The following is a 72,089-nucleotide window of genomic DNA, read 5'->3' as shown; positions in this document are numbered from 1 at the left end:
CACAAGTTGAGGACTCAGTCCTATAGGACCAACCTTTCTCCCCCAACTTTAGTCACCAAGCATTAGCCCAGGTTATTGCCTGTGTTTCTGACCAACTGGTTATTGATCAATGCTTCCCAAGACCTCCTCTCAGGTTTATTAATTTGTTAGGGTGGGTCACAGAACTCAAAGAAATATTTTTTTTTGTACTGGACTACCAGTTTATTATAAAAGGATATAACTAAGGAAAAGCCAGTGGAAGAGATGCACAGGGTAGAATATGGGAAAAAGGTGTGGAGCTTCCATGCTATTCCATGATGTGTTATTCCCCTAGAATCTCTATGCGTTCATCAACTAGAAGTTGTCCAATCCCACTCTTTTGGTTATTTTGGAAGCTTCATTATATAAATATGGTTGATTAAAACACTGACCATTGACCATTGATTCAAACTCCCATCCCTCTCCTATCCTTTTAGGACAAGGTATGGGACTGACACTTCTAACTTTCTGATCACATGGTTGGCTCCACTGGCAACCAACCCTATCCTTAGTGCTTTCTAAAAGTCACCTCATTCTTCACTCACCGTGATGAATCCTGGATGATGTATGGAAGTGTTGAATATATTATGCATCTGAAACTAATATAACACTGTATGTTAACTATACTAGAATTAAAAAAAGAAAAAGAGGAAAAACAAGCAGTAAAATAACTTTTAAATCACTTTATGATTGTTGACAATATAGTTATTAATAAACCCTGAGTTCAAATCCTGTAAAAAATTAGTTTTCATTTCCCAATGATTGAAGATTCTTAGGCATTATTTATAAACTAACTGGACCCATCATAAATCCTTTTATGAAACTTTTGTTAAGTATTGTGATTTTTTGAAATTGAGTAGGTTTTCTTCTTACTAGTGAATCATAAAATTTCTCTGTATTGTATGGATACAACCATTTGTCAGATGCATGTGCTGAGCTGGTTTCTCTCAGCTTGTAACTTGTCTTTTATTTTTCCTAATGGCAACTGAAATAGGAAAAATTAAATTTGTTGAAAAAAAAAAACAGTGTTACCTCATTAACAACAGACTTAGGAAATTCCTAAGGTTTTAGAAATTCACTGCCAGAAATGGGGACAAAGAACAATTACATATATGGAGAGATAAATAGATAGATTGATATATCAATATATCTATGTGTTCTTATTATAAATCACAATATCACAATATAGCAAAATCTATGTGAACCATACATATATGGAAATATATATTTCTAAAGTAGATTTAATATTTTACATGTACTCTCATAAAATTATATGTCTTATGAGATATACATGAAGCATTTCTCTCTGTGGTCTCCATCTTTGTCATATTGTAAAAGTGGTCAAGAAACAACTTGAATGTGGACTAATAAACTTTCCAGGTATATTTTCCTTCCACCTCTGAATGCTTCTTATTCATACTGGGTATTTAGGTTTTCGTATGGAGTTTTTATATTTGTATAGGCCTCCTCCTCCTCCTCCTCTTACTTCAGGTGAAGTGCAAATATGTTTGGGTAGAGGAAGAAGGAAATGACAAAATAAGATCAATTACTTGGCTCTTTCATTTCAAAAGACTTTTCTGTTATCTGATTATTATGGTCAGACTTTAGTCAGCTGTGGAATGCCTTTCTTTAGAAAGCAGCTAAGATTGGGGTAGAGCTGCGAACACAGAAGAAAAGAAATGGGAACGGGGGGTTGTACTTCATCCTTTTTCTTTAGTGCATATGACGAATTATTAGGAAAAAGTAAATGGTACCAGGATGCTGGCTCCAGGATGCTAGAGTTGGAAGGAAGTTGGCAGTGAAATTAACACACATCTACAAATTTCAATCTCCTTAACTTGTCCAACTCTCTCTAATGAAAGTCCACAGTGAACATTTACTGACTGGAGATGATGTGGAAGATTCCAGAATGATGCCACCTTATCTTCAGGCAACCATTTGCATCTCTCTCTTAGCTAAACCTCTGGTAGAAATATCAAGTGTTCAGTGAAATTTTTAGGCCAAAATGGAGTGTAAGAGCCCTGTGCAATACACTAAAACTGGAATAATCCATTACTGGGAAGGGTCATGGGATGTCTTCTAGTTCCTTAAAGCTAAGATTTCCTTGCTGCACGAAGATGCCATCACTGCTGGTGGCATCATGCCTATTAATGCTTCTGATGAGATAAGGGACTTACAATCCACTCCCTCCTACTGCACACATATGATGACTTCCCAGGGCTGGCATTGTCCCTGTTTGAGAACCTGTCCCTTCTAGTGGCTATGTCCTTGCTTCCTGGGCTAACTGGTACCTCTATCATTGGAATTGGATACAGGGGAAGTGGGTTTTTTTGGATCATACGTTGCTTCATTTATTTATACTCTGTCTAATTCAAAATGGGTTAATAAAAGCATAGATGGAATAAGAATTTTGTTAACATAGATTTAAAAATAGTAAGGTGGGGAGGGATTTTTCCTTATGGTTAGGTAGACAGACCCACATCATAGTTAGAAGAGAAATAGCACTTGGGATACAGGATTTTCTTTTTCCTTTCTTTTTCCCTTTTTCTTTCCCTTTTGCTTCCCCTTTCCCCTCCCCTTTCCTTTTCCCTTTCACTTCCCCTTTCCCTTTCATTTCCTTTTCCCTTTCCCCTTTCTCTTTTTCTTTTCCTTCCCTTCCCTTCCCTTCCCTTCCCTGAGAGAATGATAACTTCTATCACTTTGACTGGACTTCTAATCCCAGGCCATTTGTCCCATCCCTTCTACTGTCTTTCTCTGAGTCTCTCAGCTTTGCCTCCTACTCCCAGTGCCAAGTAGGTGTGCACATGTTTCACATATTCAGGCCTGTCTTTACATCATGGAGAGGGCAGCATCACACAGTAGCTGAGTTTCAGCTCTGGGGTCACTCTGCTTGGTTTGGAAACTCACCGTTACTTCGTACCCATGTGACTAGGGAGTGGGGTGATTTCTTCATTCTCTCTGTGTCTATTTTCTTATCTGTAAAATGAGATGATAATAGTACTTACCACATGGGGTCATTTTGAGAACTAAATAGGATATTACACCTGAAACACTACAATAGTGTCTGGCCATGATAAACAGTCACTGAATATTGGTTATAATCTTTGAGTCCAAATGGTATGAAAGGTTGTGTGTGTGTTGTAGTGGAATTGTTGGTGAGTGGATTTATTATGGAAAGTTATTTAACCTCTCTTTGCCTCGGTTTTCTCATCTGAAAGCAGGAATAAAATTCTGCCTTCCATGTAGAATTATTACATGATTTTTCATAGTAAGCCCTTAGAACATTAAATATTTGCCATTATTGTTACAGTTATATTTCATTAATTATTAACTCCATTATTATTAGAATCCTGGTCTCTTGTGTGCATGAAGTTTTCTTGCTCTCATCATTGATGTAAATAGATTTACAGGGTAGAGTATAGCCTAATTTTATACTGCAGCATCTAAGACTCAAATACGAAAGAATAGTTTGTTGGAGGTGTGAAACTTAACTCCAAGACAGAATCCAAGCTCTCAGCTGGTGTCCAGATTTATTCAGAATAGTGTGCGTTTTTAAGCTTTTTATTCTAGTGGAATACTGTATTAGTTATAGTATTAGTTATAATTTTTATTCTGATGGAATACTGTATTAGTTTCCCCTAGCTGTGGTCACAATTTACTACAAATTCAATGGCTTAAAACAAAGTAAATTTATTCTCTTATAGTTTTGAGGCCAGAAGTCTGAAATCAGTTTAACTGGATTAAAGTCAAGATGTCAGTAAGGTTGGCTTCTTCTGAAGGTTTCAAAGGAGAAATGGTTCCCTGCCTCTTCTGGCTCCTGGAGACCACTGGCATTTCTTGGCTTGCAACCCCTTACTCATGTCACTCTGAACCCACTTCTGCTGTCACAGCTCCTTCCCTGTTCTGATCCTCCCACCTTTCTCTTAAAAGGACTTTGTGATTATATTAACTACACCTGGATAATCCAGGATATTCTTTCCACCACACTAGCCTTAACTTAATCACACCTGCAAGTGCCATGTAAGGTGGTACAGTCACAGGTTCCAGGATTAGGACAGAGATATTTTGGGGGAACCATTATACAGCCTACCACAAATGCTAAGAATACATCTTGAAGTGTTTCTTCTAAATTAGTTTCTCCATTTTTCTCTTAAGATGTAAGCACCAGGGATAAAGAAGATGTGGTCTATATATACAGTGGAATACTACTCAGCCATCAAAAAGAATGAAATCTTGCCATTTGCAACAATATGAATGGAACTAGAGGGTATTATGCTAAGCAAAATAAGTTCATCAGAGAAAGACAAATATCACAGGATTTCATTCATATGTGAAATTTAAGAAACAAAACAGATGAACAGGGAGGAAGGGAAGGAAAAATAAAATAAGATGAAAATAGGGAGGCAAACCATAGGAAACATTTATGAGGGTTGCTGGAGGGGAGGTAGGAGGGGATTGGGATAACTGGGTGATGGGCATTAAGGATGGCACGTGATATAATGAACGCTTGATATTATATACAACTGTTGAATCACTAAATTCTGCCTCTGAAACTAATACAAAAAAGATGTAAATATCCTGGAGATAGGTAAAACTTTTAGGTTCCTTGATCAGTATAACCAAGATATCTATTATCCCTGTTTGCTCAGGTCAACCACAAGTTATACTCATCAGCCTGGTATAATTGTTAAAAGCATTGCCCTTTACTCTTTCAAACATGTTCCAGTTTTGGACAACAATTATAAGATCACCCTAAGCAAAGTGGAGAAACTGAAAGGATGTCCTCCTGAAGGATTCAGTGGGAAAGTCCCAGTGGGGTAGGGTAGGACATAGTGTTCTCCCTCATAGAAACTTTCTGACAATTACAGATTTTAGATTTTAAGGAAGTCCTTATTTGAAAGACTGCTCTACCTCTGTCTCCTGTGCACTTAGAGTTTCATGTGAAAGGACATTTGAAAAAAGGGTGCTGCTGGTGCGGATGGTAATCAGAGGGCCTGCAATCATCTAAGTTTTCTATTATCTTAGAAAAGCAGGCATCAGAGAGGAGTCAAGATGGCGGAGAAGTAACAGGCTGAGACTATTTCAGCTAGCAGGAGATCAGCTAGATAGCTTATCTAAAGATTGCAAACACCTGAAAATCCATCAGCAGATCGAAGAGAAGAAGAACAGCAATTCTAGAAACAGAAAAACAACCACTTTCTGAAAGGTAGGACTGGCGGAGAAGTGAATCCAAAGCGACGGGAAGATAGACCCCGGGGGGAGGGGCCAGCTGCCGGCAAGTGGTGGAGCAACGGAACACAAAATCAGGACTTTTAAAAGTCTGTTCCGCTGAGGGACATCGCTCCAGAGGCTAAATCGGGAAGAAGCCCACGCAGGGTAGGCGTGGCCTCAGGTCCGGCAGGGTCACAGAAGGATCGGGGGTGTCTGAGTGTTGCAGAGCTTGTGGGTATTGGAACAGAAAAGCCGGCTACAGAGACAGAGCCGACAGTAAGCTCACAGCTCGGTGTTACCTGTGAACCAGCCACAGGCTCGGTGAGCTCAGAGCGCGGCCGGAGGTCAGGCAGACAGGCGCTGTTCTCTGAGGGTGCACTGAGGAGTGGGGCCCCGGACTCTCGGTTCCACCAGGCCGGAGACCAGGAGGCCACCATTTGTATCCCCGTCCTCCAGAACTCTACGGAAAGCGCACAGGGAACAAAAAGCTCCCCAAAGCAAACCTGAGCGGATTACTCAGCCCAGCCCCTGGTAAGGGCGGTGCAATTCCGCATGGGGCAAAGACACATGAGAATCACTACACTAGGCCGCTCCCCCAGAAGATCAACAAGAAATCCAGCCAAGAACAAGTTCACCTACCAAGGAGTGCGCTTTCAATACCAAGGAGAGCAGCAGAATTCCAGAGGAGGAGAAAGCAAAGCACGGAACTCATGGCTTTCTCCCTGTGATTTTTTTTAGTCTTGCAGTTAATTTACTTTTTTAATTTTTCATTTTTTTTTCTCGCCGTCTGGTAAAAATTTTTTTTTAAACTTTTACCCTTTTCTTTTTTAACGTTTTTTAACTAGTTTATCTAATACATACATACATATATATATATATATATATATATATGTATATATTTTATATTTTTATTTGTTTTTTTTTAAATTCTTTTCTTTTTTCTTTCTTTTTTTTTTTCTTTCTTAATTTTTGAACCTCTTTTTATCCCCTTTCTCCCCCCTCACGATTTGGGATATCTTCTGATTCAGTTAAAGCATATTTTCCTGGGGTTGTTGCCACCCTTTTAGGATTTTACTTGCTCCTTCATATACTCTTATCTGGACAAAATGACAAGATGGAAAAATTCACCACAAAAAAAAGAACAAGAGGCAGTACCAAAGGCTAGGGAACTAATCAATACAGACATTGGTAATATGTCAGATCTAGATTTCAGAATGACAATTCTCAAGGTTCTAGCTGGGCTCGAAAAAGGCATGGAAGATATTAGGGAAACCCTTTCGGGAGATATAAAAGCCATTTCTGGAGAAATAAAAGAACTAAAATCTAACCAAGTTGAAATCAAAAAAGCTATGAATGAGGTGCAATAAAAAATGGAGGCTCTCACTGTTAGGATAAATGAGGCAGAAGAAAGAATTAGTGATATAGAAGACCACATGACAGAGAATAAAGAAGCTGAGTAAAAGAGGGACAAACAGCTACTGGACCACGAGGGGAGAATTCGAGAGATAAGTGACACCATAAGACGAAACAACATTAGAATAATTGGGATTCCAGAAGAAGAAGAAAGAGAGAGGGGAGCAGAAGGTATACTGGAGAGAATTATTGGGGAGAATTTCCCCAATATGGCAAAGGGAACGAGCATAAAAATTCAGGAGGTTCAGAGAATGCTCCTCAAAATCAATAAGAATAGGCCCACACCCCGTCAACTAATAGTAAAATTTACAAGTCTCAGTGACAAGAGAAAATCCGGAAAGCAGCCCGAGAAAAGAAGTCTGCAACATACAATGGTAAAAATATTAGATTGACAGCTGACTTATCCACAGAGACCTGGCAGGCCAGAAAGAGCTGGCATGATATTTTCAGAGCACTAAACGAGAAAAACATGCAGCCAAGAATACTATATCCAGCTAGGTTATCACTGAAAATAAAAGGAGAGATTAAAAGCTCCCAGGACAAACAAAAACTGAAAGAATTTGCAAACACCAAACCAGCTCTACAGGAAATATTGAAAGGAGTCCTCTAAGCAAAGAGAGAGCCTACAAGTGGTAGATCAGAAAGGAAGAGAGACCATATACAGTAACAGTCACCTTAAAGGCAATACAATGGCACTAAATTCATATCTCTCAATAGTTACCCTGAATGTTAATGGACTAAATGCCCCTGTCAAAAGACACAGGGTATCAGAATGGATAAAAAAACAAAACCCATCTATATGTTGCCTCCAAGAAATTCATTTTAAGCCCGAACACCTCCAGATTTAAAGTGAGGGGGTGGAAAAGAATTTACCATGCTAATGAACATCAGAAGAAAGCAGGAGTGGCAATCCTTATATCAGATCAATTAGATTTTAAGCCAAAGACTATAATAAGAGATGAGGAAGGACACTATATCATACTCAAAGGGTCTGTCCAACAAGAAGATCTAACAATTTTAAATATATATGCCCCCAACATGGGAGCAGCCAACTATATAAACCAATTAATAACAAAATCAAAGAAACACATTGACAATAATACAATAATAGTAGGAGACTTGAACACTCCCCTCACTGAAATGGACAGATCATCCAAGCAAAAGATCAGCAAGGAAATAAAGGCTTTAAACGACACACTGGACCAGATGGACATCACAGATATATTCAGAACATTTCATCCCAAAGCAACAGAATACACATTATTCTCTAGTGCACATGGAACATTCTCCAGAATAGATCACATCCTCGGTCCTAAATCAGGACTCCACCGGCATTAAAAGATTGGGATGATTCCCTGCATATTTTCAGACCACAATGCTCTAAAGCTAGAACTCAACCACAAGAGGAAGTTTGGAAAGAACCCAAATACATGGAGACTAAACAGCATCCTTCTAAAGAATGAATGGGTCAACCGGGAAATTAAAGAAGAATTGAAAAAATTCATGGAAACAAATGATAATGAAAATACAACGGTTCAAAATCTGTGGGACACAACAAAGGCAGTCCTGAGAGGAAAATATATATAGCGGTACAAGCCTTTCTCAAGAAACAAGAAAGTTCTCAGGTACACAACCTAACCCTACACCTAAAGGAGCTGGAGAAAGAACAAGAAAGAAACCCTAAGCCCAGCAGGAGAAGAGAAATCATAAAGATCAGAGCAGAAATCAATGAAATAGAAACCAAAAAAAGCAATAGAACAAATCAATGAAACTAGGAGCTGGTTCTTTGAAAGAATTAATAAAATTGATAAACCCCTGGCCCGACTTATCAAAAAGAAAAGAGAAAGGACCCAAATAAATAAAATCACGAATGAAAGAGGAGAGATCACAACTAACACCAAAGTAATACAAACTATTATAAGAACATACTATGAGCAACTCTACGTCCACAAATTTGACAATCTGGAAGAAATGGATGCATTCCTATAAACATATAAACTACCACAACTGAACCAGGAAGAAATAGAAAGCCTGAATAGACCCATAACCAATAAGGAGATTGAAACAGTCATTAAAAATCTCCAAACAAACAAAAGCCCAGGGCCAGATGGCTTCCGAGGAGAATTCTACCAAACATTTAAAGAAGAACTAATTCCTATTCTCCTGAAACTGTTCCAAAAAATAGAAATGGAAGGAAAACTTCCAAACTCATTTTATGAGGCCAGCATCACCTTGATCCCAAAACCAGACAAGGACCCCATCAAAAAAGAGAGCTATAGACCAATATCCTTGATGAACACAGATGTGAAAATTCTCACCAAAATACTAGCCAATAGGATTCAACAGTACATTAAAAGGATTATTCACCACGACCAAGTGGGGTTTATACCAGGGCTGCAAGGTTGGTTCAACATCCGCAAATCAGTCAATGTGATACAACACATCAATAAAAGAAAGAACAAGAACCATATGATACTCTCAATCGATGCTGAAAAAGCATTTGACAAAGTACAGCATCCCTTCCTGATCAAAACTCTTCAAAGTGTAGGGATAGAGGGCACATACCTCAATATCATCAAAGCCATCTATGGAAATCACACCACAAATATCATTCTCAATGGAGAAAAACTGAAAGCTTTTCCGCTAAGGTCAGGAACACGGCAGGGATTTCCATTATCACCACTGCTATTCAACATAGTACTAGAGGTCCTAGCCTCAGCAATCAAACAACAAAAGGAAATTAAAGGCATCCAAATCGGCAAAGAAGAGGTCAAATTATCACTCTTCCCAGATGATATGATACTATATGTGGAAAACCCAAAAGACTCCACTCCAAAACTGCTAGAAGTTGTACAGGAATTCAGTAAACTGTCAGGTTATAAAATCAATGCACAGAAATCAGTTGCATTTCTCTACGCCAACAACAAGACAGAAGAAAGAGGTATTAAGGAGTCAATACCATTTGCAATTGAACCCAAAACCATAAGATACCTAGGAATAAACCTAACCAAAGAGACACAGAATCTATACTCAGAAAACTATAAAGTACTCATGAAAGAAATTGAGGAAGACACAAAGAAATGGAAAAATGTTCCATGCTCCTGGAATGGAAGAATAAATATTGTGAAAATGTCTATGCTACCTAAAGCAATCTACACATTTAATGCAATTCCTATCAAAGTACCATCATCTTTTTCAAAGAAATGGAACAAATAATTCTAAAATTTATATGGAACCAGAAAAGACCTCGAATAGCCAAAGGGATATTGAAAAAGAAAGCCAACGTTGGTGGCATCACAATTCCGGACTTCAAGCTCTATTACAAAGCTGTCATCATCAAGACAGCATGGTACTGGCACAAAAACAGACACATAGATCAATGGAACAGAATAGAGAGCCCAGAAATAGACCCTCAACTCTATGGTCAACTAATCTTCGACAAAGCAGGAAAGAATGTCCAATGGAAAAAAGACAGCCTCTTCAATAAGTGGTGCTGGGAAAATTGGACAGCCACATGCAGAAAAATGAAATTGGACCATTTCCTTACACCACACGCAAAAATAGACTCAAAATGGATGAAGGACCTCAATGTGCGAAAGGAATCAATCAAAATCCTTGAGGAGAACACAGGCAGCAACCTCTTCGACCTCTGCCGCAGCAACATCTTCCTAGGAACAATGCAAAAGGCAAGGGAAGCAAGGGCAGAAATGAACGATTGGGATTTCATCAAGATCAAAAGCTTTTGCACAGCAAAGGAAACAGTTAACAAAATCAAAAGACAACTGACAGAATGGGAGAATATATTTGCAAATGACATATCAGATAAAGGACTAGTGTCCAAAATCTATAAAGAACTTAGCAAACTCAACACCCAAAGAACAAAGAATCCAATCAAGAAATGGGCAGAGGACATGAACAGACATTTCTGCAAAAAAGACATCCAGATGGCCAACAGACACATGAAAAAGTGTTCCATATCACTCGGCATCAGGGAAATACAAATCAAAACCACAATGAGATATCACCTCACACCAGTCAGAATGGCTAAAATCAACAAGTCAGGAAATGACAGATGCTGGTGAGGATGCGGAGAAAGGGGAACCCTCCTACACTGTTGGTGGGAATGCAAGGTGGTGCAGCCACCTGGAAAACAGCATGGGGGTGCCTCAAAATGTTGAAAATAGAACTGCCCTATGACCCAGCAATTGCACTACTGGGTATTTACCCTAAAGATATAAACGTAGTGATCCAAAGGGGCACGTGCACCCCAATGTTTATAGCAGCAATGTCCACAATAGCCAAACTATGGAAAGAACCTAGATGTCCATCAACAGATGAATGGATCAAGAAGATGTGGTATATATACACAATGGAATACTATGCAGCCATCAAAAGAAATGAAATCTTGCCATTTGTGACAACATGGATGGAACTAGAGCGTATCATGCTTAGCGAAATAAGTCAAGCAGACAAAGACAACTATCATATGATCTCCCTGATATGAGGAAGTGGTGATTCAACATGGGGGCTTAAGTGGGTAGAAGAAGAATCAATGAAACACGATGGAATTGGGAGCGAGATAAACCATAAGTGACTCTTAATCTCACAAAACAAACTGAGGGTTGCTGGGGGGAAGGGGGTTGGGAGAAGGCGGTGGGATTATGGACATTGGGGAGGGTGTGTGCTTTGGTGAGTGCTGTGAAGTATGTAAACCTGGTGATTCACAGACCTGTACCCCTGGGGATAAAAATATATGTTTATAAAAAGAATAAAAAATTAAAAAAAAAACTTAAAAAAAAAGATCTCCTACTACTAATGTATTATTGTCAATCTGATTATTTCTTTTGGTTAACAGTTGACTCATATAGTTGGCTGCTTCCATGTTGAGGGCACAGATATTTACAATTCTTTTAAGTGACCTTTTAAGTATGATATAGTATCCCTCTACATCTCTTTTTACAGTCCTTGGTTTAAAATATAATTTGTCTGATATGTAAATTTCTACTTCTGCTTTCTTTTGAGGTCTGTTGGCATGGTGAATTATTCTCCATTCCCTCACTTTCAAATTGGAGTTGTCTCTAGGTTCAAAATGAGGCTCTTGTCAACAGCAAATGGATGGTTCCTGTTTTTTTTTTTTTTTTTTAATCCCATCTGAAGCCTTGTGTCTTTTGATGGGAGCAGTCATCTCATTCATATTGAGAGTAACTTTTAAAAGATAAACTTAGTGTCATTATGTTCCTTGTAAAGTCCTTGTTTCTATAGATTGTCTCTGTTAATTTCTGGTCTAAATTATTCTTGAAGATTCTTCTTTTATAGAATCCCCCTTAATATTTCTTGCAGGGCTGGCTTGGTGGTCACATGTTCTTTCAGTTTCTGTCTGTCCTGGAAGGTCTTTATCTCTGCTGTTCTGAATGAAAGCCTTGCTGGATAAAGTATTCTTGACTGTATGTTCTTCTCATTTAGTACACTGAATCTGTCTTGCCAGCCCTTTTTGGTTGGTCAGGTCTCTGTGGATAGGTCTGTTGTTATTTTGATGTTCCTTGCTTTATACTAAGATTCCTTTGTTTCTCTCAGGATATCTTCCTTGGCTCTAATGCTTGCAAGCTTTACTATTTTATGTCAGGGTCTTGATCTATTTTTATTGATTTTTGGGAGGGGTCCTCTCTGCCTCTGGGACACAAATGCTTATTTCCTTCCCCAGATTAAGGGTAGTTTCAGCTATGATTTGCTCAAATATCCCTTCTGGTTCTCTCTCTCTCTCTCCCCACCCCTCAGGGATCTCAATAATTCTGACATTGGAACATTTCAGGGTATCATTGATCTTTCTAAGCCTATTTTCATGGGCTACTAGCTGCCTATCCCTATTTTCCTCAGTTTCCTTCCTATTTTCTAGATCTTTTAGATCACTGACTCATTCTTCTGCCTCATTTACCCTGGCTGTTAGAGTATCCAGTTTAGACTGCATCTCATTCATAACATTTTAAAGTTCAGCCTGATTAGATCTCATTTCTGCCCTTAGAAATTCTATATTGTCACTAATGTTTTTTTCAAGCTTAGCTATTGGCTTCATGATTGCTATCCTGAATTCTGTCCCTGACATCCTACCTATATCCACATCCCTTTGTTTTGTGGCAGAAGACATTGTCTCTGGTTCTTTTCTTTGTTGTTTTCTTCTAGTCATTCTGTAGAGGGATAGTTGAGTGAATGAACAGAGTCCAAAATATCAACATGACACAAGTAAAATTCCCCCAGGAAAAAATCGAAAGTGGTAGAAAGCTACCACAGATATGCAAACAAAGCCAAGATGATCTGAAACAATGAAAAAGAAAAAAGAAAAGAGGGTCTAGGGAGAGAGATTATAATCTTTGGGGGTGGACACAGCAGGTTGATCTCTATGCTCCTGATTATTTTTGGACTCTGTGTTAGAAGACACTATATCCCAAAATTGCAAATACACACACACACACACACACACACACACACACAAGAAGATAAAATTGAATAGAGTGAAAAACGGGCTAGTATGGAGCATAAACCTATAAAACATAGGTGTGAAAAAAGTTAAAAGCTGACTTAAAAACACAAGTTGGGAAATAAGAACCTATTTGAAACAAAGAGGATAAAAAAAAAAAAAAAAAAGAAACAATAAGAGAAGAAACTAAGATAGAAATGTAAAATTTTATCCTGAAGTATAATCAAGTCATGAGGGAACACCTGGAGTTCTCTTTATTATTTTCCCCTGGTGCTGGAATGTTACAGTCCTGTGGGAATTGAGCTTATCATTCACCTGTTCCTCCATTCCATCTTCTAGTGGAGGAAACTGCTGCTTAGCTCTTAGCTTCTTAGGCATCTTGCCTGGGTGGAGTTGCCCCACTCATTTTCAGGGAGATGAGCTTAGTGTGAGCTGGTCAACTGTGTGGCTGTTGTTTCCTGGCATATTAGAGAATCAGAGCAAATATGAACCTGTGGGAATCTCCAGGTCAGAGCTGCAAGGTCGCAGTCCACCCCTCTCAACAAATCCTCCACGTCAAACTGTCTCCAACTCTGAGTGTACCAAACTCCATAGAGTCATGAAATTCATGACCACCACACCTCTCCTGGGGGTATCTTGGGGACCTGCGAGTGTCTCTGCACTTTGTGATTCTGCAACTGCTAGTGGCTGTGGGCTCATTTGCGTATCCTCTTCTGCAGCTCCCTGGTCACACTTAGTGCTGCCCCTGTGTTATTTCATGGGCCACACCACCTGTAGAGCTGTTGCCCAGCCTGTCAAAGGCACAAGCCATTTTTTTTTAAGAATTTATTTATTTATTTGACAGAGACAGATCACAAGTAGGCAGAGAGGCAGGCAGAGAGAGAGGAGGAAGCAGGCTCCCTGCTGAGCAGAGAGCCCGATGCGGGACTCGATCCCAGGACCCTGGGATCATGACCTGAGCCGAAGGCAGTGGCCTAACCCACTGAGCCACCCAGGCGCCCGGCACAAGCCATTTTATATCACCCCTAGGATGTTAAACAGCCCACACCTTCTAGTCCTTTTCAGGCAGACAGTACTCTCCCTACCAGATCTGCTCCTAGTTTACTGTGACCAGAGCTGAGAGTCCTTTCTGGCTTGCTCACCAAAACTAATCTCTCTACTCCACTGCTTGGACACTCTATTGGTTCAGGCTTCCCCATTCTTTCTGAGTCTTCTGGAATTGTGAGACCACAATGATCCACCTAGAATTCTGCCCTATTCATCCCCTGTGCCCTTTTCAGAAAGGGGTGCCTCCCACTAGAGCAGACTTCCAAGGTCCTGATTTTTTTTTGTTCTGGTGTCATTATCACTTTCTGGTGGCTGGCTTATGGAGGTTCCCTCCACCCTCCATTCATCCTCTGATATCTCCCCCAAAGATTCAAGGTTCTGCACCTCCTTCTTTGCAAAAAAAGTAGTCATTTTTCTGCTGTGGAGATCCCAATAAATCTTACATCTCGGGCTGAAAATATATGTGTTCATAATGGTTTGATAGATATCCAGGTAAATTTGAGGGACCAGATGAAATGAGGTCACCAGCAGGGTGATCTCTATGATCCTGATTATTTTTGGACTCTGTGTTAGAAGATACTATATCCCCAAATTGCAAATATATATATATATATATATATATATATATATATATATACACACATACACACACACACATACACATACACATACACACACAAGATAAAATTGAATAGAGTGAAAAACAGGCTAGTATGGAGCATAAGTCTATAAAACATAGGTGTGAAAAAACAAAAGTTAAAAGGTGACTTAAAAACACAAGTTGGGAAATAAGAATCTATTTGAAGCCGAGAGAGGATAAAAAAAAAAAAAAGAAAAAAAGAGGTCCGCTACTCTGTCACCATCTTGCTCCCCTTATTGTGTGTTAAAGTTTTATTCTGTTTAGTGTCTCAATATACAAAAGCAAACAAACTTCTGATTCCCTGCCTTGGCACATACAGACAAGAACCTGGTGTAGTGCTTCAGGAAACCCAACATGTAGTGAACTACTATCACCTGGGTCTGGGAGAAAGCTGAGGGAAGGAGTAGTTCAGTGTGGGGGAAAGAACCTTCTGTGCCTTGTCCACCCTTTTACACAGTGTCTTGGGCTCACTTAACTCTATCCCAAGCAGCTGTGTAGCTCTAGTGTACCTAGAGTCTCCCCTTACCTCTCTTTGCCCCTCCTTTTCACCTGAGCATGGTAGAGTTTTGTACAGAGCCCGTGTGTCAGTCTCAACAACATGCACCTTTCCTCTTGAATATGGTCCGTCCCTCCAACAGCCCACCAGGGACACTTTACCTTGAACTTTGCATTGGACAGTCCATTCTTCTTTGATCAGTGCTAGATTGTAGCTACAGAGTTATTGAGATTACTATTCTTCTTTGGATGAACTTTCCTAGTCAGAGTGGAAGTTTCTGAACTCCTGAAAGTTACCATTTCCCAAGATGAATTCATCCAAGACAAGGAGGAGGGGAGAGTTTGAGGACCATACAGATTGAGAATCAACACATTTTATGGCAAGTGTGAAATGAGATCATACTTCCTTATGCTTGAAGGTGTGACTGTATCACCTTGCCTTTTGAAGCTGTTAGATCTAAGATCTGGAATTGTAGCCAGGTTTTTCTGGTCTCAGAGATGTCAGCCAACAAGGGAGATGGACCCATGAGGCAGACAGTCTTTGCACTTGAATGCGCCAAAGCCTTCCTTTTTGTGCATGTCCCTGCTCCTCAAAGCAAGAGTCCAGCCTATAGTTAGGCCTATCTTTAGGAACTTGTTTAGCCAATGCAAAGTAGGGGTACATTCTAGAACTTGAAGTCTATACTATAGGTCTGCTCAGTCCATTGGAATCCTTTCTTGGAGGAGTGCACTCTTGGAACCTGGTTGCCCACTGGTATAGGCTATTTGGAACTTCAACTGAGCTCCTAGCTAACAGCCAGAATCATCAAATTCTAGTCCCATGAATGAGCCATCTTACATCTCTAGCTCAGCTGAGATGTTCCATGACTACCTTGCTGATATCCACATATGAGACCCCCACATGAGAAATACCCAGCTTAAGCCAGTCCACCCACAGAATCATGAAGAGTCATGAACAGCATACAACAGTATAGGTAGGGATGTGTCAGCCTGCGTTTTGTGTCTGGCTATTTTCCTGTGAGTTTACAGAATGGACCACAGCTCTACCATGTTGGTAGCTCTACTTCTAGACATGACAAAGTTGGGAGGAGTGGTGGGCTTGGCCCAGTGGTCCCAGACAATTTTAGAAACCACTAGATGTCTGAAACCACAAGCTCAAGTTCTGGAAAGGCTGACTTGGCCTCTTAACAACCTCGGTTTTGTCTGTTCTCCTGATTCATTATGTTTTGAGCTTTTGTAATGAAGAAGCTGAAGGCTTTGGGCATATACAGACAACTGGTTCAGAGGAAAGATCATTTGTGATCTGATGGCCAGAGAGATTAAAAGGAGATTTGGCTGAAGAAGCCTGGAGGTTTTGAAAATGATTGCTGACAATATAATCACATGTGATCTCAGCAAGAAAGAAAAGCTGATATTCTGATACCAGAAGCTATTGAGTAACTCAGATTTTGAAAGGGTACTTACAGAAGAGCCTATCATCAATGACACATACTGTCAGGAGGAATGGACTTGTACAATTAGTGCTGGGAAAGCAAAAGCAGAAACTAAGCTGTGGCTTAGAAAATGTTAGGGATCCAGCAAGAGGTTTTCAAAGTAATATTTGGAGTAAGTTCTACATGGTATGTGTAGACTCTGAGCTTGAGACAGGTGGTGTCATGCTTAGAGGTGAAAGTGTGAACACAGAACAATTTAACCTACACTTATACCTGCCCTTTCCTTGGAGGAGGGTGATATTAAAACTCAAAGGAATAAGACAGAAGATAATTAAGAGGGCTTTAACACCCCAGATAAGTAAGTGTCAGGTTGCTTAATTACATTAAATGAGTCTCAGTTTGGGGATGGAATTTGATGGTGTCTTCTGATATCCTTTGGTAGAAATATGAAGAAATGTAGGCTCCATTATAGTACATTGGGGTGGATTAATGGCTGATGGAATAACACAAGGTTTGTAAATCTGAAGTGACATATTAAGGTTCTGGACACACAAGTTCAGTGAAGACTAGAGGGGATCCCATCTGCCCCTGTCCTATATACAGTAGCCAGGACCCTGAACTGTACCTCACCTCTCTGCTCAGAATTCCTTGTTTATCACTTTGGTCACCCACTGTCACAAGTTTGGAAGGAAAGGTAACCAATAACTCTATCTTCTTCTCAGAGAATTGGTGTCCAATATTCCTTCTTTGAGCTTCCTCTTTATTCCCAATTCTTGCTGTTACAAAAATTCCCAAATCTTTGGTGATTTCACAATATAATTTGTTGATTTTTAGTCTTTTCCCTATTCTGACTAAGTATTTAGCTTTCCTGGTTATGTTCATTATTACTATCCCTTTTACATGAGCCTTCCAGATTCCAACATGTTATGACTATTTTCTCTTCTCCTATTCTCCCCACCCTGTGGGTTCACAACATTAAAAAAAAAAAATCCTTAACTAGTTTTGGTAAGATTTCCACAGGAATAAAAAGTTGTATTCAAGCAATTTCCTTAGCCTGGAAACCAGTGTTTTGTATTTCCAAGAGTCAAAGTGTAACACCGCTCATGAATATATCGGATTGAAAGATCCTATATAGTTTCTCAGGATGGAAGTTTGATAATCCCTGCTGCCCTGGGGCTTTTCTGAAGAAAGCTGAACTCTGCAAAGTCTATCACTAAGTTTTATTTCCATTTATCAGGTAGAAAAGACCCTGACAATAAAGAGCATTTCAAAATCACCCCAGAGCCATTGGGCCCACAATACAGAGAGGAGATGCTATTTTGAAGGTTCGGCCATATGTCTCCCAGCTTTCACCTTCCCCTCTCCCTAAGTTATGTTATGTTATCTCTAAGTATCTCTTCCATCTTTTTCTTCTTCTTCCCCCCAGCTTTACTTATTAGTAGACACTGTAAATTTCCCTAAGGGTTATTAAGTAATACAGATTGCAAACATTTAAGCAATGTAGTCTTTGCACACGTAATATTTGCACACAATATTTGTGAAGTTTCAGGACAGAGAACTAATCTGTTAGGTTTAGCATTTAAGTTACATAATATGTGGTTTGACTCCATTAATGCTTGACATGAAATCTTAGTTCCAACCTTTTTGAAGGTTGCTTAGAATGAAAGGCATGTACCAACTTAAAAGGGAAATTAAACTCTGAAAAACAATCTGAGGGTTTTGAAGGGGCGGGGGGTGGGAGGTCGGGGTACCAGGTGGTGGGTATTATAGAGGGCACAGATTGCAGGAGCACTGGGTGTGGTCCAAAAACAATGAATACTGTTATGCTGAAAATAAATTAAAAAAAATTAAAAATAAAAGGGAAATTGATCCAGTAGTCACTGAAGTGAATCCCCAAGTATAATTATTAAAGACGTGGCAACTGTTAGTCAAGGGAAAGGACAGAAAAAGAATAGGAGAGTTAAATCATATTACAGTCCATGAGAATGTTCTTGTTCATTGTGAGCTGGTCTCATGGAAGGATGTGCTGCCTTTGCTGGCTCACTGGGTATTAGTTGCACTTCAGTCCATGGGAGAAGGATGTCAGTACTAAATGTGCTCAGATAGCTCCCTTCTATTAGGGCTTAAAACCCTCTAAGTCCTGTGGCTGGGTGGGTGGGTGGGGTCTCATTAATTCACTGGCACCATTTCAGAATCCAAAGTATGGCTCCTAGTTTCTGGGTCTTCTTTCTTTAGAGCGAGAATGTGAAATCTCTGAGTGAGTCCTATATACTCCATTCAGTGCTGATGACTTTGAATGTTCTACCATTGTTTAGAGACTCTCATTCTAAGGTGCAATATTGGCAATCAATCTAAATTTGTAATTTGTGTCAGAAGAATGCTTTGAAAATTCAAAATGACAAGCCAGTGCTTTGAAAGATCATATATTTGTAAAACAAAACAGTACAAATTAAACAGTCACAGTAAGTGGCTTTGCCCCTCCATATCCAATCCCTTTGTGATTTTACTTGCTCCGACTCATTACTGTTTTTGGTGAGAGGAAGTTCAGTTTACCCCTCACTCCATGGCCTCTCCTAGCAGTCATTTCCCTTGTTCATCCCTTCAGTCTTCAAGGGACAGCACTTCCCAGAGATTGGGTGTTGCTCTTGGCTCCTCCATTATTTTAACTCAATGATCTTAGTATAAGCTCTTAACCGTTTTGATCTCAGTGTCACCACTTGTAAGTGAATGGTTTTTACTAGATAACTTATAAGACTTTCCAACTCTGATATTCTGTTATCATTTTCCCCCTTCTGCCATTCTCTCACTTGCCTTGCCTTTCCTTTTTAAAAAAATAACATAAATGTATTATTTGCTTCAGGTGTACAGGTCCGTGAATCATCAGTCTTACACAATTCACAGCATTCACCATAGCGCATAACCCCCCCCCCAATGTTCATAACCCAGCCGCCCTATCCTTCTGCCCCCAATCCTCCCAGCAACCCTCAGTTTGTTTCCTTTGCCTTTCCTTTTTGTTGAACTTGCTGATATTATGAGGATAATATCCCTCATTTTTCCTTGTGTTATTTCATTCATACCCGCTTCCTTCTTCCTTTATACTATCTTTATCTTCCTTCCCTGGTCCCATAGTTGGGTTATCTACTTCTGGGGCTTTCTGCTGTGTTCTCTTTGCTCTTCCTCTCCCTACTTCATGAACCAGTCCCCAAGGAGAAGAAATTAAGTCTTGAAATTCTTTCTTCTCTCTCTCTCTCTTTTTTTAGAGAGAGCGGTTCATTTACTTAGAGAGAGAGAGAGAGAGAGAGAGGATTCTAATATGGGGCTCAGTCCTACAATGCTGAGATCAATACCTGAGCCAAAACCAAGAGTCAGATACTTAACTGACTTTGTCACCCTGGTGCCCCAAGTCTTGAAATTATTTCTTAATCCCAAGGTGATATGCATATGTATAGTTTAAAAAGTTGCATTATTTGCTCTAACACTTTCCAAACATGTTCTTCATCCTTCGTTTTGGAAAATTAGCTTAAGCTTTATTATGAGCGTACATACTTAAAAGCATGCAACGTGTTTGTCTGCTCTTAATGAGGGCCCTGAGAAGGATAAGGAATATTTGTCTTTTTGTCCCAAACATGGTTGAAACATTTAGTACAAATAAATCCTAGCAAGTGTAATATTCTTCACCTGTTTTGCCAAAAGTGTAATTTTCCAGTTTGGCCCTATATAGCAAAATCTATAATGCTTACCTAAACACAGAGACCTCAGAATAAGAGGGTGGCCCAAAAATAAACAGGCTTAAATGTGATGTCATAACAGGTTTTCCTTTGTCTCATGGTAAGTTTTAGAGACTTGGTTTTCTTCAAGTTGTTCTTTCCAGCCAAACAAGCAACCTCAAGAGAAAGACTATAATAATCTTGGTGTCTAGAGAATAATAAGAATTTTTCATAGCTGATACTTGAAAAACAGCAAACTTATAATTATATATTATTCAAATTAATGTCACCATCAATTTTGGTGGCTGCACATAATGACTATAAGTGTGTTCATGATGAAAACGTGAAATCAAGTTATCTTGAAGTCAGTTATCTCCACTCTACTTATTCCCACTTTTTTGCTAAAGGAACTACAGTAATTGGGGGGGGAAGCATATGATTCTAGATTCTTACTTTTCTAGCTTCTCTGTAACACATTTGTCATAGTGAAAGTTATATTACAAGCCAATTAGACATAAGCATAGATCTGTTGTGGATCTCTGGGAATGTTTCTTCTTTCCTGAAAAAGGGAGTATCTGCTGATGTGTTCTTTTCTTCTGCTTCCTTCCTTGAATGTGAATGTAATGGTTGGGATTGTGCAACTATCTTGCAAACATGAGGGAAAGAAGTTCAGAGACATACACCCTGGCACTACTGAGTTGCTAAACCAACACTAACAACTGTTTACATTGAAACTTATTATGTTGAAAAGTGAACCCTTCTTTTAAAGCCATTATAGTTTGGTTTTCTATTGCAACTATGTACTTTTCTTTTTTTTTGACTTTTAATTTTTAATTTTTATTTTTTTATAAACATATATTTTTATCCCCAGGGGTACAGGTCTGTGAATCACCAGGTTTACAAAGAAATGATACCTATTCTTGTTCTTCTTCTTATTATAGACAAATACATACTTCTATTCATTTACTGTAAACACCATTTTCTGAAAATCTCTGTGTCTGCCAAGAGCCCACCCAAATACACATCAGCTAGAACAAGCTTATTTGGAGGACTTGATGGGGTCTCCCTACTCAGGGCCAGCAGCAGGGTGACTGGAGTAGAGGGAAAATTATCTGAGGAGGTCTTGTGTGTAGGAAAGATTCATCTCAGGGAAAATATCACATTAATACCATGAGGAAACAACCCAGTGCTTTTCTGCTCAGCCAAGCCTTTCTCCTTCCCGCTTACTGCCTGCCCTGCTATTTTGGAGATTATCATTAGGTTCGCCCATTTAACCGTCATAGTTTGACATGGTTAGACTTGAAAATCATGACTTTTTCCTTGTCCCAGACATGAACAAATCAACCTTGATCCTTTATCTGCCACTCCCTCTCTAATAAATTAGCAGAGTTTACATAACCCACAGTCTGGTAGTTTATACTGGGCATCATTAAACACTATTATGCAGCTCCATTTCTTGGCATCAGCACACATTTTTCTAGGTGGAATTTTCCTTCTGGTTATTAGTGTGTGAAGGCAAAAAAATATTGACACTCTTTTTTGTATGACTTTTTAAAAAATGTGAGAAGATGATAAACCTTACTTTAATAACTGCCAGACAATAGCTGACCAGCAGAGGGTACTCATTAAGTGCCAGGCGATGAGCATAGATAGCATTCTCTATGCACTGTCCCATTTAATTGTTATAATAAGTATAAAAGGTAGGTATTATTATTTTTTCCACTGACAGATGAGAAAAAAGAGGCTATAAAATGTTGGATAGCTCCAAGATCATTTGAGTTTAGGGTCTGCATTGTTAATAGCATCTGTGTCGCAAGTGTCTGGAGAGAGGTAGACCATAGTCCAGATTCTCCACTTTCTTGGTTTTTGAGAGGTTCTTGGTATCTAAAATGACCAAGGTGGGGCAGAATTATATGGTCTGCTGATCCGTATACTTGGGTTTTAAGACCAAATTATTGAATTTTCAACATGGTGGCTGGTAACTAAAAGTTCATGACTTATAAGACTAATTTGTTCCAGTTTTCTCAATTTTATGTAAGAGAAAAATTAATCACAAATGGATTAAGTGATCTATCCAAATTTAATTATCAACCATGATCATTCAGGCCTCTTGACTTCCAGTTTAGCACAGATTGTATTAGAGGGGCTGAGTGTTCAATCTGTGTCTGCTTTCTCATCAAAACTGCTGTTAATTCCTCTGTGGCAGTGGTTCTCAAAGAGTAGTCTGCAGACCTTTGGAGGCTGGGACACTCAGTCCATTTCAGTGCAGTGTTGATGATGAAATAGTAGTGGGCAAAATGCTGGCTTCCGGTCATTGTGTTTCTTCACATGCTTCCAGTGAAAAACAAAGCAGCAATGACAAAATTAGTTTCAATTAAGTCTGTCCTTGGAGTGTCTTGGTGGCTCAGTCAGTTTCTTAGCATCTGATTCTAGATTTCAGCTTAGCTTATGATCTCAGGGTCCTGGGATCAAGCCCCATGTCAGGACTCATGCTCAGTGAGGAGTCTGCTTGAGGATTTTCTCTCTCTCCCTCTCCCCCTGCTTATGTTCTCTCTCTCTCTCTAAAATAAATAAATAAGCAAACAAACAAATAAATAAATAAATCTTTAAAAACTAAAAGGTCCTTGGGGTGCCTGGGTGGCTCAGTGGGTTAAGCCTCTGCCTTCAGCTCAGGCAATGATCTCAGGGTCCTGGGATCAAGCCCCACATTGGGCTCTCTGCTCAGCAGGGAGCTGGCTTCCCCCTCTCTCTCTGCCTGCCTCTCTGCCTACTTGTGATCTCTCCCTCTCTGTCAAATAAATAGATGAATAAAATCTTTAAAAAATAAAAATAAAAAATAAAATGTCCTTGGTGCAGTAAAAATCAGTGATTGTGTTTCATGTTGGCCCTGGAGGACAGGTCCTGTTCACATTTTGGGTGATGAAATAGGAAGTCTGCATCAAACATATATGCTGTAAACCTGAACTGCAGCAGTCATCTTGAGGGAAGTAACATGTGAGATTGAGCTGTGAGCTGAACTAGCTGCTTTTTTCATGGGACAACATTTTTACATGCAAGAAAAATGACAGAAAAAATATGATTATTTAGATTTGAGTATATAACAGATGTTCTCTCACAAATGAAGGAAATTTAGCCCATTTCTTTAAGGAAAATAACTGATTATATTTGTTTCCAATGATACATTTTGAGTCTTGAAGTGAAACTAGAATTTTGGAAAACTTTTATTCATTGCTATATGCTTTACAGCTTTCCAATACTTAAAGATGTTTCTAATCAGAGATAATGTATTACTGGAGGTAATATATTTTTTAATATTTTTAATATTTTTTAAATATTATATAGTAAAATGTTCAACATTGGAAGATCTATATACCTCAGTGAACCTGTATTTTCAAATGACCAATGTATGATGTTTCAAAATAATGCAAGAGAGAAACAAATGGATTTTAAAATAACAGTGTGTAAAGTTCTTTTAATATGGTTTCAGATTCTACATTACAATGCATCTTTAGGAAATACTGTTTGCCAAGTTTTGGTGTCTTATCAAAGAAGAGTATCTACAGTTGTCTGAAAAGCCATTGAAAAATATCCCCTCTTGGGGGTGCCTGGATGGCTCAGTGGGTTAAATCCTCTGCCTTCAGCTCAGGTCATGATCCCAGGGTCCTGGAATCAAGCCCCATATCGGGCTCTTTGCTCAGCGGGGAGCCTGCTTCCTCCTCTCTCTCTGCCTGCCTCTGCCTACTTGTAATCTGTCTGTCAAATAAATAAATAAAATCTTAAAAAAAAAAGAAAAAGAAAAATATCGCCTCTTTCCCAATTACATATTCACATATGAGTGAGGTTGGATTTTCTTTATAATGGTTCATACTTGAACCAAAACAACATATTGCAAAAAATTGAATATAAAACTGATATGAGAGCCCAAACATCTTCTCTTAAGCCAAGCATAAATGAGATTGGCAGCAATATAAAACAATGCCACATTTTTTTGTTTTGTTTTGGAAAACATAGTTTTTATTCATAAAAATACACATGTTAACATATAATAAATTTATTATTTTAAGTGAATGAGTTAAATATTTAAAATGTGTGTGCATTTATAAAAGCTCTTTGTGGGGCCCTTAATATTTTTTAAGCATATAAAGGAGACCAAAGTCTAAGAAGCTTGAGGATAATTGTCCTAAGAAATTGGCAAAGAACCCTAAGGGGGTACTGAATTCTCTTTCATCCTCTGGTACCTGGGGAGTAGGGTGACTAGACTCTGAACAATTATTTTCACTATGTCATCCAAGTGGGGTTTTGATACTCCTTAGAGCCCTAGAGTTAATGCTTTTATTTTCTGATGGGGTCCAAATCCTCTGCACAGAATTGAAACTGGATTAACCAAGAACACAAACACTCACCCTGAGTGCTGGTTCTTTTGTCTCTAGGCTGATGTGGTGGGTTACACACTAATGTGGATCTTAGCAAAGTTATCAATCTTGAAAAATATCAGGCCTTTTAGTGGAGCTGATGGAGTCAAAATACTCTTGCCCAGATTTTACTACTTGAGAATTCTGGTTTAGAAAGTCTGGGACTTAGTGCCTCTCCTTTTTCATCAGTAAAATGGGGATAAAAGAACCAGTCATGGGCATCTCTTTCCTACTCTGTTAGTGATATCATGTTGGTAGCTGGAGATTTGTCATAATAGATATATTTACACTATATAAATTGGAAAATACTGTGAATCAGGGATTTCTTCTTTTCCTGGAATGCTATTAAATATCTACCAGCTATTAAATTCTCTACCTTGTAGAGAAACTAAAGTCAATCAATGAAAATAGTGTCTGTTGGTAAGTGTTCAATAAAAGCTAATTGTTAGAATTTACAGGTGCATAAGTACTTCAGGAATGATTATTTTGGTAGAACAAGATCATTAGTCTGTCAAAAACACATAATTATTCAATATATGAAACTCATATGGTAAGCATCCTCCTCAGCCTTCTTCATAACCCAGACTTCTGGGGTTGGGGTAATCACATACAAATAACATTGGTGCATATAGACCCAACTTCCTTTTCTTATAGAGAATGGGGCTACCAGCCCTACACAGACAAAAGCTTACATCTTTGGGACCACTCAGTGGCTCATACCTTGATCATGTTGCTGGTGCAAAACCCAAGATGACTTCTGCTTCTCTTTCTTATAACATTGAGTAAAAAAATGACTTTTCTTTTTTTCTTCTATCAGCTCTAGGGTGGGTTCCGCTAATGAAGGTCTCCTTTTTGTGCTTCTGGGTAGAGATATCAGAAAAAGGGAAAGATTTTGTAGAGCTAAGAGAGAATGTCGCAGGAAGGACATTAACAGACAGAGTGAACCAGCTTTATTTTGCCACTGGCTTCATATATTCATGATAGGACCTGGAAAAGGAGCTAGGAATTCACCAAATCCATTCTCGGTTATCAAGACAATTCCATCCCCTCTCCACCCAGGGCTTGATCCAGTTTCTTCAGAAATATCTCAACAGTAAAGTTCTTACTATTTCTTTTTAGAGGCAATTCAAATATTCTCACAGTTGTAGCACTGAAAAGCTTGGCTTGAAATTGACCTAGATATTTTCTTTCCATTTTGGCTCCTGATTTGAACAATTGGTCTTTTGAAAAATGTTTGAATCACTGAATTTTGTGATAATATAAGTAACAGTGCTTGTTTTTCAATGGCAAGGTAAACATTTTCTGGAATCCATACTTTAACATGGTTGGCTCAAAGTTCTGAGGACATTCTTTTTGCTTACAGACTCAGAACCATAGAGCTCCAGGCACTTCTATGTTTTATCTAGGTCAGAACTTTGCCTCCAAGAATGAAAATCTGAAACACGTGGTTATCTCATCTATCAGACTTTCCTAGGAACCAGTGCATAAATTTCTCTAAGTCGTTGATTGCCAGAACTCATAAACAAGTTTGATCTTAGGTATATTTGATTTAAAGCTTTTGATTCAGCTAAATCAATTTTCATTTAGGAAAAAAGAAGGGGGAAAAGAGCAGGAGGAGGAGAAGGGAGAGGAGAAGAAAGAAAAAGGGGAGGAGGAAGAGGAAGAATGGAGGCACGCTGTCCATTTTAAAATAGTGCTTGTTTAATTACTTTTTCAGATTAAATCTGCAGTTAAATGAGGAAGCACGATATTAATTTGGTTTATGTTTGCATGGTTACTAATTGAGGTAGATACTTGTTAAGTCATTACAAGGTGAAATGTCTCTCATTAAACATATTAATCATGGATTTGGAGGGAATATTTTTACACACTGTAGTTAGGAGGACAGCCACTGTCACAATTAAACAATATACATTTAAATTATTTTGCTTAACTAAACATAGAAGGCTTACATATTCTGTATATTTCTTCCAGGTTTATTTTTATAAAAACAGCATATGGATTTTTAATCTGTTCCATACTTCTAAATGTTATATATGATCCTTTAAAATACAACTTAACTGGGCTTTCTTCCATGTCAATATAGAAATATATAATTATAATGATGAATTATGGAGTTTACTCAGTCTTCTTCCCCTTCCACTTCTTTCTTATCTTTAAACCAGAAAACAGAGACACATTTACTTGTTTTGCAAACTGTTAAATAGTTTTCTTCAATTTTAACTACAGTAATTCAAAAGAAGAATATGTTTTTATAACTGTAGACATTTCTGATATTAAAATCATCATCACTTTAAAAGCTACTGATGAGTATAGGTACTTAAACATCTTTCAGTAGTTCCCTTGGGACATTTTTAAAATAACTCAGGCTCCCAACTCTATCTTAAATCATATTCCTTTGGTGCTAAAGCATTTTAAAGTTGGACCCCACATAAGCTGTTAACATCATCCTTCCAGTGTAACTGCTTTTTCTTTATAGCTGTTGAGGGCACTGAAATTAGAGCTAAATATTTGGAAGATACTCAAGAAAAAGATCTGGAAATAAGACATAACAGGCACATGCTATTTGTAAACTTGCTTTGACTATATCATGTTCTATTAAAAAAAATTCCTGTCATGATGGTAAATTTCAGCTTCAACACAAAGAAAAAAAACTACCTTTGAACACATTTGATCAAATGAACATTTCAGTTTTTATATAAAAATTAATTTTCATGTATCTTCTGACACACTTTAAAATTCATCTCCCACCTTTTTTGCTTTTTGTTTTTTGTTTTTCTATCTACAGATGTTCCCTAGCCTTACCTGAAGGCAAGCTTTCCTGGAAGGGCTCTCCATATCCATGTTCTACTTGTCTAGTGAGTTCTGCATACTTCCTCAACAGATTCTTCCACTCAGAAACCTCTAACAAGTCTTTTTCCTCTTACTTCATGTTTGACTATCTTAGACTTTCCTGGGCTTCTATGATCTTGTCCTTGTGATCTTACTTTCCTGTACTCCCTAAAGGGCACTTTTACTGAGGCCAGTGACTCTTCTCAGTGTTTCTCACATGTGTGTGACTTTCCTTCTTTTACTACTTATTTATTCTTGTTTCTCCAACCTGCCTTGTTCCTCAATGCTCAAACTTTATAGCAGATGCTTTGTGTGTGTGCATGTGTATGCCAGTGTGTGTAGGGTGCAAATGTGGCACTTAGGAATTTGATGAACTATTGTCTTTCTCTTCAGAACTGCTCACACAAACACAAATGTGTGTACACTAAGAAGGATCATGGTTATACTGAGCGTCCATGGACTTCAAGTTATCAAACCTTGCTGGAGAAGAGAAAGGCTAAATGGCTTGACAGGAGAAGCCAAGGAAGGAAATGTAGAAGGCTGCATGTATTATTACTTTACCTAGCCCTGAGTACTTTTGAAATAGTCACTGTTCTCCAAATGTTTATCTTAGTTCTGTCTCTTTTATTACATTGTAAGTTCCTTGAAGGGACAAAGGACTTTGGATAATAATACAAATAAATTTGATTAAACAGGTTACAGTAGATATAGTTAAACACTTGTCAGTCAGTCAGCATTAAAACGTTAAACCAAGACATGTTTTGTTGCATAAAAGGACAGTACCAGAAAACACCTGTTTTCTGGATGAAGCTAGATAAATGTTGTGATAGCCTATTCCATGATTTTAATGAAGGGAAAGTGGGGATTCTAATCTCATTGCACTCATGACTCGAGGGATGCCCTGCTGAACTCCCTGCTCTTCCAGGATAAGTGAGGACCAGTAGGCAAGGAGAGGTTTGGCAAGTAAGAGAGGAGACAAAATCCATCAGGTCCTGGGCTCCTGTTTTTTGGGAGGTTTTTGATCACTGCTTCAATCTTGTTACTAGATATCAGTCTATTCAGGTTGTCAGTTTCTTCCTGGTTCAATTTTGGGAGGTTATAGTTTTCCAGGAATGCATCCATTTCATCTAGGTTGCTTAGTTTATTGGCATATAACTGTTGATAATAACTTCTGATGATTGTTTCTACTTCCTTTGTGTTAGTTGTGATCTCTCCCTTTTTTTATCCTTTGTTTTTTTTTTTATTAATTTTTTATTTTTTATAAACATATATTTTTATCCCCAGGGGTACAGGTCTGGGAATCACCAGGTTTACACACTTCACAGCACTCACCCAAGCACATACCCTCCCCAATGTCCATAATCCCACCCCCTTCTCCCAAACCCCCTCCCTTTTCATTCATAATTTTATGAATTTGGGCTTTCTCTCTTTTCTTTTGGATTAGTGTGGCCGATGGTTTATCAATTTTATTGATTCTTTCAAAAAACCAGCTTCTAGTTTCATTGATATGTTCTACTGTATCTCTGGTTTCTACATCATTGATCTCTGCTCTAATCTTAATTATTTCTCTTCTTATGTGTGGAGTTGGTTTGATTGTTGTTGATTCTCCAGTTCTTTGAGGTATAGAGACAGCTGGTGTGTTCTGGATTTTTCAATTTTTTTGAAGAAGGCTTAGATGGCTATGTATTTCCCCCTTAGGACTGCCTTTGCTGTATCCCATAGGTTTGGGACCAAAGTGTTCTCATTGGTTTCCATGAATTGTTTCAGTTCTTCTTTGATCTCCTCGTTGATCCAAGCATTCTTAAGGCAGGTGGTCTTTAGCTTCCAGGTGTTTGAGTTCCTTCTGAACTTTTCCTTGTGATTGAGCTCCAGTTTCAAAGCATTGTGATCTGAGAATATGAAGGGAAGTGGGAATGCAAGTTGGTGCAGCCACTTGGAAAACAGTGTGGAGATTCCTCAAGAAATTAAAAATAGAGCTTCCCTATGACCCTGCAATTGCACTACTGGGTATTTACCCAAAAGAAGGGCCATCTGTACCCCAATGTTTATAGCAGCAATGGCCACGGTCGCCAAACTGTGGAAAGAACCAAGATGCCCTTCAACAGACGAATGGATAAGGAAGATGTGGTCCATATACACTATGGAGTATGATGCCTCCATCAGAAGGGATGAATACCCAACTTTTGTAGCAACATGGATGGGACTGGAAGAGATGATGCTGAGTGAAATAAGTCAAGCAGAGAGAGTCAATTATCATATGGTATCACTTATTTGTGGAGCATAACAAATAGCGTGGAGGACAAGGGGAGATGGAGAGGAGATGGGAGCTGGGGGATATTGGAAGGGGAGGTGAACCATGGGAGACTATGGACTCTGAAGAACAATCTAAGGGGTTTGAAGTGGCGGGGGGTGGTGGGAGGTCAGGGTACCAGGTGGTGGATATTATAGAGGGCAAGGATTGCATGGAGCACTGGGTGTGGTGCAAAAACAATGAATACTGTTATGCTGAGAAGAAATAAAAAAATTAAAAGAAAAAGAGAGGAGACAAAAACTAGAAAAGAAATTAAGGAAAATAAAGGAAAAAAGAAGAAGGAGAGGAGGGAGCTACTGCAAAGGACAGAAAGAGACAGTGTTCTGCATGGATGGAAGAAAAAGAGAAGTAATCAAGCTAAAAAAAGGTTTTCAAATTCAAGTTTGTTAACTCTTTGAACAGTTATGCATTCCTAACTTTTGAGGATTTGCTATCTTTTTCAAAGATTTTATTTATTTATTTGACAGAGAGAGAGAGAGAGAGAGAGAGATCACAAGTAGGCAGAGAGGCAGGCAGAGAGCGAGGGGGAAGCAGGCTCCCTTCGGGGCAGAGAGCCAGATGTGGGGCTCCATCCCAGGACTCTGAGATCACGACCTGAGCTGAAGGCAGAGGGTTAACCCACTGAGCCACCCAGGCACCCCGAGGATTTGCTATTTTCACATCTTTTATCACTGATTGCCATAAGAAGTGCCAAGGTTGGCAGAAACACATTTACAATTTCAAGGTAAGTGTTGGCTACTATGAAAATTTATCTGTTAAGTTTGCTTGGCCTCAGGACTGGTTGGATTTTCTTCTTGGTTTGCATTCATCTTTACATTTTACTATTGCACCAAGCTCCAAATAATACTTGTATGCATTTTTTAATGATTCAACTAATAACTTCATTTAGCAGCTGAAATTAACTTCATTGATCATTACCTAATCATTATCTCTTTTTGGGGCGTTCACAGTGACCTTGCTTTTGCTGGCTTCTTCCAAAAAGCCCTATCCTTAAAAAGTTATCTGATAAGTTTTAAAAGACCAGAGGATAAAAATATATATATATGACATTTAATGAATATTTGCATATGCATTTAATTTACTTGAAGGAAGATAAAAAGCAGCTATTACCAAAGCAAATATAATAATTTCTCTAATTAGTGATAAAGCTTGAATAAGTATTTTGAGAGAGTTTGAATCAATATGCCAAGAAAATATTTGTATAAGATTTAACTATTGATTAGTACCTATTTGAGTTCTCTTAATTGACTTCATTTTTAATTATTAGATCCATATTTGTTTTCCTTCTGGGATTTTTATATTTATAAACATATATGGACTGCAGGCCCTTTTATTACATATGGTAAGGGAAAGATACAATGAACAACCATGTTCTAGGTCAGGGTTTTCCAAAGCCGGGTCCTCAAAATGTTAATCTAAGCAGAGCTGGCAAACTTTACCTCTAAAAGGCCAAATAGCAAATATTTTAGACTGCAAACCACAGGGTCTCTGTTTTAACCACCCAATGGCAACTTTTCCATTGCTGCAGGGAAACAGTCATAGATGTTACATAAACAAAAGGTATAGTTGTGTGCCAGTAAAATTTTATACAAAAGTAAGAATAAGTACATGGCAGCTGATAAGAATATTTTAACGAGTATAAGTAAGTCAGTTGGAACTGTGGATTTGAGCAGCTATTCTATGTATAAATTGGGGAAGTTTGGGTTCACAAACGTTTCTGTGTCTTGACTACTTGGAGGCTTTTGTTTTATCTCTTTATTCTAGACTCTTCATTCAGTAGCTAAGGCTGCTAAAGGAGGGATGTTTTTGTAGATTTGGGTCAGTGAACTGTGGCAGCAGGCCACATTTGTTTTTGTCAGTGAGTTTTTATTGCTGCTTTTGGGCTTCATAAATGATTTTAGTAGTTGCTACAGTGCTCTTATGGCCTATAAGGCCTAAAATATTTACTATCTGGCCCTTTACAAAATGCATTTGTAGAACTCTACTCTATATAGTTAACTACAGTCTTAAGTTGAAGGCAAAATACAACAAAGTAGGTTGTATATCATAAACACTCAGTAAATATTTGTCTCATGAATTTACTGTTCATGTAACCTGATAAACATGTGAACATAAAGTTACTAATTATTATAACACCAAAAGTAATTCTCATTGTATGCCCTAAATCACATGAAGCCACTTTCTCTGGCCTTATTTACATAAGTGGCTGGCCACTTGCCAGCCAGAAGTGCTGCTCCAGGTCAAGCCTCTCTCATCATCAGAATGACAAAGGACCAGAAGAAAGTGAAGAAAGGAATAAGCAAGAGGTATGAAAGAGCCATTAAGTTACAGATTGTAGGGACGCCTGGGTGGCTCAGTTGGTTAAGCAGCTGCCTTCGGCTCAGGTCATGATCCCAGCGTCCTGGGATCGAGTCCCACATCGGGCTCCTTGCTCAGCAGGGAGCCTGCTTCTCCCTCTGCCTCTGCCTGCCATTCTGTCTGCCTGTGCTCGCTCTCTCCCCCTCTCTCTCTCTGATAAATAAATAAAATCTTTAAAAAAAAAAAGTTACAGATTGTATGCACAAATTTTATGATTAAAAATAGGCTTTTAATAATTTAAATAAGGTTTTTATTTAGATTTCTCTAATGTGGGTATTTACAATGTACATGATTGTCATTTCTTCCCCTGTAAAGGTTTGGAAGTAGGTCAAAGCAGACGTCAGTAGACACCCCAGTTGACCTCACTCTATTGTTTATATATGTTGCTATTCCCCACCCCCCCCCGCCCTCCTAGTTTTTCAGACTTTGCTGGATGCCAGTTCATTGTCCTACCAAATATCCCCCAGTATGGGTTTTATAAAATCAGCAAAAACTAAACCATGGTTTTAATGTTTAGAGATGCCTCCAATCATTAGGTCCCTCCAATGAAGAAACAGATGAGACACTAAATTTGTATTTGCTCATAGTCTGCCTTGAAGGTTCATTTTTAGAGTTATCTTGTCATTTTCTGTGCTATTAATTATTTTCCAAATAGGAAATTTTTAAACAAAATATGCCAACATACAACTTCAAGAAGTGTCTTGCTACTTTGAAGTTGTACTGCCATTCTCAGGGCAGGAGGTGAGTGCATAGAGATCTTCTGGAATACTGTCCAATGCTTTGAACATTTCCATGGAATATTTTAACAAAAGTTTTCATGAGGACACACCTCAGATAAAGCACCATGGATCTGCAGAGGCTGCTTTGCTCATTAACTCAGGAAGTATCTATTGTGAACCCACAATTATAAGAGATAAGTGAGGGATGCATGGTGATGAAGAAAGCACGCCCCTTGTTCTAAAGGAGCTTATAATATGGCCCCATTGTCTTGGCAGCCTTAGTCTGTCTATGCATTTGGAGAATTTTTCTTTGTGGAGAGATTCTGTGCACAGGTCTCACCTAGCTACTAAGCTGACACTGATGACCTCCCTTTTTTTTATTCAACTGCACTGAGAATGTGAGTAATGATAGGGATAGCCCAAGTGGTTTAGTGCCTTTACAGCAAGTCAGGACAGAGGCTGCCATTGCCTGAGCACACACTGGGAGGCAGTGCTCTGGGGAGTAAGTCCTTGGGAAGTGGGAGCAAAGTCTGTGGCCAATATGCTATGACAGTGTGGCTCCAGATGAAAGATGAGATGGTATATACTTTCCATATATGCTCCTTGGGCATCCAGAACTAATCTCAGAGGGGAAAATGACCTATAATGGAAGGCTTCCATGCTCCACAAGGGAGGAGTGTAGCTTTGGATGGCTCCTTCTCAGGGCAAGCCAGCAACCCCTGTAGGGCCTAAGCAAATGTGAGGTACTTGGGGCCCTGAGCATGGTAGTGGTGACTAGAAATGCATGGGCCACTGCAAAGTCAGATGGACTTTCCACCCAAGGTCCACCATTTATGGTTTCTGCTCAAAGGTGCAACTTTAGCAAAAACAAACTACCTCTCTTTTCCAACCTGGAAAAGTTGGGTGTTTCATCAATGAAGAGGATCTTTTTTTAAAAATTTTTATTTTAATTTTTATTTGACAGAGAGAGATCACAGGTAGGCAGCGAGGGAGTCAGAGAGAGAGAGGGAAGCAGGCTCCCCACTGAGCAGAGAGTCCGATGTGGGGCTCCATTCCAGAACCCCAGGATCATGACCCAAGCCGAAGGCAGAGGCTTTAACCCACTGAGCCACCCAGGCACCCCCAATGAAGAGGATCTTGATTGGTTGTGAGAGTCAAGGAAAGGAGAATCATTTTGGAGAGAAAAATTGCTGTGTAGGGAAAGAAAAGATAGTGGGCACCCCTCATCTCTCCCTCTGTGTGTGTGTGTGTGTGTGTGTGTGTGTGTGTGTGCCTGTGTGCTCACACACAGCTATGACTGTGGGATGAGCACTGGCCTGTGCCCTAGCCCTTCTCTAATACCTGACAGTAGAAGGGAGTTATATTTAATATACTGACATACCAGTTTTCTTCCACCTTCAGAGAGAGAAAACCAGCTTCTCTCATAGTTGGTGGATCTTATTGCATTGTATTTGGCCACTGCCTCCAGGATATCTGGTGAGCTCATTAGTACGCATGGTGAGATGAAGGGAGCAATTTTGCACATATCTACAAGGAATTTAAGCCTTCTCCTCTCATGTGGAGAGAGGGATTCTTGGCAGAAAAGATAAGGTTTTGTCTTCAACAGCCACTTACAATCAATCTGTGGAACTTCTCTATGAGGAGGCTCTTGGTATTGGCCCCAAGTCAGCACTTGCTATTATAAAGACAACTGAACTGCCAGTAAATAGCTTCCTTCAAGCTCTCAGGAAGGGCCTGGGTCTTGCAGGTCTGCCCACTTCCAGAATACCATGCACTCACAGGCAGGAGTTGTGGGGCAGAACAAAAACATTACTTATCTTTATAATGTTTTTAATTATGGGGTGAGCATGTTGGACTGCAATCCAATATGTAAGTATAATTCTATTTTAAATTAATGCACACCATCTCCATGCCATCACTCACATTAATTCTTCCAGTTCCAATGGGCAGGGAGAAAATGTTAAGATGGCTCCAATAGAGGCTAGAAACCTCAGGTTTCCTGGTGAAGGTGATGGAATGGCAAAGTCATGAAGACAATTTTATGAGTTGGCATAGAGGTTATTGACTAAATCTGAAGAGGTCAGTAACCCTAATTTTAGGAGAAAAACACTCATTTTCTTCCCAGATTGCCCTTGAGGGCAAAATGACTCTGAAAGAAACTTGCTTGAAGGGCTAAGTTGTAGGGTCAGGAAATAGTTTTGTTTTGGTGTTCTCTAGAATTTCCTTTGGGAATTTGGAGTAAAAGTCTCAAAAGGTCACATGGCCTGTCTGGCTGTCAGTGCCTGTTTGCCTTCTGGGAGTCCCAGACCAGAAATGCAGCTCAAGGCCACCCTGTCCTGAAGTGTAGCTGACATCTGGGAGACATGCGCCTGGACACAGGCTGTGTTTGCCTTCCTTTTATAAATTGGTAATTTAACGACAAAATCAGTGGGATGACTCCCAGTATTCTTTATTAGGATTACCCATTTCATAGTAACTTTTGCCACTTGGAGCTGTTTACTAGAAGTTACATTAAGGATTGTATCCAATTTGAGAATTGATTGCACCTCTGGGTGTTTTCTTTAAGATAATTTTGATATGAACAGAAATGGTTTATACAGTGGGCCTCACACTAGTGTGTTTAGCTATTTTAAAAAATTCTCTTTGATCTTTTTCATGGGAATGGTCATCTGCCCCAGCTTCTCTTATTATTTCACTTTGCAGGGGAGTGTGACAGCTGAGGTTGGACATGTTGAAAAACAAAACAAAACTTGAAGTTTAATATATTTCTTCAGTTAAGAAGAATACATAATATTATATAGGGTAAGAAATGTAATAAAGAAAATAGTTTCTTCAAACAACAAAAAAAATGAACCTTGGACAACATCTAGTTTAATGGGTTCCAAATTTATTTAGTCAGTGGACCGGTAATATATAAGATAGATAGAAGTGAAACTAATTTTTTTGAGTTAGACAGGAACCTCAGGAACCCATGCTCACATGGTCACTGTGCCCATTCTAGCACTGATGGATTGTGTCCAGTCCAGAACCTGTGCTTCAAAGTGATGAGTGGGAAAAAAATGTGCGAATGTCTATTTGTGTTCATCTCAACTTTAAAGAAGTCATTTCCTGACATATCTAATAAAGGGGTAGTATCCAAACATATAAAGAGCTTATAAAACTTAAGACCCCCAAACCAAATTATTCAATTAAAAAAACAGCAGAAGATGTTGGTAAAGATGCAGAGAGAGGGGAACCCTCTTACCCTGTTGATGGGAATGCCAACTGGTGCAGCCACTCTGGAAAACAGTATGGAGTTCCCTCAGAAAGTTAAAAATAGAGCTACCCTACCATCCAGCTATTGCACTACCAGGAATTTATCCAAAGAATACAAATCTCATGATTCAAAGGGGACACATGCACCCCAATGTTTATATTAACAATGTTCAGAATAGCCAAAATATGGAAAGAGCCCAGATGTCCATCAACAGATGAATGAATAAATAAGATGCATATAGATTATATAGACACAAGGGAATATCACTCAGCCATCAAAAAGAACGAAATCCACATTTGCAATGATGTGGGTGGAACTAGCGGGTATTATGCTAAGTGAAGTAAGTCTGTCAGAGAAAGATAAATACCATATGATTCCACTGATATGTCGCGCTCTCCCTGCCTGCAGAGATGATGCAACACACACACAGGTCAATGCACAAGCTCTTGTTTATTCCTTGGTCGATCTTTCTCCTCCCTTTGTTTCTCCTTCTTCTTTCTCCTTCCCCTGCGGGGAAGTTCCCTTGCCTTATATAGGGCATAACAGCCAATCACAGGGGTGTTCACATGAACAGGGAGTATACAGCCAATCACAGGGCTGTTCACGTGGAGGTATCTGGGGCTCACAGGTTGTGGCAGCACATGGTGTTCATGTGATGAGCACAAAGTCACGTGTGGCCAGGGCGGATATTTTTTAGGCTGTCCGTACTGCTCTGGCGCCATCTTAGGGGCGCGACTGGCGCCATCTTGGGGGCATGACCCCGACAGCTCCACCTTCTTTATTTATTTGTATGGATAAGGGACCGTGCCTGTCTTAGGTTGGGACAATCAACTTGCGCCCTTACCCATCATCAAATACTGCAGAGCATGCTGCAGCTTCTGTCTTAGGTTGGTACACCGTTATCGTCCTCATTACCCGTCATTGACTACTGGTCCAGCATGCTAAGCCATACTTGGGGTGAGCTACCATGCTCTGTGGCTACCAAGGCTTGATGTACAGCCTGCCGGTCTCTGGCTAATGTGCATTAGAGGGCCCTTATCCAACGCAGTGCCAGGAGGAGGACGAAGAGCACAATACAATACAGCCGAGTGCAATAGTTCCAAATTAGGATTTCCCAAAAGCCACCACTGCCTGCATAGTTTGTAGGAATTGGGAGGCTGTGAGAGGGTTGACTCTCATGGCATTGATCTGCAGAATCTCCATCCAGAGGGAGGCTGTCAGATTGTGGAATTTGGCTGACCAGGTGCCGTTAAGCATCTGAGATAATTCTCGGGAGAGGTTCGCTGCTCGGGAGAGATTAGAATACAAGTTAGATGTGATGCATATGCCCAATAACAGCTGGATACAACTGGTGGAGAGAATTTGTGACATTAGGTTCATTTGTTCCTGGAGGAGATCTACCCTTTGATTGGTTAGCAAAGTCAAGTACAGAATACCTAAGATGGTAGAAGAGGTAAAAAGGCATAGAGATGTTGGGTAGTCCCTCAGTTCTGGATACTGCTTAGCAGCGCAATATCAAATGAGCAATGACAGACAGCAACTATCCTAATCTAGATCAGTACAACAGCCAAAATACTTTGTAAACTCTTTCTTTGGTTCTTTCTGGAGAACAAATCAACACTCTTCTGATTAAACAGCATGTGAGGAGCTTAAGAACAACTGAAGTGTTTAACAATATTTACTTATCTAATATCTTTTACCAAAAAATTGTACTAAAAAAAGGTTTCACAGAGATGATGCAGGTTTACTATTCAAATTCCCACCTCCTGAAAAACAACTTCTTAAATAACTCTCAAGAGGGGTTCCATTAGCTTTCAAAAGTGCCCGCAAGGGGCTCTCCATTCGGAGTCTAGAAATTTCCTACCCCATTATCTTTACCTTTACAGTCATGATCCGCGAACATACAGCTGCTGTCCCTTTGTGGTTGCTCTTCAGCAAACTTCTAACCTTTCCTTTGTGGTCGTCCTAGTGATGAATGTGCAATCCCTTTGTGGTTGCTCTTCAGAAAACTTCTCACCTTTCCTTTGTGGCCACCCTAGGGACGAACGTGCAATATGATGAGGGGGAAAAAGTACTCATGTATTGCCTTCTCTCACCTTCTCCCTAAAATGCTAAGTTTAAAAAGCTGCACAACTTCTATTCCATGAAATCTTCCTGTTAGAACTACCATTTCTAAAAATCAAGTAAACAAAATGGAAACATTGTATTTCACTCTGACAAAACTGTTCAATGTGAGATCAATGCACATAAAATTAAAAAGTTAAATATACCTCAATATTATCAGTAAATCAGAACATATCTCAACCAGTATCAGAATTTCTACCTTCACTGTATCTTTGCTATTTTTAAATATACTCACAGTTCCCGGGTTTCGGCACCAAATGTCACGTTCTCCCTGCCCGCAGAGATGACGCAACACACACATAGGTCAATGCACAAGCTCTTGTTTATTCCCTGGTCGATCTTTCTCCTCCCTTTGTTTCTCCTTCTTCTTTCTCCTTCCCCTGCGGGGAAGTTCCCTTGCCTTATATAGGGCATAACAGCCAATCACAGGGGTGTTCACGTGAACAGGGAGTATACAGCCAATCACAGGGCTGTTCACGTGGAGGTATCTGGGGCTCACAGGCAGTGGCGGCACACTGTGCTCATTTGAGGAGCACGAAGTCACGTGTGGCCAGGGCGGATATTTTTCAGGCTGTCCATACTGCTCCGGTGCCATCTTAGGGGCGCGACTGGCGCCATCTTGGGGGCGTGACCCTGACACTGATATGTGGAATTTAAGAAACAAAACAGATGAGTAGAGGGGAATGGAAGAAAAATAAAATAAGATAAAGACAGAGAGGGAGAGAAACCATAAGTGATGCTTAACTATAAGAAACAAACTGAGGGTTTCTGAAGGGGAAGTGGGTAGGGGGATGGAGTAATTGGGTGATGGGCATTAAGGAGGGCACTTATAAAACTTAAGACCCCAAAACCAAATTCCACTTGATGGAATGAGCACTGGGTGTTGTATGCAACCCATGAATCACTAATTCCACCTCTAAAACTAATAGTTCTGTATATTTTAATTAAATTGAATTCAAATAAAAGTATTTTTAAAAACAAATAATAAAAAATGGTCAGAAGACATGAACAGACACTTCTTTGAAGAAGACATCCAAATGGTCAACAGACACATGAAAAGATACATTACTGATCATTAGGAAAATGCAAATCAAAACTACAATGAGATATCACCTCATATCTGTAGGAATGGTTATACTCAGCAACACAAAAACAGTAGGTGTTGGTGAGAATGTGGAGAAACGGGACCCCATGAACTGTTGATGGGAAGGCAAACTGGTGTAGCCTCTGTGAAAAGCAGTATGGAAATTCCTCAAAAAGTTAAAAATAGAGCTACCCTATGATCCAGTAATTTCACTGAGTACCCAGAAACTACAAAAAATGATTTTAAAAGGATATGTGTATCCCTATATTTATAGTAGCATGATTTGCCATAACCAAGATATGGAAGCAGCCCAAGTGTCTATCAACTGATGAATGGCTAAAGAAGGTGTGGTGTATATATGCAATGGAATATTATTCAGTCACAAAAAGAATGAAATCTTGCCATTTGCAATTACATGGAGGGAGATAAAGAGTGTAATGCTAAGCAAAATAAGCCAGAGAAAGACAAATACCATATAATTTCATTCATATATGGAATTTAAGAAATAAAACAAATGAGTAAAGGGAAAATGAAAGAAAGAGAGAGAGAGAGAGATAGAGAGAAAGAGAGAGAAACAGACTTAATGATAGAGAATAAGATGATGGTTACCAGAGGGGAGGTGGGGGGGGGAGATGGGTGAAAGAGGTCATGGGGATTTAGGAGTGTACTTGTCAGTGATGAACACCAGGTGATATATGGAATTTTTGAATCACCACATTGTACACTTGAAACTAATATAACACTGTATGTTAACTAAGTGGAATTAAAACAAAAACTTAATAAAATAAATAAAGAAGTCATTTCCATAACTTTTTACAATTAAATAATATATTCATATGGTTGAACACATATGTGATTTATAAAGAGATAAATATATATCTACTGGATATAGATATTCAAAGACTTTCCTGGAGGAGGGTACAGAGTTCAAAAATTTTGGAGGCCAGCATGCTAATGACACAGCTTAGAAAACACTGCTGTAACATGCACCCTTTTTGTCATAAGGAAAGTGGGAGGTGAAGAGCTTTGCTCATGTTCAGATCGGAAGCAGCTGTCTGGCACCCTGTGCATTGTACCAGAATTCCTTCAGGCTCCCAGACTTTGCAGAGATGATTATAAAATTCTCAGGACCCTTCAGGAGACCTTTGATTGACACAGTCCACACTGATTAACCCTTGTTGACCAAGTCCTTTCTTATCTGGCTAATCTTAATTTCTGCTTTTAGTTCTTCCCTTATAGAAGTTAACTATCTTCCTGTAACAAACAAATTTTCCTTTTTTTCTCCCCAATAATAGATTCATAATAAAAGGACTAATCAGTGATCTATGAAAGAAGAGAGAAAGGCTAAAGATAGGATTTAGATGTGCCATATGTTAGTGATTACGCTTCTTTGATTTTGATTTTAAGTTTCATCATAGACATGGCAAAAGCTGGGTAGAACTTCCTTATGAAGAAGGGATTTAATAGAGGGCTGTACAAAAGCCTGCTGAGACTTTGATTGGGATTGCTTCAAATCTGTAAATCAATTTGAGGAGCACTGATCTCTTAACAATATTGAGTCTTTTAACTTATGAGCAAGACGTATCTCTCCATTAATATAGGATCTTTTTCTTAGCAATGTTTTATAGGTCTAACACATATTGCATGAAATTTTTTCATTAAAATCTCCAACTGTTTATTTATTGCTAGTATATAGAAACACATTTTATTTTTTAATATTGATCTTCTACCTACATTCTTGATACTCAGTAATTACAGCATATTTTAAAGATATGTTTATTTATTTTAGAGAGAGAGAGCCCAAGGAAGAGGCAGAGAGAGAATCTCAAGCAGACTTTCTGCTGGGCACAGAGTCCATCACAGGGTTTGATCTCTTGAGACCATAACCTGAGTAGAACCCAGGAGTCAGATGCTTAACCAGTTGAACCACCCAGGCACCCCCAGCATCTTTTTAATTTAGATTCCATTAGATTTTCTACATAGGGGATTATGTTGTCTATAAATAAGGTGACTGTGTTTGTGTCCATGTTCATCAGAGATATTGGTCTTTATTTTTCTTATCCTGTAATGCTTTTACCTAGTTTGGTATCCAGATAATGCTTGTCTCAAAGAGTAAGTAGGAATGTATTCCTCCATTATTCTGGAAGAATTTGAATAGAATTGGTAATTTCTTCCCTAAATTTTGTTACAATTCCTTGAACTCCCTCCCCTGAAGCCATCTGGACCTGGAAGTTTCCTTGTGGGAAGGTTTTTAACTACTAATTTTTTAAAATAGGTATAGGGCTGTTCAGCTTATATATTTCTTAAATGAGTTTGGTAGATTGCCTCTATCAAGGAATTAGTATATTTAATTAAAGCTGTCAAGTTTATAGGCATAAAATTCTTATATATCTGGCTAAAGGTTTGTCAATTTTATTGATTTTCTCAAGGAAATTTTGGTTTTATTTATTTTCCCAATGGTTTCCTGTTTCCATGGCAATTTGATTTTTATTATTTCCTTCTTTCTGCTTTATCTGTCTTTAATTTGTTCTTTATTTTCTAGTTCTTAAAGTGAAAGCTGGGGTAATTCTTCTGAGACATTTCTACTTTTCTAATATAGTTGTTTAATTCTAGAAAATGTCTCATAAGTTCTGTTTGAGCAACATCCCACAGATTCTGATTTGTTGTGTTTCCATTTTAGTTTTATTCAACATTTTTTTTTTTTTTACCTACCTAAACCTAGAAAGTACCTAGCACTGCTGAAAAAATGTTGATTCTATTGTATATCATACATCACTTGAATATTTCCCAGTGGACATTTAAGAAATCCTCATTAAGTGAGCATATTGTAACATCATGTTTGTATAATAGTTATTAGGGCTATGTACTATGCTACATTCTTTTAATATTATTTCATCTAGTCCTACTACAATTTTATAAGGCAGGTACTCTGATCACCTCATTGTATAGATAAGGAAACTGATGCTAGGAGGCATTAAGTAACTTGCTTTTTTCCCCTTTGTGCCAAAAGGAGACAACTGGAACCTGAATGTAGGTAGTCTGACTACAGAGTCTGCTGTCATCACAATGTAACACCTCCCTACCACTATTATAGGAGAAGACTCTCTCCTTCATCTGCCTCACAGTAGTTATTAAGTCAAGAGTTTGAATGCCTGTTTTGTAGCCATAACTGTAGATAGGAATTAAAAGATAAAGGTCTTCTTCCTCAAAGTTAGAGTCCAAGTGTGAAAAAAAAAAACAATAAAAAAGCAATAAAAAGGGGGAGGGGGTTTGGGAGAAGGGGGTGGGATTATGGACATTGGGGAGGGTATGTGATTTGGTGAGTGCTGTGAAGTGTGTAAACCTGGTGATTCACAGACCTGTACCCCTGGGGATAAAAATATATGTTTATAAAAAATAAAAAATTAAAAAAAAAAAATAGTTAAAAGTTCTTATGACATAGGATAAACTCTAAAGTGGAAATTGAGAGAAAACAAAGATTGACAAAGCAGGAGCAGTCAAGGAAAGAAAATTTCTCAGATGAAAGGAATCCAGTGAACTCTTACCAACATACAGGATATGTATATTCAAAGAATGCCACATCACTAGAGGTTCGACTGTTGTGCAGCCTGAGTATGGTAAACCAAGGGAGAATATCAAAGAACAAAGCTGCAAAAAGACAAGACTGCAACAGGGGGGGGGGTCCCACAGGTCCTGGTAAAGAATGTAGATTTTATTTTATATATAGATGATAGACTTAAACCTAACCAAATAAATCACATTAAAAGTAAATAATCTAGGGGCGCCTGGGTGGCTCAGTGGGTTGTGCCGCTGCCTTCGGGTCAGGTCATGATCTCAGGGTGCTGGGATCGAGTCCCGCATCGGGCTCTCTGCTCAGCGGGGAGCCTGCTTCCCTCTGTCTCTCTCTGCCTGCCTCTCCATCTACTTGTGATTTCTCTCTGTCAAATAAATAAATAAATAAAATCTTTAAAAAAAAAAAAGTAAATAATCTAAACACTCCAACAGAGGTTGTCACATTACAAGAACAAGACCAAACAATTACATGGCCTACAGAGAAAAACACCTCAAATATAAAGACAAAAATGGATTAAAAGTAAAAAAAAAAAAAAAAGTAAATAATCTAAGAAGTGTGCTATCTAGTTTCTACATATTTGGGGATTTCTAGATTTATTTCTGTTTGATGGCTTCTAATTTAATTCCATTTCAGATCACAGAACATAATCTGTATAACCTGAATACTTTTAAATTTATTAAAATTTGTTTTGTGGCACAGAATATGACAATTCTCTGTGCATACTTGAAAATAATGTGTTTTTTGGTGTTTTTCTGGTGTTGTTTGGTAGCAAGTACTGTCACTGTACTGTCAATGTCAATCAGGTCAGATTGATTGATGTTGCTCGTGTCTTCCATATTTTTACTGCTTTCCTGTCTATTTGTCTTACCAATTATGGAGAAGAGGTTTCTGGAATCTCTGACTATAACTGTATCAATTTTTCATTAGAGTTTCCATTTTTTTTCTCCATGTATTTCGAAACTCTGCTATTAAGGGATACACTTTGAAGACTGCTGTGTCCTCCTGACAGACTGATTCCTTTATAGTTGCAAAATGACCATAATTTTACCTGGAAATATCCTTTGCTTTCAAATTTACTTTTAACTGAAATTAAAGGAGTCACTGCAGATTTTTTCTTACTAGTGTTAGCATGGCACACGTTTTTCTTTTTCTTTTCTTTTTACTTTTAATCCATTTTTGTCTTTATATTTAACGTGTTTTTCTCTGTAGGCCATGTAATTGTTTGGTCTTGTTCTTATAATGTGACAACCTCTGTTGGAGTGTTTAGATTATTTACTTTTAATGTGATTTATTTGGTTAGGTTTAAGTCTATCATCTTGCTCTCATTCTTCCATCAATTCTTATTGACTTTTCCTTCTTTTTATATCTTTTTTATTACTAGTTATGACAATTTTATTTCCATCTTATGACTCTCTTTGTTTTGTAATTTTAGTGGGCACTTTAGAATTGATAGTATGCATATTAACTTATCAAATTTTACCTTCTAGTGCTGTTGTATTACTTCATGTATAGTTTAAGTACCTAATAGTTTATTTCTAGTTCCTCTCTCCCTGGTCTTTATTATATTGTTGTCATGCATTTAACTTATACACATATTATAAGTACAGAATACATTGACATTAATTTTGTTTAAGCAGCCAATTATATTTTTTAGAGAAGCTATTATTTCATTGCTAAAAATCAACCAAATCAAACAAAATGTATTAAGATTTCCCATGTACTCCCTGTCCACACATACACAGCTCCCTCAGTATCAAAATCTCCAAGGGTGGTACATTTTTTGTAACTGATGAACTTACAGTGACTTATCCATATCACCCAAAAGCCATAGATTACATTAGGGTTTACTTTTAGACTTGTATATTTTATGGTTTTTGACAAATATATGACTTGTATCCATCATTATAGTATCATATAGAGTGCTTTCACTGCCCTAAAATTGCTCAGTGCTCTATTTATCCTTATCTCCTTTCATCCCTTCGCAGCCAATTATCTTTTACAACATTTAAATAATAAAAAAAATCAATCATATATTTTCTCATGTAGTTATCATTTTCAATATTTTAAATTCCATTGTGTAGACCTATATTTCGATCTGCTATTGTTTTCCTTCTGTGTGAGGACTTTAATCTTTCCTAAAGTGCAGATGTTCTGGTGATGAGTTATTCTAGCTTTTATATGTCTGGAAACATCTTTACTTGACCTCACTTTTACAAGATTTTGTTTTTTGTTGAGTATAGAATTTTATCTTAACAGTTGTTTTTTCCAGTACTTTGAAGATGTTCCTCTATTATCTTCTTACTTGCATTGCTTCCATTGAGAATTCTGTTTTTGTCTTTGTTCTTCTGTGTGTAATATGTCTTTCCTCCAGTCACTTTTCACAATTTTTCTCCTTAACATTGGTTTGAGCAATTTGATCACAATATGCCTTGGTATAGTTTTCTTTATGTTTCTTGTGCATGGGGTACACTAAGCTAGATCTGTGGATTTATAGCTTTCATCAAATTTGGAAACGTTTTGACTGTTATTTCTCAAATTATTTTTTAATCTGAAGACTTCAAATACACATGTGTTAGGCCATTTGAAGTGGTCTTAAAGCCCAGAGATGCTCTTTAATTTTTTTTTTTTTTTGTATTTCATGTCTGTGTATCATTTTGTACAATTTATATTGCTATGACTTCAAGTACACTAATTTTTTATTCTGCTATATATAATGTAAAATTCATTCCTACAGTGCATTTTATAATCTCATATATTTAAGTTTTCATGTCTACAAGTTTGATTTGAGTCCAATTTATTCCTTTCATATGTCTGCTGAATTTTTGAACTGTATATGGAATTGTACAGGGCATATGATTTTAGCAACTGTTAAATGTCCTACTCTTCTAATTCTAATATTATATGTCAATTTTGGGTTGGTTTCAATTAATTGATTATTCATTATAGATCATGTTTCCCCGCTGTTTTATATGCTTGGTAATCTTTGTGTGAAATTTTACTTTGTTGGGTACCAGATATTTCTGCATTCCTATGAGTATATTTTATCTTTGTTCTGGGATGCAATCAAATTACTTGGTAACTGTCTGGTTCTTTTAGGTACTGTTTTCATGATTTGTTCTGTGATCTCCATCTAGGGTTAATTAATTCTTATTACTGAGGCAGGATGTTTTTCAGTATTTTTATGAATACACCTGAATTATGGGCTTTTCTAACTTGGCTGGAAGGATCAGCCCTGCATGAACACCATGGACCATACTTAATCCTTTCAGGAACTTCTTCCTCAGGCTCATTCAATTTCTTTACACAATATGTGCTTATTCTGTATTCTGCTGGGAACTCAAAATGGGCCCTCTGAAGATCACGAGAGTTCTGTCTCTGTAACTCTCTTGTCTTCAATATTCTGCTGTAAAAACTGTAGTTGCTTTGTTCTCCCAGAACATTAACATCCATTTTCCTCATCTCAGGGAATTTTTCAGGCTCTATCCGGGTTTCTCAAGGCAGTAAGGTGAGGCAATTATAAGGCTCATCTTCTTTGTTTCTCATCTCTCAGGAATTTTAGTTCTAATATCTTGAAATTATAGTTATCTGTTTTCCTTTATTTCTGTCTCTCTGTTTCTGTCTGCTTCTTTTTCTTTCTTTTGATCATCCATCTACCCTTCCTTATTTCCTGGTGGACTTCTATGACAAAAAAATTTTCTAACCCACTCTGGTTCTTGCCTCTGTAGCCATTCCCCATTTCTGGGAATCCCTTGATTGACAAGAGCTTCTGATTTCCTTAACCAATCTTGGTCTGAACCCTGTTCAAATATGCTGATGGTTCCTATTACCACCTTACCTACTGAGACACTTGACTTCTTTTTCTCAAACCTGTATAATTGACTGTGCCATATATTTACTTATTTTTGTTTAAGTTCAATTAGCCAGCATATAGTACACAATAGTAATACACGTACCACTATATTACATATATAGTAATATATGTACTATATACATATAGTAATTTCAGATGTAGTGTTCAATAATTTATCAGTTGTGTAAAATACCCAGTGCTCATCACAACAGGTGCCCTCCTTAATTCCCATCACCTAGTTACCCCATCCCCCACCACCACCCCTCCAGCAACCCTCAGCTTGTTTACTATAGTTAATAATCTCTCATGCTTTGTCTCCCTGTCTGATTATTTCCATTCAGCTTTCTCTCCCTTTCCCTATGATTCTCTGTGCTATTTCTTATATTCCACATCTGAGTGAAATGACCTGATAATTAAATTATCTTTTTCTGATTAATTTATTTCATTTAGTATAATCCTCTCCAATTCCATCCATGTTGATGCAGGTGGTAAGTATTCATCTGTTCTGATGCCTGAATAATATTTAATTGTATAAACATATATAACACATCTTCTTTATTCATTCTTCTGTTAGTGGGCATCTTGGCTCTTTCCACAGTTTGGCTATTGTGGACATTGCTGCTATGAACATTGGGGTGCAGGTGCCTCTTCTTTACATTACATTTGTATCTTTGTGATAAATACTTTGAAGTGCAATTGCTGAGTCATAGGGTAGCTCTATTTATAATGTCTTGAAGAAACTCCATACTGTTTCCCAGAGTGGTTTTACCAGTTTGCATTCGCACTGACAGTGTAGGAAGGTTCCCTTTTCTCTGCATCCTTGCCAACATTTATTGATTCCTGTATTGTTAATGTTAGCCATTCTGAATGATGTAAGGTCGTATCTCATTGTGGTTTTGATTTGTATTTCCCTGTGGCCAAGTGATGCAGAGCACTTTTTCATGTGTCTGTTGGCCATTTGTATGTCTTCTCTGGAGAAATATCTGTTCATGTCTTCTGTCCTTTTCTTGACTGGATTATTTGTTTTGGGTGTTGAGTTTGATAATTTCTTTATAGATTTCGGATATTAGCCCTTTATCTGACATGTCATTTGCTAATATCTTCTCCTATTCCATAGTTGACCTTTTAATTTTATTGAGTGTTTCCTTTGTTGTGCAAAAGTTTTCTATCCCGATGTGGTCCCAATAATTCATTTTTACTTTTATTTCCCTTGCTTTTGAAGATATGTCTAGCAAGAAGTTGCTGTGGCTGAGGTCAAAGAGGTTGCTGCCTGTGTTCCTCTCTAGGATTTTTATAGATTCTTTGTCTCACATTTAGGTCTTTCATCCATTCTCGTTTATCTTTGTAGCATAAGAAGATCGTCCAGCTTCATTCTTCTGCACATGGCTGTTCAATTTTCCCAGCATCATTTATTAAAGAGACTGACTTTTCTCCATTGGGTATTCCTTCTTGCTCTGTCATGGATTAGTTGACCATAGAGTTGAGGGTCCATTTTTGGGTTCTCTATTCTGTTCTGTTGATCTATGTGTCTCTTCTTGTGCCAATACCATACTTCATAATTATAGCTTGAAGTCCAGAATTGTGAGGCCATCAGCTTTGGTTTTCTTTTTCAACATTTCTCTGGATATTCTTGGTCTTTTCTGGTTCCATACAAATTTTAGGATTATTTATTCTACCTCTGTGAAAAATGCCAGTGGTATTTTGATAGAGATCGCATTGAATATGAAGATTGCTCTGGGTGATATAGACATTTTAACAATATTTATTTACTCTTCCAATCCATGAGTGTGGAATATTTTTCCAGTTCTTTGGGTCTTCCTCAATATCTTATAGGTGTTCTGTACTTTTTAGACTACAACTCATTTACCTCTTTGATTAGGTTTATTCCTAGGTATATTATGGTTTTTGGTGGTATTGTAAATGGAATTGATTCCTTAATTTCTTTTTTTTTTCTGTCTTATTGTTAGTGTATAGAAATGTAACTGATTTCTGTGTATTGATTTCACATCACCATGTTTCTAACAATTTTTGGGTGGAGACTTTGGGTTTTCCACATAAAGTATCATGTCATCTTCAAAGAGAGAGAGTTTGACTTCTTTGCTAATTTGAATGCCTTTTATTTCTTTTTGTTATCTGATGGCTGAGTCTAGGACTTCTTGTACTATGTGGAACAAAAGTGGTGAGAGTGGGCATCCCTGTCATGTTCCTGACCTTAAGGGGAAAGCTCTGTTTTTCCCCATTAAGAAGGGTATTTGCTGTGGGCTTTTTGTAGATAGCTGTTATGATATGGGACTAGCATTACCTTGATCCCCAAACCAAAGGCCCCCATCAAAAAGGAGAATTATAGACCAATATCTGTGATGAACATGAAAGCCAAAATACAAAGATGCTCACCAATAGGATCCAACAGTACTTAAAAGGATTATTCACCACCACCAAGCAGGATTTATTCCTGGGCTGCAAGGATGGTTCAACATTTGCGAATAAGTCAACATGATATATCACATTAATAAAAGAAAAGACAAGAACCATATGATAATTGTAGCTATATTTTTGAGTGCCACCTTCTGCTTATAAGACTCCTGTCATCCCATCCCTGCAAAGGGAGTGGTTAGGACTCTGGTGGATAAAACTGGTCTTTCTCTCTCACTCTGTGCTCCCTCAAACTGAGCAAGTCCAGCTCAAAGTAAGACATAATGTACAGTTGATCCTCGAACCACATGTGTTTGCAGTACATAGGCCCACTTGTATGCAAATTTTTTTGATAAATGTAGTAAAGTACTATAAATGTATTGTTTTCTTCCTTATGATTTTTTAAAAAATATTTAATTTATTTATTTGTCAGAGAGAGAGGCGGGGGAGAGAGAGAGCAGGAGCACAAGAAGGGAGAGCAGCAAGCAGAGGGAGCAGCAGGCCCTCCTGAGCAAGAAGCTTGATGTAGGACTTGATCCCAGGATCCTAGGATCATGACTTGGATCATGAGCCAAAGGCAGACACTTAATTGACTGAGCCACCCTGGTGTCCCTCCTTATGATTTCCTTATTAACATTTTCTTTTCTCAAGCTTACTTTATTGTAAGATTACAGTATATATTGCATAGAATATACAAAGTATTTGTATTTTAATCAAAAGTTTGTATTATCAGTAAGGCTTCTAGTCAACAATAAGATTTAATAGCTAAATTTTCTTGAGCCAAAAGTTACATGTGAATTTTCAGATATGCAGGGGTTGGCACCCCTAACATCCACGTTGTTCAAGTGTCAACTGTACTCATGTGAAACAAAGGGAAGATATGTAGTCTATTGGAGATTGAAAAGTAGTGGTTCTTAATTTTTAGGGATTTTTATTCCTTGAAGAATGAAACAAAATCAGTGCCTGCTTCCTTTAAAACCCTGTACAAGCATCATCCAGTAAAGGTTTTTTGTGCTATTGCACTTGTATATAATTTTTGGAAAGAGGATGATAGTTGTAGACATTTGAAAGTACATTCATGGGTTTCTCTACCTTAAGAGCTCTAGTTTTGGAATTATGGTGAAACATGTTCTTTTCATGATTAAGAGTGTGCTAATAACGAAGATGTAAATTCTGGATATGAATTTCTACCAATGTATTTTCAGGGTCAAACTCTTTCTAATTATATTTTTGTATAGAGAGAACTTCAGGGGATTTGAATTAATCAAGGAGAAAGATATGGCTATGAGGGACAGTAACACACAAAAAGCCTTTACTGGGTGATGCTTGGACAGGGTTTCATGTGATGGGAAGGCCCTCAAAGCAGAAGACCAGTCAGAGGCCCAAAGTGATGAGGTCACCATCTAGAAGAGAATGAAAGTAGATAAACTTGCGGTGATCAGAGAGGAGTTTATATGTCTTCATGATGTCATTCAGAGCATGACAGGGAGTTCCTGGATCAGAGTACTCCTCAGGGCACATCAGTGGTTTGAGTTTTATAATTACAAGGCCTTATCTTATCAATGGGTAATGACAGTCCAGTAAAGCTTTAGGGAATGCAAAACAGACAGACTTGAAATGGTCCAAATTCTGCTTGTTTTGGCTATTTTTAAAATAATTGGACAAGTACAAATTTGAGATGGGTGCCACCAGGCTTTTGAGAAAAGAAATAATCCAGGGATCTATACACAGAGGCCATCTTTGGCTCATTTATACAATATGTCAATAGTCAGATAATAGTCATATTTCATAATATGTCAATAGTCTGATATGAAATTTTGAAGGAGGAAAAGTAACTTATTGTAAATTATCAGAAACTTAAGGCTTAGCACAATTTACATTCAGGGATTACATACTGGTTTTATTTTCAAATTTTAGTGTTTAACTTGTCTGTATTACACATCAGCAGTCAATTTGATCCTTATCAGTCCTATGAAGATTTTGTTCTAATTAGAAGCCATACAATTTAGAGTTGGCTGGAGTTAAGGTAGGAAAATAAGAAATTGAATTGGTTCAGTCAGTTAAGTTAAATTAAACTCTTGATTTTAGCTCAGGTCATGATCTCAGGGTCATGAGATTAAACCTTGTGTAGGGCTCCTTGCTCATCAAGGAATCTGCTGGAGATTCTTCCTCTCCCTCTATCCCTCCCCCTGCTCATGCCCTCTCTCTCTTCTTCTCTCTCAAATAAGTAAATATTTTTTTTAAAGAAACTGAATTAGAAAATGGAAATAAGGCCCAATCATGATCTTCATGATTTACCTAGTCCAAATTGAAGCATCAGCTATAATTGCTCACTAATGTAAGGAAATAGGCAGAAGCAACTGGGTTAAGGAAAAAACATTCTGTTGGCATTCTGCCTTTAAGAGATGTCATTTGTTCTCTCAACAAATATGTATGGTGCTAGGTGGAATATGGTGGTGAAAAAATAGATATAGTCCCTGTCCTTATGAACAAAGTGCTAGGGATGGAAGATTCACATTCAACACATAATAATGTGAGGGGGAAATTCAGCCCATGAGGAGACCATCTGGCAGTGGAAATAGTTTAGTTTGGTTACAAGGTAAGAGGTAATATTAGGCAGCAAAGTAACTGGATCAAATTTTTGTTTTCAGGCCATCACCCCATCAATGGTGCTAAAAATTCAGCTTTTGTGACATGTTGGATTTTAGAGTACAATGGAAGTGCAAGTGCTTAATTGTTTAGTGCTTTGAAAAACATCTTTCCTGATTCCAAATAGCCCCTTATTAATTCAAGTCTTTTCTGACTCTTTCCAATAACAAGAATATTTTTTCAAGTCTGGGAATGTATTGAGTCCATGATCATAGATCCGAAAGAAGTCACCTTACCATTCACTTCCTGTTTTTCTGGTTATTTCCAACATCAAGTAGTACTGAGCTAAAAACAAAAAAACTACAAACAAACAAACAAAAAAAAAACAAACAAAAAAACCCACACCAGACTATTAGAACTAAAGTTTCCACATAGTTCAACAGTGCAAAACTTACTAAGTTTCCCATTTTGGATAATTTACAATGAATTATTCTCCTATGTTACAAATTCTATAATCTCAAATTTCTGAATATACCAAGAATGACTGATACTAGGATTTAAAATAGATCTTAAGAATTTTTTGATGCTGCAATTGGGAATGTCATTCTGAGTGATTTTTTGCATCTCAATTTTGTAAAGTAGTAGGCTATTTTTAAAAATTCCATTTACTGTATATAAAGCAAGTCAAATTATTTAAGATAATCACAAAATACCACATTACATTACAGAACTTAGTGCCTAGCTCAGCCAGGTTCTGAGTCGTTATGTGTTTATCAAACAGAAGTGCATATGGAGCCTCTGTTCAAATACCTACTTGAAAATGTCTGTGCAGACCCAGTTCATGCCCCATCTCAAGGCACATTTGGGCCCTGTTAAAGGGGCAGACTTTGTATTTTTTTTTTAAATGTATGCCTATGGGTTGAAACACATTAATCACTTTTTAAAACCCTTCAAGTTGTTATATGGTAATTTCAATAAACTAGATTTCAAAGCAGGTTGGCATATTGCCAATAGGCAGACCCACCCAGGGGTAGGGATTCTGGAATTTCTTATTAAATGCTATGTGGCATTAAGGGAAAGTGTTTCAAACAAGGAGGGAGAGTTCAATTATGCCAAGCTGTGGAGAGTTTTTGTTTTTTTTAATGTCCTGTTATTACAGCAATTTAAGGTTTTGTGCCAAACCATAAATATTTCTAATTTTAGCCCAGGCTGTTTATCTCAAACATGGTGTACATCTTTGTCTCTGTGATTCCTAAACTCTCCATTTTGTAAGAGCCCAGGAAGAAGTGGCAGCTCTACCTATTATCTGTCTTCGTGTTTGGTCACCATCAGCACTTCTGACCACTCAGTTAATTCTAGGCAGTGCAGCCAGATGCCTGTCAACTTTAATGGATTCATCACTATTAATAAGTTAGGCGCCTAATTTACTATGAGTTGGCACTAGCAGTGACGCTGAGGAAAGATCACATGTCTCAGCTGACTTGCTGATTCTTCCCTGCTGAAATGGACCTTTCTGCCAAAGTCAGAAAGAAAAACTGACAGTGCTGGGTGACTAATGCTCCATCTTGTGCAGAGCACTTGGCAACTTGCACCATTTTGCAAAACATAGCAGGTTTTTAGAATTCCTCCAAATACCGATGACAATAATAAAGAAGATACTTAGCAGGAGGAAGAAAGACTGTTTTTCACATTCTATGTGTAGAACCTACAAAAGTGGAATCAATGTTGGCAGCAAGAATTTAGGCTCACTTGTCAGAGTAGATTGATTCCCAAAAGCCTGAGCCACACTCCACTTGTTTGTGTTGTTGGCCAAACAAATGTGGCCTATTGGCCCAAGTTGAAATGCAAATTTCTGGTTTATTGGAAAAGATCAAACAACTGAGAAGAAAGCCCTTCAACAAGCCTCTTTGTTCTGGAGAAATATCTGGAGAGCTATATACTGGTTTTTGTTCATTCAGTAGCTAGACATGCCTCTTCCAAATACTGATGTCCAAAGAACATAATATGATTTTGTAATTTTACAATATCTAGATGACCTGGTCATTGAATGCTGATCTAGATGTACTCCCAGCAAAGAGGAAGGGTAATGCTGAGACAATGGAGATCATTCCCTCTTGTTAGCGTAGGGGCATGGAGAAATAAGCTACAAAAAAACAGTCCAGTGTTAGCTGTTGGAAAGTTAAGATATCCTTTTTTTTTATTATTATTCTTTATAAACATATATTTCTATCCCCAGGGGTACAGGTCTGTGAATCACCAGGTTTACACACTTCACAGCACTCACCAAAGCACATACCCTCCCCAACGTCCATAATCCCACCCCCTTCTCCCAAACTCCCTCCCCCCAGCAACCCTCAGTTTGTTTTGTGAGATTAAGAGTCACTTATGGTTTGTCTCCCTCCCAATCCCATCTTGTTTCATTGATTCTTTTCCTACCTACTAAGATATCCTTTTTAGAAAGAAAAAGTCACTGGAGTTTCTGGGCCCATTCTATTTATTATCACGTGGGATAAACTGAAATTTGCATTTTCCTTGTTTACAAATTCATTCCTTTTTTTTTTATTGTTGTTAAAAAATGTAGCAGCTTTATTGAGATATAATTCACAGCAATTGATTCAACAATTTACACATTTAGGATATACAACTCAATAGTTTTTGGCATGTTACATTATTAATTTTTTAAAATAATGGTAAAATATATAAAATTTTCCATTTTAATCATTTTAATGTACAGTTCAGTTGCATTTGTTACATTCACAATTTTGTACAACCACTGCTGATTCCAAACTTTTTCATCACCTCAAACAAAAACTCCATGCTTATTAAATAGTAACTACAATTGAAAGGATTTTTGAATATGTTTTTTTTTAAAAAATGAAATATAGTTGACATGCAATGTTACATTAAAGTGAACAACATAGTGAATTACCAGCTCTGTCCATTTTACCGATGCTTACCACAATAAGTGTAGTTACCATTTGTCACCATTAACATTATTGCAAACAAACAAATACCAGAAACACTCCACAAATACAGAGACAAACCGGTGGTTTCCAGAGGGTAGAGAGTGTGGGGATGGGTAAAATAGGTGAAGGGAATTAAAGATCTAAAATAAGTAAATCATGGGGATGAAAAGTATCACACAGGGAATATAATCAATAATATTGTAATAATGTTGCATGTCTGGTCTTTAAGTTCCAGAATATTCCAAATTCAAATGTTTATTTTAGAGTTAAAAAATCTTACATGAGGTAGAAACCAGAGATACAGTTGAACATATCAATGAAACTAGAAGGTGGCTTTTTGAAAGAATCAATAAGATCAATAAACCATTGGCTACACTAATCTAAAAGAAAAGAGAGAAAGTCCAAATTCATAAAATTATGAATGAAAAGGGAGAGATCACAACTAACACCAAGGAAGTAGAAACAATCATCAGAAGTTATTATCAATAGTTATATGCCAATAAGCTAAGCAACCTAGATGAAATGGATGCATTTCTGGAAAACTATAAACTCCCAAAATTGAACCAGAAAGAAATTGACAACCTGAATAGACCGATATCTAGTAACGAGATTGAAGCAGTGAATAAAAACCTCCCAAAAAACAAGAGCCCAGAACCTGACGGATTTCCTGGGGAATTCTACCGAACATTATAACACCTATTCTCCTGAAGCTCTTTCAAAAAATTGAAGCAGAAGGAAAACTTCCAGACTCTATGAAGCCAGCACTACCCTGATCCCCAAACCAGAAAAAGACCCTACCAAAAAGGAGAATTTCAGACCAATATCCCTGATGAATATGGAAGGTAAGATTCTCAACAAGATCCTAGCAAACAGGATCTAGCAGCACATTAAAAAGATGCTCCACCATGACCAGATGGGATTCATTCCTGGGCTACAAGGATGGTTCAACATTCACAAATCAATCAATGTGATAGAACAAATTAGTAAGAGAAGAGAGAAGAACCACATGGTCCTCTCAATTGATGCAGAAAAAGCATTTGACAAAATCCAGCATCCGTTCCTGATTAAAACACTTCAAAGTATAGAGATAGAGGGAACATTCCTGAACTTCATCAAATCGATCTATGAAAGACCCACAGCAAATATCATCCTCAATGGGAAAAAGTTTGCAGCCTTCCCGTTGAGATCAGGAACACAACAAGGATGCCCACTCTCACCACTCTTGTTCAACATAGTATTAGAAGTCCCAGCAACAGCAGTAAGACAACAAAGAGAAATAAAAGGTGTCCAAATTGGCAGTGAAGAAGTCAAACTCTCTCTCTTCGCGGATGACATGATTCTTTATATGGAACACCCAAAAGACTCCACCCCCTAACTACTAGAACTCATACAGCAATTCAGTAACATGGCAGAATACAAAGTCAATGTACAGAAATCAGTGGCTTTCTTATACACTAACAATGAAAATACAGAAAGGGGAATAAGAGAATCGATTCCATTTACTATAACACCAAGAACCGTAAGATACCTGGGAATAAACCTAACCAAAGAGGTAAAGGATCTGTACTCAAGGAACTACAGAACACTCATGAAAGAAATCAAAGAAGACACAAAAAGATGGAAGACCATTCCATGCTCTTGGATCGGGAGAATAAACATTGTTAAAATGTCTATATTGCCTAGAGCAATCTATACTTTTAATGCCATTCTGATAAAAATTCCACCGGTATTCTTCAAAGAGCTGGAGCAAATAATCCAAATATCTGTATGGAACCAGAAGAGACACCAAATCGCTAAGGAAATTTGAAAATCAAAAATAAAACTAGGGGCATCACGTTACCTAGTTTCAAGCTTTATTACAAAGCTGTGATCACCAAGACAGCATGGTACTGGCAAAAAACAGACACATAGACCAGTGGAACAGAGTAGAGAGCCCAGATATGGACCCGCAACTCTATGGTCAAATCATCTTCGACAAAACAGGAAAAAATATACAGTGGAAAAAAGACAGTCTCTTTGATAAATGGTGCTGGGAAAACTAGACAGCTATATGTAGAAGAATGAAACTCAACCATTCTCTTACACTGTACACAAAGATAAACTCAAAATGGATAAAAAACCTCAACGTGAGACAGGAATCCATCAGAATCCTAGAGGAGAACATAGGCAGTAACCTCTTCAATATCAGCCACAGCAACTTCTTTCAAGATATGTCTCCAAGAGCAAAGGAAACAAAAGTGAAAATAAACTTTTGGGACTTCATCAAAATCAAAAGCTTCTGCACAGCAAAGGAAACAGTCAGGAAAACAAAGAGACAACCCATGGAATGGGAGAAGATATTTGCAAATGACAGTACAGACAAAAGGTTGATATCCAGGATCTATAATGAACTCAAACTCAACACACACAAAACAGATAATCATATCAAAAAATGGTCAGAAGATATGAAAAGACACTTCTCCAATGAAGACATACAAATGCCTATCAGACGCATGAAAAAATGTTCATCATCACTAGCCCTCAGGGAGATTCCAATTAAAACCACATTGAGATATCACCTTACACCAGTTAGAATGGCCAAAATTAGCAAGACAGGAAACAACATGTGTTGGAGGGGAGGTGGAGAAAGGGGAACCCTCTTCCACTGTTGGTGGGAATGCAAGTTGGTGCAGCCTCTTTGGAGAACAGTGTGGAGATTCCTCAAGAAATTAAAAATAGAGCTTCCCTATGACCCTGCAATTGCACTACTGGGTATTTACCCCAAAGATACAGATGTAGTGAAAAGAAGGGCCATCTCTACCCCCAATGTTTATAGCAGCAATGGTCACAGTCGCCAAACTGTGGAAAGAACCAAGGTGCCCTTCAACAGATGAATAGATAAGGAAGATGTGGTCCATATACACTCCATATACACTATGGAGTATTATGCATCCATCAGAAAAGATCAATACCCAACTTTTGTAGCAACATGGACAGGACTGGAAGAGATTATGCTGAGTGAAATAAGTCAAGAAGAGAGAGTTAATTATCATATGGTTTCACTTATTTGTGGAGCATAACAAATAGCATGGAGGACAAGTGGAGTTAGAGAGGAGAAGGGAGTTGGGGGAAATTGGAAGGGGAGGTGAACCATGAGAGACTATGGACTCTGTAAAACAATCTGAGGGGTTTGAAGCCGCAGGGGAGTAGGAGGTTGGGGGAACTAGGTGGTGGTTATTAGAGAGGGCATGGATTGTGTGGAGCACTGGGTGTGGTGCAAAAACAAGGAATCCTGTTATGCTGAAAAAAAATAAAAGAAAAAAAAATCTTACATGTTAAATTAAAATAATTTAGAAACAACTAAGACCTAGACAAAAAAAAAATTGTTCTGATTATATTCTATGAGAACAATAAGGATGAGGATATGAGAGAAAGATAGTTTCCATGATAACCTTAAGTGTAATTAAAAGCAATAAAATTCTGGATAGTCATAGAATGTCCACTCTTATGATACAGAAAGAAGTAATTGATAAGTACTTGAATACAGATATTCTATACCTTATCACTCTAAAATCTTTGGACTCTTTTGAGCTTCTTGAATATATAAATTTATGTCTTTCACCCAGTTTGGGAAATTTTTTGCCATTATTTTTTCAAACATGGTGCCATTCCTTCTCCCTCCTTTCCTTCTATGACTGTAATTACATTAATTGCATATATTTTAGATCCTCTAATTATGTCGTTGAGGCTTATTAATTTTTTCCATTTTTGTGCTCTTATTTCTTCAGAATGGTTAATTTCTAGAGCTCAGTGTTCAAGTTCACTGAATCTTTGTCATCTCCACTCTCTTGTAATACCTATCTAGTAAATTTTTCTAAAATGATTTTCAACTTCTTTTAGATCTAGGATTTCCATGTGATTCTTAATGAATGTTTGTTTCTCTGATGAGTTTTCCTAGTTGTTCATTTGTTACTCTGTTCTAGAACAGAGCTTTAAAATCCTTTTCTGCTAATTACAGGGTGATCTTGGGTCAGTCTCCACTGAAACTCTTGAGTTTCTTCAACCAAGTTTGGATGCTAGTGTGGATATTGTAATTGATTTGTTGTAGGATTTCTCAATTATGGTATGTTTTCTGAAGATATTGAATTTTAATTTAAGTGGATAGTTTACCTGACTGGACAGAAACTTTGAACATTACCCAGAATTGTTCTTTCCCTCCAAGTGTGGTAGTGCCTGCAGGTAGTGGTTTCTATATTTTGACAAGTACTTCTCCCTACCTCCAAGAGCTTTTGGATGGATTTGGCAAGAGTTTGATGATACTACAGGGTGAGCAAAAAATGCTGTTGGCTGCTCAGCTCAGAAAACCTTTGCTAAATGCCCAAAGCAAGAAGTATGTAAAGAATTAAAATAGCACTCTGGAGGCCTCAATTGAAATTTCTTTCCTGTATGTCATATGTGGTCAAGATAGCAGCCGAAAGTGTAAAAGGAAAACTCTCTGTGCCCTTGCCAGTGTGGGGCTCAAATGGGAGTCATGTTGTTTATTATTAATGCTTGTAATGGTATTTGTGGAGGGGAATTAAAAGTGAAATTTCCTTCAGCTAATTTGTCAAGATTGTTGGAGTAATAGATGAAGGGTCAAGAATAGGGACGCATATACCTCAGAAGAATCTGCTTTTCCAGGAAAAAAAAAAAAAGTACTCCTTCCACAATGGATGTTAGTATCTAGGAGACCACTTTCTCTCTTCAGGAGCACATAATTTTTTAAAAAATATTGAGGTGAATCAATAAATAAATTGACATACAAAATTGTATTCATCTCAGGTGTGTAACAATGATTTGATACACATGTATATGGCAAAATGATTACCAAATTAAGGTTAGCTAACATCCATTATCTCCATAGTCAAAACTTATTTTCTTGTGATGAGAACCTTTACAATCTACTCTCTTAGCAACTTTTAAATATACAATACAGAATTACTAAGTATATAGTAACCAAGTGGTTCATTATATCTCCAACACTACTTATCTTATAATAAGAGTTTTGTACCTTTTGACGGGTTCAGCCAGCCATTTCACTCACCCTTCTCCCTCTGACTATGGCAACCACCAATTTGTTCTCTGTATCTATGAGTTCATTTTTTTTTAAAATATTTCAAATTTAAATGATATCATACATTTGCCTTTCTCTTCTCTAATTTATTTTACTTAGCACATGCCCTCAAGATCGATTTGTATTATTGAAAATGACAGGGTTTCCTTCTTTTTGTGGTGAAACTATTTATATTTATATATCTATTCACAATCATTTTCTTTATCCATTTGTTTGTCAATGAGTTCAGGTGTCCTGGCTATTGTAAATCATGCTGCAGTGAACATGAAGTGCAGGTATCTTTTTGAGAGACAGCAATTTCATTTTCTTTAGACAACTACATAGAAGTGGGAGTGCTGGATCATAAGGTAGTTCTATTTTTAATTTTTTGCAGAATTTCCATATTGTTTTTCATACTGGCTGCACCAATTTTCATTATCACCAACAGTGCACAAGGATTCCCTTTTCTACATATTCCCTTTTCTACATCAACAATCCTCACCAACACCAGTTATTTCTTTTCATTTTAGCCATTCTAACCGGTTCTAACCAGCCATTCTAACTGTTCTAAGCCATTCTAACTAATTATCTCATTGTGATTTTAATTTGCATCTCCCTGATGATTAGTGAGGTTGGGCCCCTTGTTATATACATTTTGTCAATTTGTATGTCTTTTTGTAAAAATGTCTATTCAGATCCTCTGCCTTTTTTTTTTTTAGATTGCTTGTTTTTATTGAACTGTGTGCATTCAGTATATATATTATATATAATATATATATAAAAATATATATTTTTTAGATTGCTTGTTTTGTATTGAACTGCATGCATTTAGTATATATATTACATATACTGAACTTATATAAAAAATTTATATTATATATATTATATACATATAATACATATAATATATACTGAACTTATATAAAAATTTATATATATTATATAAAATATAAATGTTTTTATAATTTATAATATATAATTATATATTTATATTTTATTTATAATTGATACAGTTATATAATTATATATTATATATAAACATATATTTATAATTTATATAAACATAAATATCTATATATCACATCTAAATATATATATACCATAATATACATATATATGAAATATTTATTCATTATTATACTACATTATATTATGTTGTATTAAATATCATCTAAATACATATATACATACATGCCACATCATTACTCATTTATCTATAGATAAACACAGGTTACTTCCATATCTTGACTATTATAAATAATGCTGCAATAAACATAGAGGTGCATATATCTTTTTAAATTATTGTTTTGATTTTCTTTGGGTAAATGCTCACTAGTGGAATTGCTATATCATATGGTAATTCTATTTTTAATTTTTGAGGAGCCTCCATCCTGATTTTCACAGTGCCTGTACCAATTTGAATTCCCACCAACAGTACAGAAGAGTTTCTTTTTCTCTATGTCCTTGCCATCACTCGTTATTTTTCATGTTCTTGATTTTAGCTTTTCTGACAGTTGTGAGGTGCTATCTCACCATGGTTTTGATTTGTGTTTCTCTGATGATTGGTAATGTTGAACATCTTTTTGTGTGTACATTAGGCATTTGTATGTATTCTTCAGAAAAATGTCTATTCAGGTTTTCTGCCCACTTTAATTGAATTATTATTATTATTATTATTATTTTGATGTTGCTTTGCAGAAGTTCTTTGTATATTTTGGATATTAACCCCTGAACAAATATATCATTTTTGAATACCTTCTCCCATTCAGTAGATTTCCTTTTTATTTCCTTTTGTTTTGTTTTGTTTATAGTTTTCCTTTCTGTGCAAAAGACTTTTACTTTGGTGTAGTCCCAATAGTTTAATTTTGTTTTTGTTTTACCTTGTTTCAGGAGACATATCTAGAAAAATGTCTCTGCAGCCAATTACTGCCTATGTTTTCTTCTAGGAATTTTATGGTTTTAGGTCTCATAGTTAGATTCTTAGTCCATTTTGAATTTATTTTTGTGTATGGCACAAGAAAGTGGTCCAGTTTCACTCTTTTGTATGTAACTCTTTGGTTTTCTCAATGCCATTTGTTAAAGAGACAGTCTTTTCCCCATTATATATTCTTGCCTCCTTTGCCATAGATTAACTACCAGAGAAGAGTGGGTTTATTTCTGGAATCTCTATTTTGTTCCACTGATCTATGTGTGTGTTTTTGTACCAGTACCACATTGCTTTCATGACTACAGCTTTGTAGTGTATCTTGAAATCTGGGATTGTGATACTCCCGTCTTTGTTCTTTTTCAAGATTGCTTTGGCTATTCTGGATCTTCTGTGGTTTTATAGAAATTTAACATTATAGAAATTTTATAGAAATTTAGTTCTGTGAAATACATTATTGGTATTTTGATAGTGATTGCATTAAATCTGTAGATTTCTTGGGTAGTATGCACATTTTAACACTGTTGGTTTTGGCAATCAATGAGCAAGGAATTTCCTTCTATTTGTTTGTGCCATTTTCAATTTCTTTCATCAATACTTCATAGTTTTTAGAGTATAGATATTCCACTTTGTTGGTTAAATTTATTCCTAGATACTGTATTCTTTTTGATGAAATTATACATGAGATTGTTTTTATAATTTCCCTTTCTGCTACTTCATTATTAGTTATAGAAATGCAATAGACTTCTGTATATTGATTTTGTGTGTTGCAAGTTTACTGAATGCATTTATCAGTTCTAGTAGTGTTTTTTGGTGGATTCTTTAGGATTTTCTATATATAATATCATGTCATCTGCAAATAATGAATGTTTTACTTGTTCCTTCCCAGTATGCATGACTTTATTAATTTCTATTGTCTGATGACTGTGGCTAGGACTTCCAGTACTGTGTTGATAAAATATGGTGAAAGTGGACATCCTTGTCTTGTTCCTGATCTTGGAGCAAAAGCTTTCAGGTTTTCACCATCGAATATGATGCTTGCTGTGAGTTTTCTATATATGGCCTTTATTATGTTATGTTCCCTCTAAACCTACTCCGTTGAGAGTTTTTTTTTTTAACATCTTAATTTTATTTTTTTCAGTATTCCAAGATCCATTTCTCACCTTTCACTTTTCCTTTCCTTCTCCTGATGTCCTCCATGTTTCCTTATGCTCCACAAGTAAGTGAAGCCATTTGATAATGGACTTTCTCTGCTTGACTTATTTCATTCAGCATAATCTCCTTCAGTCCCATCCATGTTGACACAAAAGATGCTATTTATCTTTTGTGATGACTATATAATATTCCATTGTATATATGGACCACATCTTCTTTATCCATTCATCTGTTGAAGGGCTTCTTGGCTCTTTTCATGGTTTGGAGATTGTGGACTTTGCTGCTATGAACACTGGGGTACATGCTGCCCTTCTTTCCACTACATCTGTATCTTTGTTAAATACCCAGTAGTACAATTGCTGGGTCATAGGATAGCTCTATTTTTAATTTTTTGAGGAATCTCCGCACTGTTTTCCAAAGTAGCTGCACCAACTTACATTCCCATCAACAGTGTTAGAGGGTTACCCTTTCTCCACATCCTCTCCAACAATTGTTGTTTCTGTCCTGCTGATTTTGGCCATTCTAACTGGTATAAGGTGGTATCTCAATGTGGTTTGGATTTGAATCTCCCTGATGGCTAGTGATGATGAATATTTTTTCATGTGTCTGTTAGCCATTTCTATGTCTTCTTTGAAGAAGTGTCTGTCATGGATTGGAAGAGTAAACATTGTTAAAATTTCTATACTTCCCAGAGCAGTATACTGTGATCACAGCTGTCAAGAAATATGATTTTTCTCTTGAACCTACTGATCACAGACTGGACACTGCCCCTTTATGGAACTGATTTCTTTACCTATGAAATGTGCAAGCTGGACAGTTGAAAATCCAGTTGAAATAAAATCTCAAACATCTTCCTGGTTCAGTTGTGGTAGTTTATATGTTTCTAGGAATGCATCCATTTCTTCCAGATTGTCAAATTTATTGCCGTAGAGTTGCTCATAGTATGTTCTTATAATAGTTTGTATTTCTTTGGTGTTAGTTGTGATCTCTCCTCTTTCATTCATGATTTTATTTATTTGGGTCCTTTCTCTTTTCTTTTTGATAAGTCGGGCCAGGGGTTTATCAATTTTATTAATTCTTTCAAAGAACCAGCTCCTAGTTTCGTTGATTTGTTCTATTGTTTTTTTGGTTTCTATTTCATTGATTTCTGCTCTGATCTTTATGATTTCTCTTCTCCTGCTGGGCTTAGGGTTTCTTTCTTGTTCATTCTCCAGCTCCTTTAGGTGTAGGGTTAGGTTGTGTACCTGAGACCTTTCTTGTTTCTTGAGAAAGGCTTGTACCGCTATATATTTTCCTCTCAGGACTGCCTTTGTTGTGTCCCACAGATTTTGAACCGTTGTGTTTTCATTATCATTTGTTTCCATGATTTTTTTCAATTCTTCTTTAATTTCCCGGTTGACCCATTCATTCTTTAGAAGGATACTGTTTAGTCTCCATGTATTTGGGTTCTTTCCAAACTTCCTTTTGTGGTTGAGTTCTAGCTTTAGAGCATTGTGGTCTGAAAATATGCAGGGAATGATCCCAATCTTTTGATACCGGTTGAGTCCTGATTTAGGACCGAGGATGTGATCTATTCTGGAGAATGTTCCATGTGCACTAGAGAAGAATGTGTATTCTGTTGCTTTGGGATGAAATATTCTGAATATATCTGTGATGTCCATCTGGTCCAGTGTGTCATTTAAGGCCTTTATATCCTTGCTGATCTTTTGCTTGGATGACCTGTCCATTTCAGTGAGGGGAGTGTTAAAGTCCCCTACTATCATTGTATTATTGTTGATGTGTTTCTTTGATTTTGTTATTAATTGGTTTATATAGTTGGCTGCTCCCACATTGGGGGCATAGATATTTAAAATTGTTAAATCTTCTTGTTGGACAGACCCTTTGAGTATGATATAGTGTCCTTCCTCATCTCTTATTATAGTCTTTGGCTTAAAATCTGATATAAGGATTGCCACTCCTGCTTTCTTCTGATGTCCATTAGCATGGTAAATTCTTTTCCACCCCCTTACTTTAAATCTGGAGGTGTCTTCGGGCTTAAAATGTGTTTCTTGGAGGCAACATATAGATGGGTTTTGTTTTTTTATCCATTCTGATACCCTGTGTCTTTTGACAGGGGCATTTAGCCCATTCACATTCAGGGTAACTATTGAGAGATATGAATTTAGTGCCATTGTATTGCCTGTAAGGTGACTGTTACTGTATATGGTCTCTGTTCCTTTCTGATCTACCACTTGTAGGCTCTCTCTTTGCTTAGAGGACCCCTTTCAAGATTTCCTGTAGAGCTGGTTTGGTATTTGCAAATTCTTTCAGTTGTTGTTTGTCCTGGAAGCTTTTAATCTCTCCTTCTATTTTCAATGATAGCCTAGCTGGATATAGTATTCTTGGCTGCATGTTTTTCTCGTTTAGTGCTCTGAAAATATCATGCCAGCTCTTTCTGGCCTGCCAGGTCTCTGTGGATAAGTCAGCTGCCAATCTAATATTTTTACCATTGTATGTTACAGACTTCTTTTCCCGGGCTGCTTTCAGGATTTTCTCTTTGTCATTGAGACTTGTAAATTTTTACTATTAGGTGACGGGGTGTGGGCCTATTCTTATTGATTTTGAGGGGCATTCTCTGAACCTCCTGAATTTTGATGCTCGTTCCCTTTGCCATATTGGGGAAATTCTCCCCAATAATTCTCTCCAGTATACCTTCTGCTCCCCTCTCACTTTCTTCTTCTTCTGGAATCCCAATTATTCTAATGTTGTTTCGTCTTATGGTGTCACTTATCTCTCGAATTCTCCCCTCGTGGTCCAGTAGCTGTTTGTCCCTCTTTTGATCAGCTTCTTTATTCTCTGTCATTTGGTCTTCTATATCACTAATTCTGTCTTCTGCCTCATTTATCCTAGCAGTGAGAGCCTCCATTTTTGATTGCACCTCATTAATAGCTTTTTTGATTTCAACTTGGTTAGATTTTAGTTCTTTTATTTCTCCAGAAAGGGCTTTTATATCTCTCGAGAGGGTTTCTCTAATATCTTCCATGCCTTTTTCGAGCCCGGCTAGAACCTTGAGAATTGTCATTCTGAACTCTAGATCTGACATATTACCGATGTCTGTATTGATTAGGTCCCTAGCCTTCGGTACTGCCTCTTGTTCTTTTTTTTGTGTTGAATTTTTCCGTCTTGTCGTTTTGTCCAGATAAGAGTAAATGAAGGGGCAAGTAAAATACTAAAAGGGTGGCAACAACCCCAGGAAAATATGCTTTAACCAAATTAGAAGAGATCCAAAATCGTGAGTGGGGAGAAAGGGGATAAAAAGAGGTTCAAAAAGGAAGAGAGAAAAAAGAAAAGAAAAAAAAAAAAAAAAAGAAAAGAAAAGAATTTTAAAAAAAGAAAACACCTAAGAAAAATGTAAAAAAATATATATATATATATATTAGATAAACTAGTAAAAAATCGTTAAAAAAGAAAAAGGTAACAGTTAAAAAAAAAAAAAATTTACCCGAAGGCGAGAAAAAAAAAAAAATGAAAAAGAAAAAATTAAATTAACTGCAAGACTAAAAAAAGTCACAGGAAAAAAGCCATGAGTTCCGTGCTTGGCTTTCTCCTCCTCTGGAATTCTGCTGCTCTCCTTGGTATTGAAACCGCACTCCTTGGTAGGTGAACTTGGTCTCGGCTGGATTTCTTGTTGTTCTTCTGGGGGGAGGGGGGCCTGTTGTAGTGATTCTCAAGTGTCTTTGCCCCAGGCGGAATTACACCGCCCTTACCCGGGGGCCGGGGTGAGTAATCCGCTCGGGTTTGCTTTCAGGAGCTTTTGTTCCCTGAGCGCTTTCCGTAGAGTTCCAGAGGACGGGAATACAAATGGCGGCCTCCTGGTCTCCGGCCCGGAGGAGCCGAGAGCCCAGGGCCCCACTCCTCAGTGCGCCCTCAGAGAACAGCGCCCAGTTACTCCCGTCTGCCTGACCTCCGGCCGCGCTCCGAGCTCACCGAGCCTGCGACCGGTTCAAGGTAACACGGAGCTGCGAGCTTACTGTCGGCTCTGTCTCTGTAGCCGGCTTTCCCGTTCCAATACCCGCAAGCTCTGCGACACTCAGACACCCCCGATCCTTCTGTGACCCTGCGGGACCTGAGGCCACGCTGACCCCGCATGGGCTTCGCCCCGGTTTAGCCTCTGGAGCGATGTCCCTCAGCGGAACAGACTTTTAAAAGTCCTGATTTTGTGCGCGGTTGCTCCGCCGCTTGCCGGGAGCCGGCCCCTCCCCCCGGGGTCTATCTTCCCGTCGCTTTGGATTCACTTCTCCGCCGGTCCTACCTTTCAGAAAGTGGCTGATTTTCTGTTTCCAGAATTGCTGTTCTTCTTCTCTTCGATCTGCCGATGGATTTTCAGGTGTTTGCAATCTTTAGATAAGCTATCTAGCTGATCTCCGGCTAGCTGAAGCAGTCTCAGCTTGCTACTTCTCCGCCAACAGACCCATAACCAGTAAGGAGATTGAAACAGTCATTAAAAATCTCCAAACAAACAAAAGCCCAGGGCCAGACGGCTTTCCGGGGGAATTCTACCAAACATTTAAAGAAGAACTAATTCCTATTCTCCTGAAACTGTTCCAAAAAATAGAAATGGAAGGAAAACTTCCAAACTCATTTTATGAGGCCAGCATCACCTTGATCCCAAAACCAGACAAGGATCCCACCAAAAAAGAGAGCTATAGACCGATATCCTTGATGAACACAGATGCGAAAATACTCAACAAAATACTAGCCAATAGGATTCAACAGTACATTAAAAAGATTATTCACCACGACCAAGTGGGATTTATTCCAGGGCTGCAAGGTTGGTTCAACATCCGCAAATCAGTCAATGTGATACAACACATCAATAAAAGAAAGAACAAGAACCATATGATACTCTCAATAGATGCTGAAAAAGCATTTGACAAAATACAACATCCCTTCCTGATCAAAACTCTTCAAAGTGTAGGGATAGAGGGCACATACCTCAATATCATCAAAGCCATCTATGAAAAACCCACCGCAAATATCATTCTCAATGGAGAAAAACTGAAAGCTTTTCCGCTAAGGTCAGGAACATGGCAGGGATGTCCATTATCACCACTGCTATTCAACATTGTACTAGAGGTCCTAGCCTCAGCAATCAGACAACAAAAGGAAATTAAAGGCATCCAAATCGGCAAAGAAGAAGTCAAATTATCACTCTTCGCAGATGATATGATACTATATGTGGAAAACCCAAAAGAATGCACTCCAAAACTGCTAGAACTTATACAGGAATTCAGTAAAGTGTCAGGATATAAAATCAATGCACAGAAATCAGTTGCATTTCTCTACACCAACAGCAAGACAGAAGAAAGAGATATTAAGGAGTCAATCCCATTTACAATTGCATCCAAAACCATAAGATACCTAGGAATAAACCTAACCAAAGAGACACAGAATCTATACTCAGAAAACTATAAAGTACTCATGAAAGAAATTGAGGAAGACACAAAGAAATGGAAAAATGTTCCATGCTCCTGGATTGGAAGAATAAATATTGTGAAAATGTCTATGCTACCTAAAGCAATCTACACATTTAATGCAATTCCTATCAAAGTACCATCCATCTTTTTCAAAGAAATGGAACAAATAATTCTAAAATTTATATGGAACCAGAAAAGACCTCGAATAGCCAAAGGGATATTGAAAAAGAAAGCCAACGTTGGTGGCATCACACTTCCGGACTTCAAGCTCTATTACAAAGCTGTCATCATCAAGACAGCATGGTACTGGCACAAAAACAGACACATAGATCAATGGAACAGAATAGAGAGCCCAGAAATAGACCCTCAAATCTATGGTCAACTAATCTTCGACAAAGCAGGAAAGAATGTCCAATGGAAAAAAGACAGCCTTTTCAATAAATGGTGCTGGGAAAATTGGACAGCCACATGCAGAAAAATGAAATTGGACCATTTCCTTACACCACACACAAAAATAGACTCAAAATGGATGAAGGACCTCAATGTACGAAAGGAATCCATCAAAATCCTTGAGAACACGGGCAGCAACCTCTTCGACCTCTGTCGCAGCAACATCCTCCTAGGAACAACGCAAAAGGCAAGGGAAGCAAGGGAAAAAATGAACTACTGGGATTTCATCAAGATCAAAAGCTTTTGCACAGCAAAGGAAACAGTTAACAAAATCAAAAGACAACTGACAGAATGGGAGAAGATATTTGCAAACGACATATCAGATAAAGGACTAGTGTCCAGAATCTATAAAGAACTTAGCAAACTCAACACCCAAAGAACAAATAATCCAATCAAGAAATGGGCAGAAGACATGAACAGACATTTCTGCAAAGAAGACATCCAGATGGCCAACAGACACATGAAAAAGTGCTCCATATCACTCGGCATCAGGGAAATACAAATCAAAACCACAATGAGATATCACCTCACACCAGTCAGAATGGCTAAAATCAACAAGTCAGGAAATGACAGATGCTGGCGAGGATGCGGAGAAAGGGGAACCCTCCTACACTGTTGGTGGGAATGCACGCTGGTGCAGCCACTCTGGAAAACAGCATGGAGGTTCCTCAAAATGTTGAAAATAGAACTGCCCTATGACCCAGCAATTGCACTATTGGGTATTTACCCTAAAGATACAAATGTAGTGATCCAAAGGGACACTTGCACCCGAATGTTTATAGCAGCAATGTCCACAATAGCCAAACTATGGAAAGAACCTAGATGTCCATCAACAGATGAATGGATCAAGAAGATGTGGTATATATACACAATGGAATACTATGCAGCCATCAAAAGAAATGAAATCTTGCCATTTGCAACAACATGGATGGAACTAGAGCGTATCATGCTTAGCGAAATAAGTCAAGCAGAGAAAGACAACTATCATATGATCTCCCTGATATGAGGAAGTGGTGATGCAACATGGAGGCTTAAGTGGGTAGAAGAATAAATGAAACAAGATGGGATTGGGAGGGAGACAAACCATAAGTGACTCTTAATCTCACAAAACAAACTGAGGGTTGCCGGGGGGAGGGGGTTTGGGAGAAGGGGGTGGGATTATGGACATTGGGGAGGGTATGTGATTTGGTGAGTGCTGTGAAGTGTGTAAACCTGGTGATTCACAGACCTGTACCCCTGGGGATAAAAATATATGTTTATAAAAATAAAAAAATTAAAAAAAAAAAATCTCAAACATCAATGAGGTACATTTATTTTGAGAAAGAAAGATATGTCTGACTATACAGACAGGAATATTTACACTTTAAAGAGACACAGCTCCTCTTTGCTCCCCACTCTACACCCCACTTTTAATGCTTACGCCCAGGTGATGAATTTTTAATTGCAAAGTAACAAAGCAGATCTCCTAGGCCCTTGAAGAATCAAGTACACACAGATGCACACACACACACACATACACACACACTCGAATCTAAGTCCAAGGTCAGCACTGAAAATAGACATTCTTAAATAGTGAATTAAATCCTCTCTAAATTCTAAACTTAAACTAATGTGAAAAATTCAGTGTGTAATTACTCTGGCCTGGAGGCTGTAACATCACACATGTGGCAGCTCTGTGAACATTTTCCCAAGTTTATTTAGTTTTGAGTGTTGTGCCTTGCATGTCAGAGTTGGGAATAATCTTGTCTGTGGTCTCTACTCTTTTAGGGCTTTCCTGGTGTCTGTGACTAATACACAGGATTTTTCATGTAAGCCAAAAAATAAATTATTGAATCACACCAAACTAAAAGAGTAACATACCAATTGACTGGGAACATTAACAAAGAACAAACAGGTTGAAAGAGGGAAGCAGATAGAGACTGGTTTCTGGAGCAAAGGAAAAGAACTGTTGGTGGCTGCAGTGGTCTAGCTGAATCAGTCCATGGGACTACTTCAAGATGCTAGGGGATGAGTTTCACCCAGAACTCTAATCCTCCTTCTAGGAAACAGGCCTTCCAGAGATTGTTCATGTCTAGATCTGAGATGAGCTTATTTGTCTCCAAATATCTAAACCCAAGTTCCCTTTTGATTCTGTTCTGTTATTCCACAAATTCTACTTCAACGACAATAGTCAAGTCAAGCCTGCTTCAAGGAGAATCCTTTGTCAGGTAAATTATTTCATCTGGCCTTTGGTGAACCCCACCTTAGAAAGTTTCTTGAGTGCTTTATGGATATAAGACATCATGCTTCCTGGAGGCAGAGCTGTGTGCCTCATTTCTTTACCTGCCAGAGTATCTGATATGCTTTTTAGAAATTTTTTGAACTAGATTTCTATAAAAATTGTTCTCTGACTTGCTATTTTAGTAACAAGTTATCAGGCTTTTCTTTATTTAAATAGCTAAATGTCAATACCTCAGACTAAACTAAAAGTCGGCCTTTTCAGTTCTGATGGGCTTCACTTCCTCCTAAAGAGATTCCTATCCTGGGTCTGTCTCTGCTGGGAGCTCAGGCTGAGTCTCACTGAGTTAGTAGAAAAGGACCCTCAAAGTGATTATAACACATTCTTCTTTGTCTAGTAGGATTCAAAATCCATTGCTGGTGAGGTGGAAGTACAATTCTCTTCAGTTTCCAACATAACTTCAATAAACCAGGAGGTCTTTCCAGAAATAAGGGGGCTATCAGGTTCAATTAAATAATTAGGTCAATTAGATTTTAGAAGAGCTAGGTTTGAACTGTGTTTCAAATATCTTGTTAGATGGAGAACCATTGGAGAATGGATTTCAGTATGAGTCTGGATATAGTCATTGAAACAATGTAGAAAAGTCTATTTTGCATCCTGGGCTCAGATGGAAGAGGATGAGAAGCTTTGAGGTACTTCCCTGGGCCTCCTGAGAAAGCAGCACCATGTGTTTTGTTTCTGTGAAGGCTACCATGGCATGTCTTAAAAGAAATTCCTACTTCCATCTCAGCTCTGAGCTTGCCCTTAAATGGGTCCACTTGGAGGTTCTGATGAGCAATGTCTGAGTGTTGTGAGGTTTTCTGTAGACATTCATAATAAGTTCAAGTTGAGG

The sequence above is a fragment of the Mustela putorius genome, unplaced genomic scaffold, assembly GCF_011764305.1.
Source record: "Mustela putorius furo isolate JIRA1106 unplaced genomic scaffold, ASM1176430v1.1 tig00000117_pilon_pilon_pilon, whole genome shotgun sequence".
In the NCBI taxonomy this organism is placed as follows: Eukaryota; Metazoa; Chordata; class Mammalia; order Carnivora; family Mustelidae; genus Mustela; species Mustela putorius.
Note: the sequence above shows the minus strand (reverse complement) of the source record.